The sequence below is a fragment of the Camelus bactrianus genome, chromosome 31 (genome assembly GCF_048773025.1).
Source record: "Camelus bactrianus isolate YW-2024 breed Bactrian camel chromosome 31, ASM4877302v1, whole genome shotgun sequence".
NCBI lineage: Eukaryota > Metazoa > Chordata > Mammalia > Artiodactyla > Camelidae > Camelus > Camelus bactrianus.
Window position 1 is genome coordinate 23,216,560 of NC_133569.1, and position 60,948 is coordinate 23,277,507.

At 40.8% G+C, this 60,948-nt stretch overlaps 1 non-coding gene and 2 pseudogenes across 1 annotated transcript; 1 reads left to right on the forward strand and 2 right to left on the reverse strand.

Moving 5' to 3' along the window:
- Positions 1 to 9,611: 9,611 nt before the first annotated feature.
- Positions 9,612 to 11,045, reverse strand: LOC105065432 (keratin, type I cytoskeletal 19 pseudogene; annotated as a pseudogene).
- Positions 11,046 to 22,620: 11,575 nt separating this feature from the next.
- On the reverse strand, positions 22,621 to 22,749 carry LOC123615552 (small nucleolar RNA SNORA18). The gene has a single exon (XR_006723210.1). It is a non-coding gene; the product is annotated as a small nucleolar RNA SNORA18 (small nucleolar RNA).
- A 3,344-nt stretch (positions 22,750 to 26,093) lies between these two features.
- Positions 26,094 to 59,178, forward strand: LOC105065451 (protein ILRUN pseudogene; annotated as a pseudogene).
- Positions 59,179 to 60,948: the final 1,770 nt, after the last annotated feature.

The window sequence follows — 60,948 nt, forward strand, 5'->3', positions numbered from 1 at the left end:
GCAACGGGGAACTCAGTGTACGAAGGTCAGGACACTTGGACGTAGCTGTGCGGTGTCTTTATTTTCATGGGTGAGTTTGAAAGAACAAACCTAGCTATGGGGTCAGTGAATCACCCTCTGCACAACCTCAAGCTGCTTCTTGGGTTCCTGGTTTTCATGGCCATTTCAGGAATAGGCGGAGGTCAGCAGCAGGTCTAATTTCACAGCAGATGAGCACGCACTGTCTTAAAACAGAGTGTTTCATTTGGGGAAATATCAACAAGTATCGGGGCATGTGATCACCGGACCCTGTCGGTCCTGATGAAAGAGAAGGGCCCCCTGGATCCTGGGGCATCGGTGAGCCTCAGAGTGGGAGCCAGGATGGGTGGGCACAGGGTTTAGCAATAGGGTGCCGAGGAGCAACAGGGCAGCGTGCAGCTGGAGGGCTTTTGGGGTCGGAAATGCTTCAATCAGCCTGTATCCTTGGACTGGAGTCTGGAAAGTCTTGGTAAAGTGCCCCTACTGAGTAAAGATGCATATTTCAACTTTCAGAGAACTGGCTGGACATCTTCTTCAAAGGGTGATGGAGTGTGCTGTCATTGGTAATTCCAAAGCAAGCTGCAGGTTTCCTGAATTCATGAATGAATTACGGCTCGATCAGACAGAGTTTACAAATCCAAGAAATCGTGGGCAACATCCTGACAATGCATTCCTCTTAAGCAAGTCACAGAACTGGGTAAAACTTGTCAACTGAAGAAAAAGAAAAGCACAACCTAAAAGTTGAGAGTTATGTTTTATTCGGTGGACTTGACCTGGGAGGCAGCCTCTCAGATCGCTCTAAGAGGCTTTCCCACCAGTCAAGGGAAAAGCCAGGAAATATAGGAGTTTTTGCAACAAAGACCAGGTAGCAGGAACATGAAAAGATTATTGTTCGTCAAAGAAAACCAGCTATCTCCAGTTAAGGAATTTTGCACTTTTCTATGTATGGGAAGGCACAGAGGTCTGAGCTCATTGAAATCATTCCTTTGATACGCACCTTCACTGTCTAGGGCCAGTGTCCTGCTTTCCCATCCTGAGTTCCCTCCAGGGGGCACTGTTGGGGGCGGCCACACAGGCAAGCAGCCTGCTTTTCTGCATCCTGAGTTCCCTCTGCTGTCTGTCGGGGGTGACAGTAGCAGCTGATGACTTGATGGCCACAGCACCCTTTGTTTACTGATATAGCTGGCAATATTTTCATTCATAAACTTTTTTTAGATCCAGCTCTTAAGCATATTTAATGAAACATACCTGCCCTCCTTCAGACTGTCCATCCTAGTTTGATGAAACACAAGGCTAAATGTACAAGTAACATTGGTTTCTCATGAGGTTTGTAAAGAATTCATCGAGATCGCAGTGTGTGTCAAATATCATATGAATACATTTAAATATATTACCTCATTACCAAAGCAAGCGCAGTTCAGACACCGTGAAACTTAAGGTTGTAAACTCAGGAAAATTCAAGCTTACTGCCTTGTGTCCAAAATAAGCATCCCGATGCAATTTGGGAGTTGTTATGAAAGCATGGTGTTGGAGACGTATAAATTTTACGCGTGGCACCTCTGTCTTCTCATCGCTTCCTTAAGTCTCCACAGACTCTCATGCAGAGCTTGCCCTTCTTGGATGGCTTGTCCCTGATCCTACAGTCCGTGCCCCTCTCCTGTGACACCGGTCTGTGTACTTGCTGTCTGCAAAGCCCACAAAGCCGGACACCATCTGATTCGTCTGTGGCTCCTCCCTCAGTGCCCAGAGCAGTGCCTGCACTTAGAAAGTCTTCCCATCAGGTATTTCTGAATAAATAACTTGCAGGATTCTCCCCAGCCTCCTTGGAATACGTGTCTGAGCCCTCCTAGTGAAGGAATACTTAGAGACCAGCTGCATCACCCTTGAAAGAAGACGTCCAGCCAGTTCTCTGAAAGTCGAAATATGCATCTTTTCTCAGTAGGGGCACTTTACAAAGACCAGCACTGCATCAGTTTTACTCAACTGTCAACCCTCCCCGAACCTGCATGGTGATTTGCACTCAGTAAGCATTGGCTGAATTTGTTGAATTCAACAAAGGAAGGGATCATGGTGTGGGCATAAAGATTATTTTACAGTGAAAACATTTGGGCAAAAAAGAAATCCTATTTGAACTTCCTCTATCTGACAAAAGCAGAGCGTCCTGAAAATACAGCCGCCATTAACCCTCCTTCAAGGCGTTTCCTGAGAATTCAGCTGTTACAGAGGCAGATTGCCTATTGCCATTAGCATAAAAAAGCTCACAGAACATTCCCTGCCTTCCCACAGAAGCCCTAAAAATCCTCTCTTCCTGTTAATTTGGTAAATAAATCTTTGCTTCTGGCTATTTGAGGAGTTATTCATTACTGAGAAACTACTGGCTGCCTCTTTAAATAGATCTTGTATTTTTAGCCCTGGGGAGGGGCAAGCATGGCAGCAGTGGATGATGGTCACCTCTGGGACATGTATCCTGGGGGGGGTGTGCTTGACCCGGCTTTGGTGCAAGCTGCCCTGAGCTGCCCTGCCCCAACAGGGTGAGGTGAGGTGAGGCATGGATGGACCCAGCTGTATGAAGGCGTAGGCTGGATGCTGGGGCACCACGTGATGGTGAAAGATGGCGGCCCCACCATCATGGCCCCAACCACGTGGCACAGAACAGCCCCCTCTCCCAACACCTGAGTACGCCCATAGACCGCTTGTGGTGCGAGGGAGCTCCCAAAGGGGGCTCGGCAGCCTCAGCTGCAGCGTGAGCTCTCTTGCAGGTCCCTAGCTGCCTCTGAGAATGGCTGGTAACCTCGCCTGACATTTCCTAACAATCCCCACACATGTACAGCAAAGAGACGTGCAAGGCCCAGCAGCAAGGATGGGAACTGCCTAGCAAATCTCTTTCCCCCACTTCCAGTAAAGTCAGGCACACAAGTAAGAGTGAACTAGGGATACAGAGAGGAGGTGCACGCATGTGAGAGAGACAGAGGGACGGAGAGGGGCCTCTCAAGCACCAGCACCACCAAATGCTCCTGGCTGGCTTGCCAAAGACGCTGTAGGAGCATAGGTTCTTGCCTCACACAGGACAGAATTCAAGAGCGAGGCGTGGTAAAGTGAAAGCAAGTTTATTTGGAGAGATCCACACTCCACAGACAGAGTGCAATCTGTCTCACTTAGAAGGGAAAATGGCTTAGGAGATGCACACTCCATAGGCAGAATGTGGGCCGTCGCAGAAAGGTGAGAGAGACTGAGAGGTGCGGGGGTGTTTAATTTAAAGTAAAGGTGGATGCACACTCCACAGAGTGCCGGTCTTCTCAGACGGCAAGAGAGAGAGAGAGAGAGAGAGACCACGAGGCTCAGAGTTGTCAGTTTTTATGGGCTCGGTAATTCCATATGCTAATGAGAAGGAGGGTTATTCCAACTACTTTGGGGAAGGGGTGGGGATTTCAAGGAAACACCCTCCCCACCTACTTTTTGACCTTTTATGGTCGGCCTAGGACTGTCACGGTGTCTGTGGCTGTGGCTGTGCCATGAGGCTCAAGGTCCACTGGAAGTAGACTCTTCCGCCATCTTGGTTCTAACCATCTCGTCCATCCTCCACTGCCGTGTCCTTCCTTCAGGGGTTGTGCCCTGCCCCCTTCCCCCCACTTCAGTTGCCCTTTTAAATAGATCTTGTATTTTCTCTTGTTAATCTATTATCAGTCAATTCAAACATCCTCAACTACTGGAACATAAGAGGGTGGAGGAAAAAATTTCCTCCCGGCACCAAAACAACCAGGATGATCTGTTCATTGATTTCAGGCATCTTGCTTTCAACGGTTGGTTTCCAAATCACCCTATTAGTTTGGTTGTTTGACGGCTAACTGGCTCCTGACATTTACTGAAAGGATATTGAAAGGTGTGGGCTGAAATAAAATCACACAACATGGTAGTTGTGGGTTGAGTTTTATTGAGGGGGAGCAAAATGAGGACTACAGCCTAGGAGACACATCTCAAATCATTCTGAAGAGCTGTTCCAAAGAGGCAGCGGGAACTCTGCATTATGTGTGACTTTAGTAAAGGGGGTACATGCAGTCAAGCACACATTTAGGCAGAAGCTTGCTGCTAGTCACAAGGAGCAGATGTCATCATTAATAATTTTAGCACTTTTCTAGACATGAGGAGACATAAGAATTTGGGCTCATAAAATCTTCTGAAAATATCTAATGATCAGAAGCCCTGTTCTGCCCACTCTTCCCAGAGCACAGAGCACCACATTCCTGATCTCCACCCTGAACTCCTTTCAGGGTGTGTTGGAGGTCAGTGGCTACAATGGCTATTGGTTTAATCCAAGCAGAGGTCGGTGGCCAGTGCCAATGTGATTCAAGCCTTGTAGAGGCAGATGGTAAGTGGCAATTTGTAGTTGGGGAAGGTTCCAGACTATTTGCAAGATAATCAGTTTATCAGAACGATAAATGCATTGTATGACGGGAGCAGTGTCGATCAGCAGCAGTATACTTCTCAACTGGACAGTGGAAGCAAGCATTTCCTGTCCTCAGCCTACTTTGAAAACCACAATTTCCGGTTGCAGCTATGATTCTCATAGTCTTCCCTTGGGCATCTGCTAAGCAGGATTTCTGACTGCTCTGTTCTGGCCCAGGTAGGACACCTGAGGGTCCTGAGGGATGGGACACCACGTGGTATCTTTCTGGCCTCTGACTTCCACCAGTTGTTCCATCACTCAATGTGTTGGGGTCATGCTCCGCCATGCCCCAGCTGGGAGGCTAGGCTGGGGCAGTTAGCATGAGAAAGAGAGGAACAGGGCTGGATTTCAGCAATGTTTTCCTCTCTAACACTGAGTCTGAGAAATCCATAAGGCTGGATAAAGTCTAACAAAGATTCTTTGCTTGACCAAACTTCGATCAAGCTTCTGAGCTTTTCTCCCCGGCCCATCTGTGTAGGTCTTTGTGGAGAGCAGTTTTAGCAAGAACCCTGCTAAATTAGTTCTGTTTCCTGTCCTCCATGTATGATCATCCTTGATATCTCGTCAAATTCTCCACCCCCCCACCACCCCGAGCTGCCGTCTGATCACCCTGTCTGATTAATATCAGCCGAATCTTACTTGGTTGGTTTACCCAGAATCCCCTTTATCCTAATGTTTCCTCTTAGTGGTTTTCTACCCGCTGACCTCCCCACCCTGCTCCTCGGCTGTAAGTTCCCACTTGCTCATGCTGTATTCAGAATAGAGCCCGGTTCCACGCAGAGGTCTCTTTTTCTTATTGCAATAGTTCTGCATAACATCTGTTTTGACATTATTGTCCAGCTGTGGATTTCCTTTAACAAAGCTCATCCTTTTCTTCCTTTTATATGAAAGCATCACTGATGATTCGAAAAACCCACTTGCTCTAAACACTTCTTAAATTACGTGTTTGAATGTTTAACTGAGTTTTGCAACCAAAAATAAATATTACAATTATTGTTGTTTGGCAAATTTGTTTCCACTTTTCAGAAGGCTCACATGACATGATTTACCCACTGTCAGAACATGTGTTTGCTTTTATGTAAACAGAGGTATTTTTTTCAGTTTTTCTTTAGATTGTATAATCTAGAAAAAAATATTTTTTACTTACTAAGGAATTACTAAATGTGAATTGTCTTAGGCTGTTAAACCAATTCCATTTAAACATATTGTCTCCTAAATTACATAAAGCACACAAAAATGAGATTAGAAGAAAACGTTAAGGATTTGAATAGCTTAAATATTGCAGAGCAGTTCCAATCTGCCATGACAGGGTGTGTGGTCAGCCAATGTATGTGTCCTCTCCCCAAGTAAGCTGTGAACCCATTCATCACCCTGTCTCACTTTCGTTTCCCCTGATGATTTTTTTAAAGCTATGATTGCAAATATCTGTGCCGTCCACATGCATTTTTAATCCTATCCAACTGAAAAATTATTTGAAAGCTACCAAATTCCAGGCATTAAGTGTTTAAGGAGTGAAATGATGAAAAACAAAAGGGGGAAAGTAATTCCACCTTCAAGGAGTTTAGAGTGAGTAGAATGAGCCTGACGGGAACAGAGAGCTGGCTCCTAGAGGTATTACCATGGTACCAAATGAAAAGAAGCAAGTGAAGGAAGCCACAATGTGATGAAGGAACGGGAGCGGGGGAGTTAGGAACTGCATGGGGAGACGGGGGGTCTGGATTTCTCAGGTTTAGAGACTGTTTAGTTTTGAGGTCAACAAAGATAAGGAGGAAAGACGTTCCAGACAAGGGGTCAGTAAGCCCACAGATAAAAGACGTGGGGTCTCCTGGTATGTGAGCATCCTGAAGCTCTCAGTCTACCTGAGGGCTTAAAGCTTGATCTTTGGGTCCTAGAAACCCAAAGTGTTCGGAAGATGGCTATGTCACAGCTGGTGTTGAATCCTCCTGGGATTCCTGCTTCAGTTATTGCATTCTAACCACCACTCTAAGTTCAATATTGGCTAGAATTTGAGTAGCGAGACGTCGTTATTTATCCAATATCTTGTCTCCTGTGTACCAGCACAAACAGACAATCTAGGTTATTGCTGTGAGTATGCTTAGTAGCCTGTGTTAATTTGCTCTGAAATGCTCTGGTGCTCAGAGCAGAGTGAACAGCACTTTTGATGAACTTGCTTTACTAGTAACAGTCCATGGGCATATTTTATCATTATATTGCAAGATTAAGATGATTACTTTAAGACTGGGAAATAAAACAACTTTCATTTGAAGCACATGCTTGTTTTCCATTTGAAGCAAATGATGACTCATTTTCAACTTTTAATCCTGAGCGGCGATGAAACTTGAAGTCTTTAAGGAGAATCTTATTTTATCTCTTTTGAAAAGAAGGAACCAATGATAGAAAACAAAACATATTCTGTCCATGTCTTCATGGTGGCCCTACGTGTATTCTACTTTTTAAATACCCCTGTTGCAAAACAGATAATTAACTTTCATTATACTGCAACTTTCCATTTGGAATATTAAGCAATATATATAAAGCAACAGACAATATCAGCAGTTTGATTTTCTCAAAAGAGATTATACAATCCAGCAAGAAAATTCAGCAGTACTTTCTACACTGGTGCAGGAAAAAAAAAAAAAGAAAAAGCCTGCACTAAAATTGCAAGAGTGAAAACAAATAATTGAGATTTGCATGAATGATTAACACACCCTCTATACAAATCTCCAATGTGTCAGTTCAAAAAATTTTGTTTGTTTTAAAAATGGTGTAATTATAAAGATTTTATGCAGAATACTGACTTGTTTCAATTGAGGAAAATGCAGGGAAGTGATTTGTAAGTAGCAGCCTTTTACAGTTAATTAACTACAGCATGTATGTAGAGGAAGAGAGAAAAGTGGCCACATTTACATTTATTCATACTGATCTAGTTCCTATTTGTTTATATTGTATAACGTCTTCCTTTCAAACTAATAGAATAATGTGAAAACAACAAGAAAATCTGAAACACACATACAATGAAATCAAAGCACGACGTTCAGTTCCGTGCACAGCCACCAGGCGCATCAGTTTTAAGGTGTGTATTCACCGGGTCCACAGGAATTCAGTTTACAGACTTTTCTATTTATAAGGAGCCTAAGGTCGCTAGGATATTAAGACATGTCCGCAAGTTCTTACAGTACAGACCGGAAACAGAAGTTGAAGACTAGATTATAAAAGCAAGACTTTTATTTCCAAAACCAACAGATGAAGGAAAACAGAAGTGCAACTTGGATTTTTATTGTTGTTAATAGGTTAACTCTCCCACCGTTCTATGCTTCGTAAGAAAAACAAAAAGCAGTTTTTCAGGGCTTTGTTTTTAATATATACTAATGTCAGCACACACCAAAAAAAAAAAAAAAAAAAAAAAAAAAAAAACAGAGAATGGAGGGAATCCTTAGAATTCTCAATGTAGGTAAGATGTGAATACAGTAAAAATGGTAACACGACTCTTACTAGCAACCGACATGAAGACAAATCCTCACTCACATTCCCAGCCACCGGAACTATTAACATGTGTTTCAACTTTTTTCAGTCACGACTCCAGTTTGTAACAACATAAATAGATAACCAAGGTCAGTTGCTTCTTCATGTGTGTAGCTGATTATGAATGTAGCAAATCACTGATTCTTTTACATTTTTTATAACAAGCAGACTTGAATAATTTTTATCATTTCTGAGACAGGAAGTAATAAGGAAACACATTTACCTTAGTAAAAGGAATTACTCAAAAGAAATTAATAAGGCAAATCTTGATTTTTTACAGTTCTTGGAATAAACATAATAACTTAATTCTTTCATACCTGTAAGTATCAAGATTAATTGAGAGAAAATGTCTTTGACATAACAAGATACAGGAAACTAATGAGCAGTAAGACATAAACTGTAAAAGATAATTTTAACTCTAATGAAAATATGATTTAAATGGAAATTGCATAACATTCTGTTAGAACTCATCAATGACCAGCCAATGGTAAAGTTTATGAGAAATGTCTATCTCATGTATTGCATTTTTATTTCTTTTTTAGAGTTGGCCAAATAATTTGGGAAATTAAGGACCTAGGTTTGGGTTTTTCATAGAAATGAAGCCCTTAATCCGAGGACTTGAGAGCTAAGCCAAGATCATCATTTTCCAGAAGGGCACAGGCCAGGTTCTCACTCTTGCTTTGAAGCTTGATGGCTAATTTGGGAGAACCCATCTCCTAGCAACGGTGTTTTCTGCTCTTTCCATTAAAAACAGAATACTTTGGAAAATCAAGTAAGGGTATGAACTATAGCTTTCAATTAACTAGGTGGTGTTGCATATCCTTACGGTCCTTGGCTTTATGGAACTAAATCTGTGAAAATCGTTAACAACTGAACACTGAACATCCCGGTTCATGGAAAAGCCAAGATTTCACACTACCTTCCTGCAGGGTCTGCTAAGGTACACTCTCTTGTAATGATACCATAAAGCACTCGCAAAATTTAGCTTGCAAAATTAATTTATATGTTTAGGAATCCTCCGACACTCTACACTGGGAAAATTATTGTTTGTTAATTTATCAAGTGTTTCCAAGCCTCAGCCCCAGCCCTTCCATCTAATGCACATAATCACCCAATCAAGCAAGATTCACAAACACATGTTCGATTCTTTTTTTTTTAATTTGGGGGGTGGTAGTAATTAAGTTCTTTAATTTATTTATCTTTTTTTTTTTTAATGGAGGCACTAGGGATCAAAGCCAAGCCCTCGTGCATGCTAGGCAGGCACTCTACCACTGAGCTACACCCTCCCCACTGAATGTTCCATTCTTAAAAGAGTCTCAGGGGAAGGAAAAATGAGACCTTACAAATTTTAAAATTCTAAGTTCTATTTATATAAAATAAATGCATATGAATTCTTTTAAGTGCAGTAAACTAAACTCTCAACTTCCTAATCTTATGCCTCATTTCTCTCTTCTTGGGGAATCCCTAACATCCTTGGGCCACCTACACTTGATTTTTTTTCCCCCTTAGGGCATGAAGTTTTATTGGCAGCTCAGGGGGAGAGCCAGGGAAGGGTCCCTCCCCTCTTATGCCCTTACCCAGGGGAATCCCTCTGCAGGAGGGCAGGAAGCCCCGGGGGCCACTGGACTCAGAGGGCCTTGGCCAGGGACAGGTGGGTGTGGTAGGCATCCTGGCTCTCCAGCAGGTGCGGTAGGTGACGATCTGCCCCAGGCGGGACTTGATGTCCATGAGCTGCTGGTACTCCTGGTTCTGCTGGTTCTGCCGCTCATGTCGGCTCGCACGTCGCTCAGCTGGGCTTCGAGGCCGCTAATCAGTGCCTGGATCTGTGCCGGCTGCGATGCGAGCCTCCGTTTCTGCCAGCGGGCCGTCCACGGCGGCTTCCACGCTGAGCTGAGGCTGCAGCTCCATCTTCAGACCCTGGAGGGTGCGTCGCAGCTTGGTGGCATCCGTCTTGCTGATCTGCAGCTGCTCCGTGTGGCCAGCGACCTCCTTATTCAGCTCCTCGGTCTGGCTGGTGAACCAGGCCTCGGCATCCTTCCGGTTCTTCTCAGCCGTGACCTCGAATTGGCTTCTCGTGTCACTCAGGATCTTGGCTAGGTCGATGCCCGGAGCGGAATCCACCTCCACGCTGACCTGGCCACCCGCCCACCTGGCCCCTCAGGACACTGACTTCCTCCTCGTGGTTCTTCTTCAGGCAGGCCAGCTCTTCCTTCAGGCCTCCAATCTGCATCTGCAGGTCGGTCCTAGCCAGGGCCTGCTCCGTCTCGAACTTGGTCGGGAAGTCGCCTGCAGCCAAACGAGCATTGTCGATCTGCAGGACTACCTTGGAGTTCTCAACGGTGGCACCAGGAATCTTGTCCCGCAGGTCCTCGATGGTCCTCAAGTAGTGGCTGTAGTCGCGGGCGGGCCCCGGCCGCTGCTCCCGGTACCAATCGTGCATCTTCACCTCCAGGTCGCCGCTGGCCGTCTCCAGGGCGCACACCTTGTGCAGGTAGGAGGCCAGGCGGCCGTTCAGGTTCTGCATGGTCTCCTTCTCCTTGCCCGCCAGCAGCCCATCAGAGCCGGCCAGGGGGCCCGCATAGCCAGCGCCGTGGCCCCCAGAGGACGGACGAGGTGGCCGACCCGTGGCCATGGCTGGAGGAAGTCATGGCGAAGCAGGACGCGGGCGACACTGGCCGGAGCCGCTGCGGGCGGCAGGAGGAGCCCTACACTTGATGGACGGATTTTTCACTAGATCTGATCCGTTTCCATTCTCCTGTGAACTCCAGGCTCTGTGTTCCGGAGAAGCCATTCTTCGGAGCAACCTTTAGATACAGCCCATCATTTCACTTCTCAGCTTCTAGCACAGTATCACAAAGGAATTAATTTTATTCGTAAATACCAATTTGCATTCAAGGGCCGCATCGCTCTTCCTTCCTCCCTTCCTATTCTGCCCCCGGTGCCGGCTTGGTTAATCACGTATGTCAGTTAGCAGCCCCCGGATATCACCAGCCTGGGCGTCTATCTGCCTCCTGTCTACACGTCTCTCAGTCTGCCCAGTGATCTATCTTCTTCTTCCCCTATCTCCATTCTGTTCCTCCCACCCAGAGCTACAGATCCATATTTTGATAAATCTCTTGAATATGAATGCATCTCTCTGTTCAATATGCTATTTGGTGTGTGTGATTGTTGCATTTGCCTAGCTGTTAACTGCATTTACTGTTTACTTTTACTTGTCACTTCTTTCCACACAGCCTCTTGCAACACGGAATTTTTAAGCTCTATCCTGTTGCTACACTTACAGTTCTCTTGTCTTCAGCTGCTACATAGCGTTCCACAGCATCCTTCCATCACACTTTATTTATCTCTTACAGAGGCCCAGAAGTGACCCTCAATTCCCCACCACTGTACACGCATCACCACTCGCCCACCATCCACACACAAGTCCCCTTCTGGACCTGCTTTCTACAATATTCTCCCAGAAATGGATTTGGGGGCCAGGAGGCACACACAGCTTAACCTTAGATTGGTTTCCAGAATTGCTGCGGAGTTTACATTCCCACCAGCAGTACATGAGATTCAGGTGTCAGCCATCCTCACCAGCACTTGTCCTTGTTCAGCTTTCTTCATCTTTACAAATTTAGGAAGCCCTGAAATGCAAGATGGTTTACACTTTATTGAGAGCTTTAGATCCTGCACACCCGTCAAAATCTGATACTTTTTCAAACTTGCCTATAGAAGGTTTGATTCATGTTCAACAAGTAACCCAGTCTTAATGCCACTGGATCCTGATCTTTTTCATGCCATGACACTGGGCATCCATCTTCACTCAGATGCTGTCAAGAACTCTATACTCATCCTGGAAATCCCTAAGTAGTAGCATATATTCCTTGAACCAACATCTGTCTGCCTGCCACACCATCCATAGTCCTAACCCCACAGCTGGAGCACCAGTGAATGACCTGATAATTCCTCACCAGCTTCTGGGTGCTGCAGACAGCTGAAGTGAGCAGTGGTGTTCTTTCCTGCATGTCTTTTCTGATGTCGGGGTGAGCCATTCATTCAGCCTAGAATTGTACTAATTTTCCTTTTAGCTTCGATTTTAGTTTCACTTTGTTGAAACAGCTGATCACACTGTTAACTGCCACCGGGCTGAAGGCCAACAAGCACCCCTCAGACATCCCTTTCTGTGAACTGTGCTGAAGAGGGTCCTTCCTTCTGGTGTAGTGACAAGCATGTGGCCAGGGCAAACAAATAGTGACACATCGATACTGCGCTTCTCTGCAATGAAAGTAACAATGACTTGAATCTCAAAATAATCCTGCTGAGTGAAAAAGACCCGAAAAAAGAGCATATGTTGTGTATTTCCATTTGTACAAAATTCTAGAAAACTCAAACTAATCTTACAGTGATAGAAAACATTTGTGTTGTTGGGGAGAGAGGGCTGGGAGGCAACCGCTAGAAAGAGTAATGAGGAAACTTCGGGGGCTGATGGATTTGTTTATTATCTTGACCCCAGTGATGGTTTCACAGGTGCATGCACGTGTCAAAATGCATCAGATCGTACACCTGAAGTATGTCCTGCACTGTGTGTCAATTATGCTTTGATAAAGCTGCTTTTGAAAGGCGTTAGAGTGCAAAGTGACAAATGACTCTGACTGAACATAAATGAGACAAACAGCAGGTGCAACAGGAGTGTCATCGGGGAAACTAAGGTGACATGGCTGGGGAGGGCTGCGCGAGGTGCTGGGGCTTGCAGTGGACCTTGAAGGAGGAAGGATACGGTCAGAGGAGAGGTAAAGGTATTTTAGTTGAAGACATGGCAGTTTGGAAAGATAATGACAAGACTGGCCAATGGATGTTGAGTAGGAGTGTGGAACTGGTTGGAGAAGCTGGTGGACCCGAATGATGTGGGTCCTCAGGTGTCAGGTTAAGAATTGTGTAACTTGGGATGAGAAGAGAAGACCAGAGAGAGAGCATAGGTGGGCCACATCCTGATGGGAAATCAGACACTTCAGGTGTCCTAGTGGGAATAACACTAAGTCACAGGAGTAAAGTTGAGGGTTGCAGTATCTGGGAAATGAGATTCCCCCCTCCTCCCACCACAGCCGGTGCAATTGGGAGAAAATCACCAACTCGTAGCTTCTCCTCCAGGAGGGAAGGGGGAGAATGGGACATGTGTCCAAAGTGTTGGCTTCCCAGGGGACTGGTCTGTGTCACCAACTCGGAGCACTGAGGGAATGGCAGTATATTTTGGGTGCCAAGTTTGGGGGCCAATGAAGACACAGGCAGCATCTCCACTTGTTACAGAACCAGAGAGACATTATACTTCGTGATATAAACAGGTCACAGAAAGACAAATACTGTAGGATTCCACTTACACGAAGAATCTAAAGTATTCAAACTCAGATAAACAAAATTTTGAATGTCGTGGCTGGGGCTGGGAAAAAGGAAGTGGAGAATTGTTGTCCACCGACTACAGAGTTTCAGCTTTGCAAGATGAGAAAGGTCTAGAGATCTGTTGCACTACAATGTGAATATAGTTAATACTACTGAACCGTATACTTAAAAATGACTAGGATAGTAAATTTTACGTTATGTATTTTTAACACAACTTAAAATTATTTGTTTATTTTATATATACCTGTATATATATATTTGGGCAGTAGAAGACTAACTGAATTGATAAAAATCTTCTCAGTGTTTGTGTTTTTAAGTAAAACCTCATTCTGTTCTCTAGTTTGTCACTTACACTTTGGATGATGATAAAGATGTTATGATATTAAGAAATTACAGGTTTGGAGTCTTTAGTGTCACATTTTTTTCCCCTGCTTATTTCTTATGCTTTGGAATAAACTTAAAATCCTGCAGTTCTGTTTCCTGTCAAGTATTTTCCAAGTTGAGTGGGTCGATGTGTGACTTGCTCCTTGTCAGTTGTGGAAAAGAGACAATCGTCCTCCTCATTACGGCTGCATCAGGCGTATCTAAGGAAACGCGCAGAGACACCGAAAGACGTGTCTCGTGAGCTACGGGGGACACACTGGATCCAATGTAAATCACAAACAGGGCACATTGACATTGTAATGAGAGTGTAAACTTGGATTCTATTGAGCATCCTTATGTTACTGATGCTGGAGGGTCAGCGCTGCATCAGGGGGTGGACACAAAACGCTGCTTGGGGCCAAATCCAGCCCAATGACTTGATGGTTTGTAACTGCGTGGGGGTGAATTGTATGAATCGACCATCAGTGTCTTCACGTGGTCTTCGACTCATGCAAACGCCCCCTCCCAGACCAGCTTCTCGCACTTACCTTCACCTCCCCAGCTCTGCAGCTCAAGACCCAAGGTTTTCCCTCGTTTGCATGTTGCTGTAAATGAGATGCCTTGGTGGTGACATTTTGCTCCAAAGTTCCAAGTTCCACTCAGCTGGCCCCAAAGGCAGGAGAGGACAGACTGAAACGGAAGTCAGCATAGCCAGGTGACTACAGCTGTATGGCGTAACTGAAATTTGCTAAGAGAGTAGATCCTACAAGTCCTTGTCACAAGGAGAAAGTGTTTTTCTCCTTTTTTGGGGGGGGGGTAACTATATGAAGTGATAGATGTTAACTAAGTTTATTGTGGTAGTCATTTCGCAATATATGTGAGTCAAATCGCTATGCTGCACACCTGAAACTGACACAATGCTGTATGTCAACTATATCTTAAAACTGATAGAAAAAAAGATAATACAGTGTGAGTGTTTAAACAGAAAGAGGAAGGAAGGAAAAGAAAAGAAAAGAAAGAGAGAGAAAAGGAAGGAAGGAAGGAAGGTAGGTCAGTCAGATAGGCAGCTGTTTGCTATTCCTCTTTAGCTGGATACCTGCAGTCAAACAAGTTCTTTCTTAGACACACAATTTTTTTCTGCTGCCTCTGTTATCCAGCAAGACCTCGAGGCTCTGAGTTTCCCCAGAAGGTCACATTCCGGACTCATCAACTTCCCCTTGTTCTCTAAAAAAATGCCCTTGGCCTCCCTCTCTCTTAACCTATGAACTCGGATTCCTGGGCTGGAAGGACCACGTCCAGAACAGCTCTGGCATCGCCATGTACCAAGGAGCTCACACTCGGTTTAATGTTCTGTTCTTGCCCTTTTGAGATTCTTAACACTTTCTGTAAAAGAGTCTTGCCTTTTTATCATGTGTTGAAACAGCAGTCCTCTTCGTAACTTAGCCCTAATGCCCTGAGAGACCTGGGCTTTACTCCAGCAGCCTGCATGAATTCTCCCCTCCCTACTCCGACGTTCCTGAAACCTTCTTCCACGTCAGACAGATCTTGTGCAGTGAATGTCTTGCCAGTGTTTAGCATATCACTGGAATTCAAAAATGATGTATTAATGGAACAAATGAATAATTTTCGCCCTGCCTAGCTGAAGAGGGAGCAAGTGTCTGTAAACGTGTTTGAGAGATTTTAAATTATTCACTAGAGATAACTGAACTGAATTCCCTTCAATGGAATGCTTTGATAAACATAGAGTATAAGCATAAATATCAAAAAGTTCTTATATAACTAGGACATAGATGTTGAGCAAAATTTAAATAAAGGTGGAAATTGAAAAATAATTAGGTCCATTACTCAGTAAATTAGCTTTTTTATCACTAATTATTTGAAACCTTGTTTTCCCTCTTGCTTAATTAGAGGTAATTCACACTGATTTCCCCAGGTTTGGATTAAGCCTTCCTTAAACTAATTTGCAGTATAGAAACTTTAAGGTGTTTTGGCAGCAAAAATGATTCTGAGAGTGTAGATTTCTTCAGCTGCTCCCCTGTCCTCATGGTTCCTCCTGGGTCATTTGCTCTGCTAAGGCGAGGACTAGGATAATGGGAGAGGCAGCTGGCTCTCCTCAGCAGAGGGTAGAGCCCTGCATGGGGGTAAGTAGCAGGCATGCACCCCAATGTTCACAGCAGCACTGCTGACAATAGCCAAGTCATGGACACCACCCGAATGTCCATCCGGCAGATGACTAGATAAAGATGTAGTGTATACACACATATAATGGAATATTATTCAGCCATAAAAAAGAATGAAATAATGCCTCTTGCAGCAATATGGTTGGACATCGAGATTATCATATTAAGTGAAGTAAGTCAGACAGAGAAAGACAAATATCATATGATATTACTGATGTGTGGAATCTAATATGAAATCTTAAGGAACCTCAAATCTTCAAAATAATCTTGAAAAGGAAGAACAAAGTTGGAAGACATATTTCTTGGATTTCAAAGCTTACTACAAAGTTACCACAATCAAAACAGTGTGGTCCTGGGATAAAAATGAACATATAGTCCATATTGAAGTAGAATAGAAATAATCCCTCACATAGAGAGTCAAATAATTTTTCAACAAGGATTCCCGTCATTTTTATGTCAAAATTCATTTACATAACCATTGTGCTTTGATAGAGCTTGAAATTTCCCCGCAGCCACCCTCGCCCCTGGGACGGCCATAGCTCTGTCTCTGCCTACTTACGCCTTTCAAACAAGTGTTCTGTGTCCTCACAACCTTATCCTAGAAAAGGCTCTTTCCCGGCATAAGGGACAGTGGAAGCAGTCAAAGCAGAAAAAACAGGGGTGCAAGCTTAGATCAGAGGTTGGCAAACTATGACCCATGGGCTCACTGTGGCCCACAGCCAGTTTTTTCACAAAACAGAAAGGGGTATTGAAAGACAGCCACACTTACTCATTCATGCCTCATCCGGGGTGCTTTTGTAAGCCAAGGACAGAGTGTAGCCTCCCTAATGGGGACTGTGTGGCTCATAAGGCTTAAATTATTTCCTATTTGCTCTTTGCGCAAAAGATTTGCTGGCCTCTGGTCTACAGGTAGAATTAGAAAAGCGAGAACTCTTAGGAACATTTTTTCAGGTGCAAAGAATGTAAATATATTCAGAAAAAGATTGTATACTTACTGTCTTTTGATTTCTTCACCTTGATTCACATGATATTAATATTTGAACATAGCTAAGAAAACATGCTCTTCATTAATATATATTCTAAATGATATTTGAGAGTACATTTGTGTGGTCATATGAGATGGAATACAAAACAGTCTAATTTTGCTCAGAAATCCACCCTGATTTTTTTTTTAACTACATGTTATTTTTTTAACTTCTCATATCAAATAGACATCTAAATTGTACCTTCACTGTTACTGTTCTGCTTCAAAGAATATAACAAATAGATTCAAAGAATAAAATTGGAGATTTTATCCACACAAGAAACTCCTGCCTATTACATTCATGCAATATGCTTGTGATTATTTTAATTTGTCTTTCATTCTTCACTGGAGATTCATACTCCTGGAAGATATGAGACCGAAATTCAGTTGGTCTTAACAGTCCAGTACTCTCTAAGGAGGAGATCTTAAAAAAAACTAAAAAACGTAGAAGTGTGTTCCTTTCTTTACCCAGCCATTTTCCCTAATGGCAAAGCTGACAGAATTTACCAAGTGGCCTACAATTCTGACCAGGAAACACATCTGGAGAAGAATTCTGCTCAGCTAATAGCAGACACAAACCAGATATCCATATAGCTTCAGCCCAGATCAGTGGCTCCTCCTAGAAAAATGCTTGGTTGTGCTTGATAGAGATTTTAATTCCAACCCATCTCATACTGGAGCTCAAGCTCACTGTGCTCTAGACCTGCCCCATCTTAAATCCACGCAAGCTGCTCACCTCCACACTCAGTCCCTCCCAGACTGTTTTACGCTTTCCCAAAACAAGTCCTGCGTGCCCTGGAAGATGCGGAGAAGCAGGGAAGGAGAATCTTTACCTCCAAACTATGATGTGAAGTCATTTGCTATGAATGAGGAAAGAGAACTTAAACCTTTACAATGGATACCTTGGATGGCAGCATCTTTGTCTACAAAAGAATTTCGTAGCACCATTGTCAGAAACCAGAAGCATAGATGCTTCAGGTCTAAACCTTCAGATTTCCTGTCTCCTTAGCATTATAGGCCCCCTGGGATCTGTGTTTGTTTGCTTTTAAATTGTACACACTCCTTTGTGTCTTCCTTCCTTCACCTAACAGTTATTTTGAGGTTTACACAGGTCACATGCATCCCTATTATTTCATTTTTTATTGCCATATAATATTCCATGCTATGGCTATGCCACAATTTGCTTATCCATTTATGTGTTGATAGGCATTTGTTTGTTTCTGCTTTTAGGCCATTACAAATAAAAGCTGTTATAAATCTCTGTATGAACTTAAGCTTTCTTTTCACTTGAGTGCATATCTAAGAGGAAGGGGCTCCACCGTAGTGGAGGGAAAATGTGTTAACTTGTAACAAACTGCAAACTGTTTTCTAAAGTGATTGTACCATTTACCACTTCAGCCATCAGTGTATGAGAGTTTTACCTCCTTCACATCCATGCCAAAACTTGGTCGGGTCAGCCTTTTTAATTTTAGGAATTCTTACAATTCATTGTGGTTTTAATTTGGGTTTATTTAATGACTAGTGATGTTGAACATGTTTTCAATATGTTTTCCATTGATCCATCTTCTTTAGTGAATGTCTTCTCAAATGTTTCCTATTTTTGAGTTGTCACTGTTGTTTAAAATTTTGAGAGTTCTTTACATATTCTGGGTGTAAGACTTTTTTTCAGATATAGGATCTGCAAGTATTTTTTCTCAGTTTGTGACTAACAGTGTCTGTTGAAAAGTAGAAGGTTTTTGTTTGTTTGTTTGTTTCATTTTGATGAAGTACAAGTTCTTGACTTTTTATATGGCTCCCACTTTTTGATTCATTTCATATCTAAAAAAACTCTGCTTAAATCACAGCCACGAGGACTTCTCTCTTAGGAGAGTGGTAGTTGTAGGTTTTTCATTTTGGTCTGTGATCATTTTGAGTTATCAAAATATAGATCAGAGTTTATTTTTTACATATAGATCTCTAATTGTTCCAGCACAATTTGTTAAAGAGGCAGTATGTTTTTCCCCACTAGATTATCTCTGTACTTTTGTCAAAAATCAATTGTCTATATCCATGTGGGTCTATTACTAGACTCTGTTCAGTTACATCGGCCTGTTTGTCACCTTGATGCCGATACCACACTCTCCTGATTACTAGTTTTGTAATCAATCTGGAAATCAGGACGCTTTCATCCTCTTTGTTCTTTTTTAGAATTGTTTCTGTTGTTCTGGGTCTTAGGCATTTTCATGAGAATTTTAGAATTAGTTTTTCAATTTTTACAGAAAGCAAAACAAAATCTACTGGAGTTTCGACTGGGAGTATATTGAGTTTGCAGATCAATTCGAGGAGAATTGACAACTTTACAATAGCAAATCTTTCTACCTTTGCACAAGCTATATTTCTCCATTTATTTAGGTCTTCCTCAACTTCTCTTAGCAATGATTTTTCATTTTTTTAACGTACAGAAGCTGTATATCTTTTGTCAGATATTATCTGAAAATATTTCATAGTTTTGGATGTTACCCTAAATGATTTTTTAAATTTTAATTTCTAAATCTTGGTTGTTCTTATACAGAAAGTGGTTGGTGTTTTTTATTTATTTGTTTACTTTTTTGGTAGAGGTGAACGGTAAATGTGGACCACATGTAAGTCTTCTATATTCTTTTTTTAAGAACTTTTAAAATGTAAAAACAAAGAAATTTATGACCATCCTTCATGGAAACAGGCCTTAAAATTAATAAATCTAGTAGTTTTATTGCAAACAAAAATATAAAATAACTCTTATCTCCCAGGCTATACAAAAACAGATTGTAAGCCAGATCTGGCACGTGGGCTGTGGTTTGCTTACTCTTAGAGGATAATTGATTTTGTACATCGATCTTGTATTTTGCAAATACTCTAAACTTGCTTATTCTTGTAGCTTTTTTTTTTTTTTTTTGGTAGATATTGACATGACTGTTCTTGACTAAACATTAGTCAGGCTCTCCAGGCCCTCTAGGCCTCGATCTTGGAATCTGTCCTTGTCAGGCAGGCTTACGATGTTCTGAGTAGCAAGAATTGCTATGTCAGTTTGTAGAAAACCCCTTAGCCTTGATAGCCAATCATTCTAGATACCTGGTCAAATTCTTCATCCCTCATGTGGTATCTGACCACTCAGGCCTGCCTTCAGCCAGACTTCTGGCAGATCAATTTAGCAAAAACCTGCCTTACCCCTGATGTTTCCTCTCAGTAAATTTCCTTTCACTGAGCACCCCCACCACCGCTCCTTGGCTATAAACGCCCACTTGTCCATGCTGTATTCAGAATTAACTCCAGCTCTAGCCTTAGGGCTCTCGTCCTTACTGCAACAGTTCCCGAATAAAATATGCTCTTATTGCTTTAACTTCTGTCTAACGATGGTTATAATGATACGATCAAATTTTCTACACAAATAATCATACTGTCGGCAAAGTTTTATTTTTTATTTCCAGTGGGTTCCCTTTCCTTCTTTCTTTTTCTTTCTTTCTTTTTCTTTCTTTCTTTCTTTCTTTCTTTCGCTTGATTGCACTGTATAGATACATACGTAGGTAGGTAGGTAGGTAGGTTGGTAGGTAAGTAGCTTGATAGGTACATAGATAGATATGTAGGTAGGTAGGTAGGTAGGTAGATAGACAAATAGGTAGATAGCTAGTTAGATTTATTATGAGAAATTAATTCATGTGATTACAGAGGTTAAGTCCCAAGGTCTGCCATCTGCCAGTTGGATACTCAAGAGGATCAGCGCTATAATTTAGTCAGGGTCTGAAGGCCTGAGAGCCAGGGAAGCTGACAGTGTAAGTCCCAGTCTGAGGGCAAGAGAGACCAATGTTCCAGCTCAGCAGTCAGGCAGAGAGACCTCAACTTCCTCCACCTTTTTGTCCTATTCAGGCCAACCTCAGTGGTTGGATGAGCCCCACCCATACTGGGGAGAGCAATTTGCAGATGTTAATCTTATTCAGAATCACTCAGATTAACATATGACTCGATATCTGGGCTCCCCCTGGCCCAGTCAACTCTTAAATTTAACCACACGTTGTCCAGGTCTATAAAAGAGAGATTCATTCACCTGTCAATTCTTAAAGAGTGCTTATTTACGCAACCTGGAACCTGGCCTGGTGGGACGCATTAGGAATAGAGTAGCAGCATTCTGTTTATCTATTGCTGTGTAACACAGTAACCCAAATTTTGTAGCCTTAAAACAACTACTTTAATTTGCTCATGGCTCCCAGGGGCCAGGAATCTGGAAACTTCAGAGGAACCTGTCTTAGGGTTGGGGCTTCGTGATTACATAATGAACAAGTTGAGGTGTAAATGGTGATATTAACTAACAAGAGTTCCTGGTGAAGCTTCCTCTTAAATCTCAAAGAGTCTGTTCGGCATCGTGGGACCGTCTGGTGGTCTGGAGGGTCATCAGCCCCATGACCTTCTTTATCTGATCAGACTCATCAGGTGCCAGAAGGAACTTCGGAGGGTCTGGTCACTCCCCTGAGAGTATCGTCCGGTGACTCCCTTCCTGGGGGAGTGACTCAGAATCCAAACATGACTGTAAGTTTCAGTTGCCAGAGAAAGGTGAAACAAACAGGAGAATCAATCAGTTCAGCTTTAACAACAGGCCTGGGAGCCGGGAGCTGTGTCAGTCAGTCAGGTTTGCTGACCATTTTCGAAGCAAGCGGTGAGCGTAAAGCTAAGAATTTGTTAACCTAAGTGTGGCCATTCTGCTATTTCTCCTTCAAGCATGCCATCACTTACGAGTGTCACAGCCCAGAAGCAGTGGAGGTGCCTGGCGGAGTCGGGCCTCCCGGGCCCCAGTCTGCTGGTGCTGCCGCTGCTGCCGCCGCCCACACAAACGTGGCTCCCTCATGGAGCTGCACGGCAGAGCCTGGGCCGCGGGCTCCCCGGCTCTTTCATGGCGACAGTTTTGCTGATGCTGAGAGATCAGGGAGTCACCAGTGAGAAAGAAAAGAACACAGTTCTGGGCTGCTGTCCTAAAATGCTATGAGAAATCCCCAGAGAGGAACAGGAAGAAACTAAGGGAGGTGGGATGTTCCAGGCTACGGGGACAGTTGCTCTGGAGTTCTAAATCCACCATTCTTACTTCCACAGTTCCCAGTCTGTTCACAGTAGGCTCCTAACAGTCCACCTTTCAGGGATTCACTTTAGGGTAATCATTCTTTGTTTTTTGTTTTTTTTCTTCTACAAAAAGTGTAAAGAACTTTTTAATTGTGTAATGTAGGCAAAATTATTTAAGTCAATAAAATTTTTATAAGAGTTTCACATGTTCTGTGACACTCCACTGCCCATCACTTTAATTCCCCCAGTGTTCGAGTTGTAATCTGCAACATAGCCCTTTCAAAAAGAATTTTTGCTCAGTCAACAGTTGTCATGTCGGTCAGTCCATGATTCTTTTAGTTGGGGTTCTTTGATCTCCATTGGAACATGGACACACTTCAAAAACTCCTCATCTGTAATCTTTGGGCTCCAATTTCCCTGAGCAGTTTACTTTAGGACTATATTTAGGGTCAGGGAAGTTTGACCTGCCTGGTTTTGAATTTTAGACACCCACTAAACATGCATTAAGTTCAAATCATGTTTACACCTAATCTTATCACACCCTAGAACGGCACTGATCATTGGGATACGCCAATACCTAAGATAAAAATGTTTGACAGTTATTTTTTTCATCGTTTATTTAGCAGCTCTGTCTTGGAGTTCTTTCCCAGAGATCTAACATGTAGTTCTTTGAGAAAAGGAAACCATATAGTTACTTTGAGATGTTTCCAGTGATGTGGGTCTATAGAAGAAGCATCACTGGGCTGGCCCTCAAGAGTGGTAACCATTCTTAACATAAAACATAGTTGGAAATGACACATTTTTAAACATCAGGGGCTGGAACTCAGTTGGAAGAACGATGAGGACACCTGTGTCACTTACATGAGATGCCGCAGGTCACTGAGCAGCCTCACGCTGTAGAACCCCCCTGCTCTGCTAAGAGGTCACTGGAAGCAAAGCCTGTGATGAAGGAAAAAAAAAGAAATCCCCTGGGGCCAGTTGTAGCTCTGTTGGCCGTGGGTCCTTTCTTGTGTGTTCGTGTTTTATTTCATGTCTTGAAAGGGATGCTGGCCATCTGAAGCTCAATCCTTTCCTTCTGGAGATAATTTTACGCCCCCTGGTTTGGGAGGAAGATTGATTCTGGGCTCAGAGGAAAATGATCTGTCCTGCATGAAATACGGCCGTGGGAAGAGGCCAACACAACAGCAAGAGAGATGCACTGCGGCTCCTCCACTCCTCCCGCCTCATCTGCCCCTCCCCTCCGCGATGGGGGTGCCGGCTTTAACTCAGGTACCTGGCACCCTGGCTGGAGCTCTCTGCGCGCGTCTGGCCACCCCGGGTTGGGTGGGAAGGTGACTTGAGAACACCCTGGCCCCGGCTGCATTTCTGCTCCTGTGGGTGATCTCCTTGCTCTCCTTTCCCTGTGGTGATCCCAGAAGTTTCCTTCTGTGGAAGGCACTCTCTGACTGCTGGAAACACAGCCCGTGATCCGGAGGCTTATTTCATGACTTCCGCCCCAATATCATAACCTTGTGTCAGAGTTCTGAGGAAAACTGATGATCAGCAAAGAAACTAGAAATCAAATGTCACTGAAGAAAGATGGCTCTTCCCCGGCAAATTCGATGTAGACTCCAACTAGAGGTTTGCACACCTGTAACTGCAGAATACACTTTCCAAGGACGCACGGCGAGGTGCTATCTGGACTGGGGCATCCATCGCGTTATTTATATCGAGGGTCTCCCAGGAAATTTCTGCTTCTATTTTCTGCTTTGGTTGTGACTCTTCTCTCCAGAGGTGCAAGAATTAAAAGGAACGCTTAGGAAATTCTGCTCCAAGAACTTGCAAGAAAGTTATTGTTGGCCAAAATTCACCTTCCAATTAACAAAAAGGGAATACAGGGGCTTGTTAAAAATGTAACCTCAATAAGAGACATGAGGTGAGACAGAATGCTCAAATGACAAAGACACATAGAATCTTGCAGGACCCTTTAATTCCTGAGGCTCTCATGTTTGTACACAGTGCAGGTGATGAAGCAGAGAAAAATCTTTCCTACTTGGTAATGAAGGCCGGTCTCCCAAGGACCTTTTCTTCCAGTAATTGGTCACCTGCTCTCTCATTACTGCATTTCCTCACAAGTAATAAGGCTGAAGTTCTTTAGGAATAGTCTGTGGGGGTTTAATGCCTCCCAATCATTTTGAGTCTGCGACTTCATAGAGCAGAGAGCTGAACAAATGAGGAGATTGCTCTTTGGAGCTCAGCAGGCAGAGGCCCGAAGCACTTTAAGACACCGCAGGACCAACATCGCAGCGTTTGCTGCGCCCCGTACCCGCTCCCCTCCGCTTCCTAATTTGGCCCTGCAGCTCCCACCACGCCACACGTACACCGGCGCTGGATTTCCTGGAGCGACTGTCAACTCTTGCTGTAAAACTTATTCCAACCTCAGTACCTCCTGGATCATGAGCATGATGTTTGGCAGTCAAGAGAGGTCCAGGCCTCCACCTCCACTGACTTTGCTCTGCTGTCTGGCATGACGGCGGCCGGTCTAAACCCGATATGCCAAAGTTGGTGGCAGGTGTGACACTGCCCGAATCCCTGGTGATGATTTATAGACTCTTGGGAGATTTCATGTCCACCCACCATCCTTCGTTAGAGACTCTGCTCTGGTTACATGAGCCAAAGTTAATTGCACTCAAGTACGGAGGATATAGCTCAGTGGTAGAGTGAATGCCTAGTGTGCACCCACGAAGTCCTGGGTTCAATCCCCAGCACCTCCATTAAAGAAATAACTAAACCTACTTACTTCCCAAAACAAAGTTAATTGTATGCTAAACAGCATTATGTGCAGTAGGCAAGAGCTCAAATATATATATATTTCCCTCCCAAAGTATCTTTTGTTTTGTTTCTACACTTTTTTACTGAATTATAGTCATTTTACAATGTTATGTCAAATTCCAGTGTAGAGCACAATTTTTCAGTTATACATGAACATACATATATTCATTGTCACATTTTTTTTCGCTGTGAGCTACCACAAGATCCTGTATACATTTCCCTGTGCTACACAGTATAGTCTTGTTTATCTATTCTACATTTTGAAACCCCAGTCTGTCCCTTCCCACCCACCTCCCCCTTGGCAACCACAAGTTTGTAATCTATGTCTATGAGTCTGTTTCTGTTTTGTATTTATGCTTTGTTGGTTTTTTTTTTTTTTTTTTTGATCCAAAGTATCTTTAATGAAAAGAATGCAATGCTTTCCAACTTTGCAACGCCTGGGGGAAAATGTTGAACATGGTTACTTAACAAGGGTAGATATCCCTTCCCAGAAACATAATGTGTCTAAACTAAAACTAAAATAATTCAAAATCACGTCAAGCCCTTTGGTAAATAATTCCCCGATGGTCATTAGTATTGGTAGGTTCCTGAAATGTTGTTAAGTGCTTAAGTTTCGTTAAGACGATCAAATTATTAAAATGCGTATGCTGGCATGATTCACACAGCAAGCTGGAACCAGGAAGAGACAATTCTCCTCATATGAAAACTTTCATTGTCCCCAAATGACTCTCAGAAATCAAGGAAGACTATTCTTAAGCAAAAGCAGTAAATGACTGCATCTAAGATGAAAGAAGGTGCAATGCTGCCTGGGGACTATAGGTGGCAGTGTGCAGTGCAGCCTTGGGGGTGGGGGTCCACTGGGGGCAGTTTCTTTTTTTTTTTAATTAAAGTGTAGTCAGTTTACAATGATGTGTCAATTTCCAGTGTACAGCATCATGTTTCAGTCACACATCTACATACATATCTTCCTTTTCATAGTCTTTTTCAATGGAGGTGACTATGAGATAACTCTGCTTGTTTGGGTTGTCCCCATGGCTCAAAGTCAGCAACGAATTGTTTGACATTTTGCTCTGCTTTTGTAAGTAGATTGAGCCAATGTATGATTTCTTGGAGACATTAAGTGATCTAAATCTCTTATTCTTTTCCCTTCCTGGAAACAAATCCCCTAATATCTTTGGTTTTAAGTCCAAACCTAGACAGTAATGTATGCGGCCCCTAATTACAAAAGCCAGAGCCATGAGGTCTTTGCTGCCTAGCTGTTTTTGAGCTGCAGATAACGGAGTAAGTGATGTCGTCCAAGAAAAAGGAGCAGAAGGACCAGCAGCCGAGCAGCCTGCTAAGTGGGTTGCAGCTAGAACTGACCCCTTACCGCGGCATTTTTACGTTAGATGCTCAGGGAGGGCTCACCATCTCTCCTCTAACTACATCCCCCTCCCAGGGTGTCAGTGTAAGAAACATGATGTTCAGCTTGGCCAGTAATTGGTCCTCACGTGTCACGAGGATGCTGGGAGATTAATGAGACAATAAACAGGAAACAATCCCAGATCTTTGGAGACAGGCACTTTATAAATTCCCATCCCTGGGAGGGGCCGTTGGTCCTCTCCTTGGCACTTAACCATTGGTTCCATTATGGCTGGAGGCGTATGTCTTTTATGATCTTAGATACCTTTCCCAGGCCGTGCGTGCAGACTCGCATTTGTTTGTGTCCCCCGAAGTGTCCGTTGAATGTTTGGTGTATAAATGTAGAGCCAATTAAATCAGAGACACTGGAAATAGCCCCGGAAGGCTAACTTCTTCAGTCCTTTAGCATTTTCCCTGACGTCACTCTATGTCAGCATCACAGAAATGAACTTACTCCTCCGCTCCGGAAACGTTACACATCGCGAAAATCTAACCAGGTTTTCAGAAAGCAGCGTAAGTTTCTGAATTTCAGAAAGGCCTAAACTGTTTTAACTCTCATCCTAAATAGAATTGTGAGGGAACTAGTGGGAGACCCCAGGAATTCCCTTAGTGTCCCTCAGTCATCTCTGCTTTCCCCGATCATGGGTTACACTACTGAACAATTAATTGTTGGGCCTCCCAATCACATTAACTATAAGTGCCTGGCCAAACTGTATAGACATCTTCACATAAAATTGCATTCTTTTGGAAAATTAAATACTGATATGAAATATCCATGTTTTGTTGGCTTGTAAATGATTTTATGGGGCTACAAAGAGAGAAAATATGTTAAATCAGGTATTAAATATAGTGTTTTATTTTAGAGGTTTTTGGGCAAGATTTAAGTTTGTTTGTTTGTTTGTTTTTTTCATCGTAGAGGGTATTAAGATACGTGTGTATAAATGGTATGTCGGTGCTCAGTCACCTTGCTGCAAGATGCCTCTACTTTCCTAATTCCTGATATCAAAGCTGCACTATAAAATAAATAAGCTACAAAGACATATTGCACAGCTCAGGGAATATAACCAATATTTTATAATAATTTTCAATGGAGTATAATCTATAAAATTTCTGAACCACCGTGTTGTCCTCCTGAAACCAATATAATATTGTAAATAAACAAAACTTCAATTAAAAAAAAATTTTAAAAGCTGCACTAAATTTGGAATTTAATTCACGTGATGTGCCCTGCCAACAGCAAGTTCAAAGTTCCAGAATTTTGAGGTGTAAGTCCCTTCTAACTTCTGAAGTCTCTGATGTCACACGAGTGAGCAGAATCCTCCAGTGATAGCACGGCCGGTGTTGCTAAATTAAGACTGAAAAGGAGTAATCTTGCTGACTACTTCCAGCTAATTCTCAGAAACGTAAAAGGAAGTTTAGAAGAATTTTCAGTTTTACTTAATTATCTAAGAATTGTATTTACTTTTTTTTTTTTTTTTTTTTCCATATAAGATGCTCTAATAGCCCTGGAGCGGGCAGGGAGCCACAGCCCCACCATGGGAAACGCTTCTCTAAAGATCCCGCTCCCTTCCAGAACTAGCACGGGGTGGGGGCGTCTTTTCACACTGGCTCTCATGATGGGGCCTGATGCACACATTTGGCTCCTAAAGGCATCTCATCTCTGCAGGATCCCAAGTACCAGCTGTGACCTCCAGTGGGACTGTAGCTGGACACTGGGCCTCACGTGGGCATGGGCTTAGTGTGGACACTGGGCCCGGCAATGACACTGGATCAAAGCGATGAGAACGAACATCCTTCATTGTTCTTGATTGCAGGGGAGAGCGGTCAATACCTCACCATGAAGTGTATTCGCTGTAGGGTTTTTGCAGACGCTCTTTATCAGATTGAGGCCCTTTACAAGGCGAGGTTTGCTGAAAATTCTTTTTTTTAACCATGAATGGACGTTGAATATTGCTGAATATTTTTTCTGTATCTCATGAACTAATCATGTTTTCTTTTTCTTACTTAATCTCTTCATATGATAAATTATATATATATTTTTTTCAAATACAGACCCATGCTTGCAATCCTGGGATGAATCCCACTTGGTCATTTTATCTTTATCTAAAAGAACTCCCCTCTGCCATTCTATCGCCTAACCAAACTGCAGTTATTAAAATTGAAGCCCATGCTAGAAAAATAACCTGAGTGCCAGAGACCTGCTCTAGCAGACTTCCATGCTAAACCAGCCTGCACTAACGCTGTTCCAATATGCAACCTGAATGAGCTCCGTAAGACTGACTCTAATCAAATTGTGTATGATAACTTATATAAAAGACAGAATCAGGCATCTGAGCTGGAGCAACAACGTTGTGACCAATGAGAATGCAAATTTATATTAAACAAGGACTCACTAAGGGCCTGGAGAGCTGCTTAGTTCTTCCTGAGTCCTTAAAAATGCCCTTACTGAAAGCTCCACATCCCGGAGTTAACCATGGCCCAGAACAAGTAATCCAAATTGTGAAAAGGTATTGGTAGGGCACCTGCTCAAAGGTCACCAGGTTGGTTTACGACCAATGCCTGGTTTGTCAAATCCATAAGCCTGGAAAGACTATTCAGGCATTAGATGGAGGATTCGCACCACCTACTGGGCCACTGAACACTTACAAATGGATTGCATCCAATTGCCTTCTGCAAACAATATGGTCTTGTAATTGCATGTTCTCAGAATGGACTGAAGCCTCTCCATGCAGAAGGGCGGGCACCACCACTACGGCTAAGAAACTTTTAGAAAATGTATTTATTATGGGATGTCCCCAGTGAAGTCTCCAGTGATGAAGGGAACTCATGTCACTGGACAAAAATATTTAAGCAAATAAGGTGCTGCTGACACAGTGGTATTGCCACTGTCAAGGCCACCCTCAGTCATCTGGTAGAGCAAATGGACAAATGGCAGCACTCTTCAAAACACTGAGACTTTTGGGGGGGCAAAAATGGCAAAATGGACGGAAGAAGTGTAGCTTGGCAATTGAGTGGAAAAGGGAAAGAAACAGCAAAAGAGGGACATTTAGAGTTTTACAAAACAAAAGAAAACCAAAGAAATTAAGGCCACTCAATATTTTCCCCCACCAAAAACAACAACAACAACAAAACTCACCAAAAAAAAATTTTGCTAAAGTATCTGGACTTGGCTATACTGACAGATAAAGAAGCCTTTAAATTAAGAATCTTGTAAAACATCCCAAAGCCACAGAATCAGCAAGGAAAAGATTAACTAATCCGTGCAGAGTTAGTGCAAAGTAATTAGAAAACAAAATTCAACACAGATCAATGGAAGAAAATCTCTCCTTTACAGACACAATAATGGGCAGAACAGAGCTGTAAGGTCACATTGTACATGGAAATGCATATGTGTAAGCAAGCATCGAGGTGTATTTAAAAAAAGACTTGAATCAGAAATTCAAAAACAATTTGACACAACATTGTAAAATGACTATAACTCAATAAAAAAATGTTTTAAAAAAAGAGAAAATGGAAGAAAATGGTTGAAGAATACAATTCTGTTATTTGAAATGATTGAGAAATGAGGTATTTAAATAAATCACATTTTGACTTATTTAAAAAAAAAGAAATTCCAAAACAAAAAACAGAAATGAACAAAAACCAAAGCAAGGAAAAAAGAATTGATAAAAAATCAGGAAAGAAATGAAGTGAAAAACAAATTTAATTACATTTGGTAGAGAAAGAACATAGAAATAAGAAATAATATGATAAAAAAATTGTAAAATGTTATGACAACGTTAAGATTAAGCCTGTCTTATCAATAAATATAAATGGACTTAACTATTACAAGGAAGAAAAAGTATTTCCAATTTGGCTCATAAAGACCCAGTTATACGCTCTATGCAAAGAGACTAAAAACAAAATAATGAACAAAATTATACAAAATACAAGGAAGCAGAGAGAGCAATTAACCTACCAGACAATGTAGAATTCAAGCCAAAAAGCACTAAATGTAACAAAGAAGCATACTTTTCTCGTACTAAAAGCCACAATTTGCAAAAATACAATGCTAATAAGTATTATGTATCAAATAATATGGCAAACGCCATTATAAGGCAGAAACATCAGGAAATGGAAGGAAACATGGACAGAAACAGGAGACCTTATTACACTACTCCCAGTACAAGACGGACCAAGCGGACAAGCAGTAGATAGGAAGACAGAAGGTCTGCACCACACCCTAATATGGGAGCTCTCGTGGGTACACGTAGAATTCTACACCCTAATAATGACATGCTCTTGTTTCCCACACGCCATGACATACGCAAAGAAACGAACCACATATTAGGCGAATTCTAATCTGCAATAAAAGCAATAAAACTAGGAATTACAAGCAAAACAGAACGCACGAACGTCCTTCCACTTGGAAATTAACGCATCTCATGTTGAACAAACCTTAGGTGAAAGGAAAACTACAAACTGAAATTGCAGAATTTTCTTAAAACAAAAACAAACAAAAAACAACAACAAAATGAGAACAGCATATACAAGAAAGCAATGAGCAGGGAGACATTAATAGCACTGAAACACTTTTAGCGTTAACATTTAAATAATGGAAGTAATAAATTCCCAGTTCAAATAAATTAGATAGAAACAATAAAATAAATCACAGAAAGCATGAGCAAAGAGATAAAAATGAAAGCAAAAATTAATGGCATGGAGAACCTAAAATAACAGACTTTAAGAGAGAAAAACTCTGAGTTTTTAAAATATTCAGAAATAGACAAATTACTAGCCACTTTGATGAAGACAGGGAGAAAACACAAATATGCAAAATAAGAAATGATAAGGCATCACCACTGAGACATTTTAAAATATCACCAGAGAGTGCTTTGCAGACCTGTATAAAAATTAACTTAAGAGTCTGGTTGGAATGGTTAAGCTTCCCCCTTCATGATTTCCTGAAAAACAAACAAACAAAAAGAAAAAGTTATTCTATTAAAAGCATCAATTCCTCTTGGATCCAAATTCGCCCAAGGAAAGCTCTGGGAGTCAAGCTACAGACAGGTGCCAACGCGTTCCTCTGGGTCTAAGGGGCTTCCTTGGAGAAAAGGGGGGTCTTCTTGTTCTTCAAATAGTTAAACTGACAAGATAATAGTGCCACGTACGTTCGGTTTGGTCACCGTCTCATTTGTTGGAAGTCTGCTGGAGTCCTCCAGAGGAAAAGGAAATAAGGCACCGCGGGAGGGCATTGCCACACCGTGCTGCATTTTTTAAAAGGCTGCTTGATTTTTTTATAGAGACAGAACTAAACTGAATTCCAATGCTGTGGAGGCTGGCAGGACTCCGTGTTCTGCTCTTCAAATAGTTTTGAATATCAATGAAGGATTATGTATTAAACTGTCTGATGGGCTGTTTTATACCTCTGAGCAGGGAGTGCTGCCAGGAAGAGTTTAAGTAAATGTATTCATAGATGTAGGGGGTATAAGAGTTGTGGCTACTAGTGAAGGAGCCCTTTCTGATTAGCTGTCGTTGACCCATCTGGGCGCTGAGGGGCATCCAGGAGCAGACACGCGAAATGACTAGGAGGCCATTGCCTGCACCCAATACTAGTAGACATCCTGGTAATGTACGCCCAGGAGGAATATTTCTCTTCATTGAAACATGCCCTGTCAAACTTTATGAACACAAAAGAATGATCAGCGTTCAAACAGCAATGAGTCATCTCCCAGAACAGCTCGCTCGTACCCTCTGCTCCCAAGTGTCAGCAGAATGAGGTGTCAGAAGGATCCCATGTGAAAGATTGGCACCTGCAGCTGGAGGCAGAGTTCACTTTTACAGTTAATTCATAAATAGAACAGGTTTGGAGAAAAGCAGAGGGGTGGATGTCATGGACAATCAGGGAAACTTAAAAAGATGGCCTTTGCAGTCCATGAACGGAGCCCCGATCACATTCCTGCAGCTTGCGCCGGAGAACTCTGTGTCTTGCTTTACGCCGTCCGGACACAGGCCAAGCCTCTGATGCTCTGTGCCCTTCTCCTCTCCAGCCAGCACGGAGAGTCGTATTGGCAAGGAGGATGAAACCAGAACAGCGCACTAGCTCTGGCTTGACTGAGGGACGTTGTCTCCTGGAACATCTGTCTCCTACAAGCTTTGAAGCACATTAAGTAAGCGAGAAGATTAATGAAAAATTTCAAGACTTGTCTAAGCTACCCAGCCAAGTCAGATCCTTCCGGGGGGAGCTGTCTGTTAAAACAGCACATCCCTCATGGCCGACCGTCTAACTCAACAGCCTCCATTTCCACTTCAGCTCAACTCCAGGCTGAACCACTGGAATCTCACCATCACTCGCAGACGCTTCTGTGGACTGAAGCTTCCTGTTCCTCTCAAGCTATTTTCCACTAATCAGCGTCCAACCTCTTTTTACCCTTGGCCCCTCGGAGGTCTCTCTGTTTCCCTCCACTCTTTACTCCCTGTGATCATGGCCAGTCTGGACCATGGCAGCCAAGTCTTGTCTCCTTCTGGAATTGCTTATCTTTTGACTTCTAGCCATTTCTATCCTCACCATCCCCAGTCCTGAGTGAACCCTATTGCTCGCCTCTCCATGGTTCTGGGGAAGAAAACTCCCTAAATTTATAAACAAACTGTAGCAAAGTAGGTCCTCTAATTGATCATTTCTAGTATCATTTGTCCCCACAGTTTTGTTCAGTATATAAAAGTCAACCTGGTATTAACCTATAATAAAAAAGAATATGAAAACAATTACATGTATGTATACGTGTGATTGAAACACTATGCAGTACACCAGAAACTGACACATCATAACTGACCATGCTTCAATTAAAAAAAAAAAAAGTCAACCTGTGTCTTTGAATTCCCTATCACATTTTCCGTAGTAACTCCAATCACATTGTCTTCATATCCTCCTATTCAGCGGTCATCTTCCTGGCTCTCAGGAGATTTCCTAAGGTGAGCATGGCCCCAAACGTGAGTTTCCTCAAATTCCCAACTTCAGAATTGTCATATGTTCTTTTTCTTCTTTATCAGCCCTTTTCATGAGGATGGTCCCCAATAATAACACTTGCTCTTTTCCACAGTGCTTTCACCCCATTTCCTCCTGTCAACTATAAAAATTTGCTCCACCCATTTCCCCAAATAACTTGCGTGTTACGTCCCTGTTCCTCTGTTGACTCCTTCACTCAGCCTTGAAACAAATCACTTGCTTGTACAACACAGGTCTCCATTACCAGATAATGATGCCTTATGTCCACCTCGAAAAACAGAAGAGCTTAAGGTTAACCGCCTTCAGCAAGGTTTTTACACAGAGTTTTAATATTATGTGAACTTGAAAATTGATAATCCATATATGATTGATATAACTCTCTGTTAATCATGAAGGCAGAAGAAACTGTCCTTGGTTATTCTGGGAAAATATAAATTTCTAACAGATACTCAATTTTAATACAAAATTCCTGGGGTAGGTATTATTCAGGCTGTGAAGCTGTTTATCACCAAATGATGTATAATGCTCATTTACTTGTCATTTCAAAAATATGACTTGCTGTTTCAGGAGTAAATATTTTAAAGTACAAGTTATATATTCTGTTTGCTAATTTAATACAAATTTCTTTAGTTTTAAGTAGTAATGGTCATGCAATGAGAAACATCAAAAATTGGATTTTCCAAGAGAATGCATAGCTTAAAAAATGCAAACCGGGAGGAATTAATATTATTTAACTTACCAGGATAATGAATCTTTCCTCAAGAAACATATATTTGTGTTTTTAAAAGTTAAACTTAAAAGTTAAATGTCTCATTCTTAGCAAGGAATATACACAGTAACATTTGCATTTATATAATGGTAAACTTTAAAATCAGTAAAAATTCATTTCTTAGGTTTTCAACTAATGTGAATTTATTGACTGGAATGCAAACTGATGAGTGATATTCCCCTTAAAACGTTTCTGTTTTTAATTAGCAATTCTAATTTTTCTTTTTCACTTTTATTCTCCTTTCTCATCCCACTATTATTCAAATTTCTTAGGTTAGTAGAAAGTGTTTTTTTTTTTTTTAAATACTCTTTCTGCACTTGATTGTTAAATCCAGGAGAACTGTCCCTTGTTCTCTTTATTTCAATGACTATAGGTTTTTACTGTTGAGATTTTACTATAGGTTAAAAGATGAATAAAAGAAGCTTTTAACATTAGGGTTAGGGTAGGGCTTCCCCTATGTTTTGGGGATAAGCGTTTCCCCTAGGACTGTACAATTTTCTGCATAGCTGTAATGATTCCCAAATCTGAATAAGAATTGAGTGGCATGGAATTCATGAGATTTTTTTTCTATATTTTTAAAATACAGAAAAATCTAAAGATGAATTTTTGAAAATGTATTTTAGCTGTTTGAAAAACTCTAATTTAAGTTGACCAGTTAAAGTAATTCTGTATAACCTATAGCATTTGTGTTCCAATTCCATTTGCATTGTTCAGGAATACGTGTGTGTGTGTGTGTGTGTGTGAGACATGTGTCTATAGGTGCACGTTTACTTCCAGATGTACCCCCAAATGATCCCAGTGAGGGGTGAGGCACGGAGCTAAGGCCCAGTGTGGGACACAGGAGGTGCCTGGCAGAGCCGAGCAGCCTGGGCACCTAGGACAGAAGGGGCACCGGACAGATTTCTCTCCTGAGGCACAGAGACAAAGCAACAGTCATCCGTAGGCTCATGGGTGCAGCAAACACGACTGCTCTAATCACCTGAGCTTGGGACCAAGTGGCCCTCTCTGGGTCGTTTGAGGAGCAAATTTCAATCTTGCTGTTTTAGGTAATTTGCAAAATTGTTAAGGGGAGGAAGAGTTCCTCCAAAAGAAGATGGTTCTGGGGCCACCTGGTGAACTTTAGGGTCCAATGACCCCCCATTCCAGGGCTCTCAGATGTCCACCTGCAAGCCCGCAAAAAAACAAAGCACATCTTTTTCTGACGCGTGTTTGCCCAGGCAGAATTAACAGCCTTGGGAAATGGCGAACCTCACAATAGCTCAGGCTGACTTGTCTCAGCCCACACGTGCTCCTTATCAGAGTCATAAATCCCACTGTCCCTTCATGGACCCGAACTAGCTTACCTGCCCCACAACCAATCAGAATCTTGTACACGAGCTGATCCCCCAGCTCCCAAGCCATTGTGTTCACCAAACTCTTCCCCATAAAAGACCCTGAGCCTTCACCACTGGGGCACACACGGGCAGTGTACCTAACAAGCTCCTTTTCTATTTTCATCCTTTGTCTCTGGCAAATTCTTGTACCACCCTCGGGCCAGCCTGCCATGTCCCACAACAGTGATGGCGTAACAGGAAAGAGCCCAAGAGGAGTGCTCTGGGCGTCTGGGACAGACTCTCTCACACGACTTGAGTCACCATCCACAGAACGTGAAAGCCAAAAGAAGGCAATGCCGGACCCCTGCTAATGTGCAGTGTGCACCGATAGTAAGAGAAACAGTCACTTCAAATCGTGAGACACTGGTTAAATGGCTTTGACGTGGTCTGCTGACTTTCCCTCCATCTGGTGTCCAGGTCTCAGCCAGACTCTGACCAAGTGACCTTCCTGTGACAGGCAGTGGCCGGGCCATCCCTGCCCCACACCCTGGCCATCCTGCTAGTGCTACTGAACTTTGTCTGCACCCTTCAGAGTCCATCACTCTTTCCACCTATTTCACTCTATTTATGAAGCCAAGGCATGGTGATTTATTTTCTCCTTCCACATGCATTAATAATAATGAGCCCTTTACATATTTATTAAATCAGACACTTTTTTGAGTTAGAAAGGATTATGAATGGCGCAAACCTGTCACAGATTGATATCAAGGCAGAAAGGATCCTGAATATTTCATAACTTAAAATTTCTTTCAATAGGGAGGAAATAATATTCTTCAAATATATTTATCAATATAAGGAACTAGAAATGGCAATGACATATTTCCTCATTTTACTTTCAAGCAGCCATTTTCAATAGATTTTATTAGTTTTACTATAAAAATATGATAATTATACATCATAAAAATATAATGGAATATGAAATATAATATTGAGGATATGGACTCACTATAGAGAAGACGGTACATCAGAAGTGACTTTTCCAGCCTTTCCCTACACCCAACACCGCAGCCATGTCCCACTCACACCCAATAGCATCATATTGACACATCTCTTATCTTGCTTTATTTGTTTGTTTGTTTGTTTATTAACTTAAACAACAGAAATTTATTCTCTGACAACCCTGGAGGCTAGAATTCAGTAGGACGAGTTCCTTCCAAGGCTGCGAGGGGAAGTTTGTTCCAGGTTTCTCTCTTAGCTCCTGGTGACTTGCTAGCAACTTTTGGTGTCCCTTGGCTTGCCGACACACGAGCCGTATCACTGCATTCATGTTCGCATGGCATTCTCCCTTTGGGCATGTCTGCTTCTGTGTCCAGATTCCCTCTTTTTATTGGGGCACAAGTCATATTGATTTAGGGTCCCACCTTTCTCCCCTATGACCTCATCTTAACTGTATCTGCAGTGTCATATGGGTACCAAGGGTTAGGACGTCAGCGTCTCTTTTGTTGGGGGGGGACACGATTCAACATATAATACTTAGTCACTTTTAAGGAGAGAATAGAGCTGGTGAACAATGCATCACCGAGCTGACCTGAGTTGCCAGGGCACTGAGCACCAGTGGGCAGGCTTCTCCCAGATGTAGCAATCAGTCCTCCTTGGAAAATGGTCAGAGCACATGTGGGAGTGAAAGAGGGCAAATGCTGTCATGTGTGGTGACGATGGGACTCGGGACAAGAAGTCTCCTGAATGTACAACCTAAGGTAAAATCTTAGCCATGAAAATCCCTAATAAAGTGGGCAAAAAACTTCTACTTGAACTTGATCTCCCGAACTTCACTTGGGGAAGTCGTTGGCTGTGACCAACTTTATTTAAAGCATGAATATGCATATGTGTGTTATTTGTGTGTGCATGTGCATGTGGGGATGTATGTAGACACACAGACATATGATGATACGTCTGCGTACACACCTGTATCTTTACACGTGGTTCCTTTCTGTTCTTGAATATCCATTGATCTCTAATTGCTGCATTTTTACTCATGATGATATTGGCTCCAGTCCTCTTCCAACTGGCCGTGGCAGGGTTGGCTGTCTTGCAGTTCCAACATAAAAATGTTTGACTACTGGCAATGTTTTTGGTCATTGACAAGGTTTGGGTTTAAGAAAAATTCAGGAGTCAGGGTAAGAAAGCCCTGAATTGTAGAGAGTTGGTATGTGGTTTTAACAGCAACCTGGTGGAACTCATGTCAGTTTAGACTGCGGGACACAGAGATAGGCTACACGTGATTGGAGTTTTCAGTTTGCTTTTAGTACTTCAAATTCTCCTTTCTGGCTCTTTTATGAAGTTATTCATAAAGTAGCATCTTCTCTCCCAACTATCATAGTATAGGAAGGCCTTTAAAAAAGTTAATAAACTTCACTTTTTCGAGTAGTTTTAGGTTCAGAGCAAAATTGAGCAGAAAGTACAGAGATTTCTCACATAGTCCCTGACCCTACACACGCACAGCCTTCCCTGCCATCAATATCACGCACCCGAGTTGGACATTGGTGACAATCGATGAACCTACATTGACATATCTTAATCAGCCAAAATCCACAGTTCACATTAGGATTTACTTTTGCTGTTATACATTCTATGGATTTGGACAAATGTTTATTGACACATATCCACCATTGTAATATTGTAACAGTTTCACTGCCCTAAAAATTCTCTGTATTCTGCTCATTGATCCCTCTGTCTCCCCTTTTTCCATCTTTCCCTATATCCATCCCCACCGTGGAGGTAATTCAGCCATTTCCTATTCGCATCCAAACTGACACGCTCACTCATGTATTAACGGAATCATAATATACATGATATTTCTTACCTTGTTTTTTATACTTAATAATCTATAATGGAAATATTTTCACATACATACAATTTTTAAAAATATTAACCTTAAAAAAATCCAGCAGACTTTCAGTGAACCTTCCTTCCTTTTTTTTTTTTTTTAATTGAAGTACAGTCAGTTACAAAGTGTCAGTTTTTGGTGTACAGCACAATGTTCCAGTCATGCATATACGTATATATTCATTTTCGTATTCTTTTTCATTAAAGGTTATTAAAAGTTATCGAATAGTTTCCTGTGCTATTCAGAAGAAACTTGATTTTTTAATCCTTTTTTATATATAGCAACTAACATTTGCAAATCTCAAACTCCCAAATTTATCCCTTTCCACACTCTTTCCCCCGGTAACCGTAAGACTGTTTATTATGTTTGTGAGTCTGTTTCTGTTTTGTAGATGAGTTAATTAGTGTCCTTTTCTTTTCTTCTCTTTTTAGATTCCACATCTAAGTGATATAATATAGTATTATAAATACATTACTTTAATGATTAGAGAAAACAAAATAAAAAATTTAAGTAATAGGATGTTGCGTGGAATTTCCTTTTGAACAGCCAAATGACCCATTAGAGCCCATGGCTAAAACAAGTAGGTTCTAAGCAATCCATATTCTAAAGAGAGACATCTGTGTGGGAAAGGGCCCCGCAGCTTACAAGTGGTCATAGGAATCCTCCCTGCCCCTCTCTATGAGTCAAAAACTTCCCACCACACCCCTCTCTTCAGCCTATGCCCAGAGATTACTGATTGAACGGAGATCAGGGATCGGTTGGAAGGGTAAGAGTGAGAACTCTCAGAAGTTCAGTGTTATTTTCTGATCTTAAAATAGACTTTGCAGCTATATGTAGCTATGTAGATAGCACATCTTTTTCCATTCTTTTACTTTGAACCCATTTGTATATTGCATCTTACGAGTGTCTATTCTAAACAGTGTATAGTTGGATCTTATCTCCTTAAATTCAATCTGAAAGTCTCTGTCTTTTGATTGAATGTTTACTCCATTCATATTTAATATTATTATTGATAAGTTTGGATGGACATCTCCTATTTTACTTTATTTTTCCATATGTATTATGTCTTTTTTGTTTTCTCATTTTTCATTTATTAACCTATTTTGTGTTGGGTGAATGCTTTATGCTTTAAAATGTTATTAATTTTTTGAATAATCTAACTATATGTTTTTAACTTAAGTTCTTAGTTTTCTAACGGTTATCATATACACTTAATTTACAATCGTCTACTTCAGAGTCATACTAAATTAATTCCAGGTAGATACAAATACTTCACTCTTACATAGCTCTTGTTGCTATGTATATTTTGTCTATATATGTTATTTTTATAATTATTGCTTATCATTTTATAATTTATTAAAGCTGAGAGAAGAAAAGAGAGCAAGTGTGTACTTCCAGAGTTTGTTATATTAACTTTCTTATTTACTATTTCTGGTTCTCTTTATTTCTTCCTATGGATCTGAGTTACCTATCACATTATTTTCTAGGTCTGATAGAGCTTTGTTCTCAACTTCCTCCTTTTTATTGTTACTGTCAAATACATTACATTTTATGTGTTATAGGTCTAACAATACTATATATACATCTATGTATCACTTAAGAGAAGAAAGAAAAGGGTGGGAAGGGACAGACTGGGATTTTAAAATGCAGAATAGATAAACAAGATTATACTGTATAGCACAGGGAAATATAAACAAGATCTTGTTGTAGCTCATAGTGAAAAAAAATGGGACAATGAATATATATATGTTCATATATAACTGGAAAATTGTGCTCTACACTAGAATTTGACAACATTGTAAAATGACTATTACTCAATAAAAAAATGTTAAAAAAAGAAAAGAAAATAGACCAAACCAAACCCAAAGCTAGCAGAAGGAAGGAAATAATAAAGATGAGAATGGAAATCAATGAAATATAAAACAGAAAAAAAATAGATTTTTGAAAATCCATGAAATCAGAAGCTGGCTTTCTGGAAAAAGCTGCAAAATCAATAAACCTCAGCTAGGTTGATCAAGAAAAAAAGAGAAGACATAATTTCCAAAACCAAGAATGAAAGAACAGTATCACTGCAGATGCTGTGGAAATTAAAAGGATTGGTGGGATTATTATTATGAATAACTTTACACCAACAAAACAGCTAATTGAGATGAAACAGGAAAATTCCTAGAAAAATATCAATTACCAGAACTGATTCAGCAAGAAACAGAAAACAGATAAAAGAAGAAAAAAGGGAAAGACTGATAACTAGTAAGGAAATAGATTCAGTAATTAAAACACCTTGATTAAAAAAAAAGAGAAGTAAGAAAAAGAAATATGCCATTATATTGCCGTTTATAATTACATACAGAAATATTTTTACCAATGTTCTTCGTTTATTTTCCCCTGTGGGTTCAAATTACTATCTGGTTTCTCCTGCTTTCCGCCTGAAGAATTTCCTTTGGTGTTTTGTATAAAGCAAATTAGCTAGTAACAAGTTTCTTCAGTTTTTGTTTATCTTGGCAATGACTATTTCTGCTTCATTTTTGAAAAATAATGTTAAGTGATAGAAGATTCTTGGATTTTTTTTTTCCTTTTAGTTCCCCAAATATGCTATTCCGTTGCCTTCTTCTCTCCAGTGGTTTTGATAAGAAGTTAACTGTTAACCATGCATTTTCCTTGTACGGATGAGTCATTTTTCTTCCAGTGCTTTCAAGCTATTCTATTTGTGTTTGTTTTTCAGCATATTGAGGATGTCGCACCTGAGTGTAGATTTCAATCCTCCAAACCTACCTCGGGACAGTGCTATTTTCAGCCATGGCAACTATTCCAGGAAGGGCTTTTAGGTCCAGGGAGAAGCTCCTTTGCCCTCTTGATCTTGTTTCTATTTCAGATTGGTTGGGTTTTAAAAAAAATCTCTATTAATCCTAATCTAGGAACTACATCTATTAAGTCACTCAACTTTCCTCACCTGCAAAAATAAAAATAATTGATGTTTCTTCAACTTATCTGTAAATTTTACGGACATTAGAGGGTTAATTGCCAGCACACAAAGCAGTTTTAATATGCTTTCATATGACTGGGAGTGGGATAAACAATTTGAATATACTTTATGTTTTGTCTTTCCATATTTGAACTTTGGAAGAATTTTACAGGTGTTGTAGAACTCTGCCCTTTTTATCATCATTGATTCTAGGGATGTTTTCCCAAATTTTACAATTAGAGATTCCAATCTGCCTTTAGGAAACGACGTGAAACCACTTCCAGTTGAGGCAATTTGCAGCTGAAGCGGTAATTCAGGATTTGGCATATGAAAATTTCAGATGATCCTAGGATGTTCCCCCTGCTATCTTAACTGAAATAATGTTAGCTTGTTTAAAGTGCTTAGTGGCATAGTTTTGTGAAAAAGATCATTGTGGGCAACCCCCAAAAGCAATCACTTTCTTTAATGTGGGGAAACAATACATTCTTGATAGCAGCTCCCAATGTTTTAGCCAGTATCACAGAGTGCCCCATCGTTGTCTACCTGAAAGTAGATTTTTTTGCCTTAGGACACCTATGTTAGGGTTTATGCATTGCTCACCCAAGTAAAATACTCAAAGAAAGCACCAATGTTAATTCCTTAAAAAATTAAAATATTATGGCCAGCCTATGAAATACTATGATTTCAAGTGTAATATGAATGGTTGCAACTCTACTGAAGAGTTAATTATTCCATTTAGCAATAAATTTGAAGACGACTCTTTTAGTGTGTGATTGGGTTTTTAACACATTGCAAATAAAAGAGGCTACAAATAAAAGAACAATAAAGTTTGCAAAATAGAATCACAAAGATCTGGATACGTACTTCGTTGGATATGAAGCCACTTATTCATGCAAGTGACAGTAAATGAGGTAAGTCTGTGCTCCAATTACTCAACACGAGATGGTACACAGAAATCATGGTGTCTAGTTGCATCAATGTAAGGTATTTAAAAAATTACTTTTTATTGCCCCTTCATTCCATCTCAGATAATTTAAGATTTTATGCTAGATCATTAGTGATTAATTTAATAGATGTAAAATCAATGCATTGGAATATGTAAACATAAGTAATTTCATCTGCATATCTATTGACTTTTTCCCAAAAGCTTTTATTTTATAAAAAGAAAATTTGGCAACTTCTGTCAATTGTATTTCATTAAATTTTAATAATAATAATAATAATAAATTATTATTATTATAAATAAAATTATTATTATTATTATTATTATTATTATTATTATTATTATGCCTCAACTATTTCTTGAAAACCCATCAAATTCCAGGTACACAACACAGAACAGTAATCACAGCCCACACCTGGAAGGCTGATTTTTTTCAGGCATTGCTCTAAGTACTTTCCATGTATTCATTTATGTGGTCCTCATGTTATTATTACCATCACATAAATAAGAAAACTGAGACGCAGAGAAGCTGAGCAAGTTGTGCAAGGTCACGTAGTAGAACCTGCACACAAACAAGGCTAACCAGGATCTAACTCCAGTTCAGCCCTGCTGATCCTGAAGTCACATGGACTTGAATTTGGCTACGTGCTCTGCTCTGAGGTCTGTAAACTCAGGCAAGACACTCAGGTGCCCCAAACTTCACTTCACTCATTGGCAACATGGGAGTTAATAGCCACAGTAGTGAGAACAACATCCCTCTGGTAACGCTGCTGTGAGACGGGAACAAGTTACTACAGAGAGGGCATTGATCCCATTCTCCAGCATGTTGTTAGTGGTCAGCATATGCTTGTCACTATCCTGAAATTTCTTATCTTTCCAAAGTTCTCATGTTGATATTTTGTCAGTAGTTCTCAGTCTTGCAGAAGCCATACCACCTTTACAGGGGATATCAAGTTCTTTGATTTTGAAGACAGCATTTATGACAACAACACGACCAAGTTAATCACAGTTGTATAGGAACAGAGGAGTGAATAAGAAATAATCCCTTTAAACACACATACTGATTGTAAAACACATCTCAGTTTCAAGAAAGGCATATATTTATTGACTTTTTCAAGACGTATGCATTACTTATATAAATGAGGATGTTATATTATTTCCAATAGTTATAACCTTATTTTTCTCCGGTCTCATTTTATTATATTAAATCAGTATTAAGTAATCATAGTATTGGCAAATGATCTGGCATTCTTAAGTCTTGTAAAAATGCATGATGCTCAGTGTTTAATGCACTTGTCCTTTTCAACATCAAAATAAACATAGCAAAAGCACATTGTAACACTGAAAATTCCATTGAAATAAATAATCTCAATATTCTAAACATAATCTATTATATACAATGCCATAAAAGTCAAAAGTACTCTGTGTATATGTCAGAACTCTTTGAAGGCAAGAGAAACAAAACTCAAGTGAGTTTATGGGAAAAAATGGAATTTATATTTACTTAATTTAGATGTTCAAGAGTGATACATTCAGCTTCAGGAACATTAAAATCCAAGGGTATAAACTTAGTAACCAGGTTCCTTCTCCTTTTTAAAAAAAATCTATTCTTTTTATATGAAGAATTTTAAAATTCCTAAAATATTTTTTTAATTTTAATTTTTATTTGATTTGGTCTCAGAATGGCCTCTGGCAATTCTAGGCCACAGCCATTGGCAGTAAACATTTTGGTCTATCTCCTATTTTATGTTTACATAAAGATTCTATACTTTTGGAAACGTCCTATTAGAGTTACCTGTATTTTTTTAGAACTTCATTTTACGGGAGTTAACTCTTAGTATTTTTAATTTGAGAGCTAATTACTCAACAGAGTGTAAGCATATCTGCTTTATTATTTGTTCAGGAAAGTTTTTGATATGTCTACAGAAAGTATTAGAGAAGGTGTGCAAGATTTGCAATATGAAAAATTGGCCTGCAACTGGAAACTAATCCATTCAATAAAGAATCCAGCCACTGTAGAACTCAATGCATCTGCATAAACGAAAATCAATTGAATTGATTTTGACAGACTTGCTGTACTGACTTCAATTCAAAACTCAATTACACATAGTGCTCCAGAATAAGATAATTACAGTGACCAACAGAACCGGAGTTTTATTTAATTTTGCAAAGGTCTTGCATTGTTTGAGTTTTCAGTGAAATGAAAATGTTTTAATTGAATCACTTACAGTATGCATCTATAATATGCTTAGATTCTGCAAGTACTAAGAAATCTATTCTTCCACTGATGTGAGAAGAATTTAGTTGGACAATTACCAGCACTAATGGTTCTTCTCTTTTTCTCCATATTTGCAGCATGTTCACTTTCCGTCCAAGGCTCCGATGAGATTTTTGTGAATAATTTGGCATCAACATTCCAGCAGTCTGAAGAGGAAGCGGCTGAGATGCAGGTTTACGAGCTATTTCTCCTGTTTTGGGGAAATCCATGGGAAAGAAGGCAGGTGACGCAATCTTATTGTCTTATAAACATGCTGCTTATAAACACGACACACAGTAGATTCCTTTTGTATCAGATGCATTCAGCACGATACGTAATGTTGCTTAAAATTGCTCCTGGTTTAAAAAAAGAACACAAATCTCTGGATTTCTTGGGCATAGTTCCCTGGAAAATGTGACATAAGCTATGTACTTTTCTAAGTATAAAATGGGGATGATTTGCAACCCAGCTGGCACTTTCTGTGTAAGTGAGGTGACAACACACCTCTGCTGAGACCTAAGATGTTAATGTGGGCCAAATCATGGCCAGTGTAGGAGGAAAGAACCTGGGAAGCCTCACCAAAGGCCCTTGATTATCGAGGAATGTCTTTCCCTTCATTTTGAAAGTTTTGCTCGATATAGGGGTCTTGGCTGATAGGTTTTTCTTTCAGCACTTTGAATATGTCTTTGCAAAGCCTTCTGGCCTTCATTACTTCTGAAAAGGAGTTCAGCATTAATCTTACTGAGATTCGCTTGGTCAGGGGTCAGACCATCCTGAAGTTCAACAATTTGCTAAAAGGCCCGAAAGAGCTCATCCAAGTCGTTTTGCTCACAGTTACGATTTATTGCAGTGAAAGGACGGACTGAAATCAGCAAAGGTAAAAGGCGCGTAGGTCAGAGTTCAGGAGAGTCTAGGAGCACGCTTCCGGTTGCGCTCTCCCAGTTCTCCCAGCAATGATGTACAGCAGCAGGAATACAGTGCTGTCAACCAAGCCTCGGTGTTTGGAAATTTGGAGCGATTTGTTCACATCGGCCTGGAGCACCTGCACAGCTGGCCTTGGTAACTCGGTCCCCAGTGCCTCCAGGGGTAAAAATGGCGCCACCTAGCCCAAAGCCCCCAAGTAAATCACATCACGAGCACACACTGTCTGGCGTGGGCCAAGGCCCCAAGCAAACAAGGACTCTCCTCAGGCAGGATATTCCAAAGGTTTAGAGCTTATCTCCCAGAAGACAGCTGAGAAGCTTCCACTGGAATATGAAGGATTTGAGCAACTCAGGCCTGTTGAGTTAACATTTTATGGCACACATGTGTGCGTGCACATGTGCGCACACACACACACACACACACCCCCATGAACACCACTGGGTCTATTACATGCAATTATATTTACATAAATAGTCTTCTGTTCCATGGATGGCTTTGTTTTTTAAATATGTCCTATTTTGAATATACTTCTATGTCAGTTTAAATGTGTTAATAGCTACACGGTGTTTCATAGCCCTTACAGTACAGAATATTTCTTGGGAATATTTCTGCACAGACGCACACCAGGGTAGAGTAGTTATTAACATCATAGGACTGGATGCGGGATACTTGGATTCAAACCAAATCTCTACCACTTTGTAGCTGTGTTTTCAAGCAAGCTCTCAAATTCTCTGTATCTCAGGTTTGTCTTCCATAAGCTGGAAAAAAACAATTGTATCTGCCTCGGAGGATTAAATGAAATCACACAGATAAGTGTTTAGAACAATACTTTATCTGTGGAGAGGTACTTAATAAATTAACATAAGTGTGGTCTTGTTGCACATATCCTTGTATTTTGAGACTTGCATGATATCCATCAGTCAAGCTTGGAGTCATTCTGAACACATGAGTGCTCTGAATAAAGCGATATTTGCTAAAATGCAAGAGATGTTGCATGCATGGAGTGGAGGGTGGGGGGATGGGTCACTGTGATGAAATATTAGCTCATCCCGTTTCTTTATTATCATGACCTTGAGTCAACAAACATTTATTAAACAGTTACCCTTCAAGTTGTCTACAGTTGTTGGCAACATGACGTAACTATGGTTGATTATGTAATTATCAGTGATTCTGCATTTTCTGATCCAATGCCATTCTTATAAGCATTTCAGGCATTCTATACACTCAGTCCTCGAATTTGGTAACTATCTAAGATCTGTTACATTTTTAAAATTATTTGGATAAAATAACGCATATGAAAAGAGACACCACAGAATGGGTCATTAATGAATCTTGCTGTGTCTGAATTCATTACACTGTAGAAAGGTCATTTTTGTTTACAAGCAATAATTTAACAAGATTTAAGTAACAAGTTTGGGTCCTGAAATCAATATCATGAGAAAAAGCTTAGCCATGTTTCATTAACTTCATAATTTAAAAAAATGTCCGCTCTCATCAGGTCATGTGTGCTTAATTATTTTAATGCAAATTATGTTGTACCAAAGTTTTCTTATTCCTGAACTGGAACCTCTGAGCTGAATCTAAGACCTTCTTGCTTACACAAATGTCTGCTATGAGCATCCAGTGAGACAGCTGTAAACATCATTACGCTTCTACTAATCATAGGACCTCTGATTTTCAGAAAAACGTGCTGTGAGTGAGTAAATTGCAGACAATGCAGACTATGACAGATAGCGACTTCCCACATCATTGGCATTTAGTTTCATAAAGACCAGTCAAGCCCAGGAAGCTTAGTGGGAACACTCATTTCTGTAATAAAGGTCAAGTCTCAATGTGCCCATTTTAGCTGAAGTTCCTTCATCACAGATGCTGCAACATTTCCATCACTGTCTTCAGGCCCCAGGAAAATGCACTCTACTCAGTCCTTTATAATTACCAGATCTATAATATATATTTTACAATTAACCATTTTTATAATTGAAGTACAGTTAATTTGCAACGTTGTGTTAGTTTCGGGTGTACAGGAAAGTGATTTAGTTGTGTGTGTGTGTGTGTGTGTGTGTGTGTGTGTGTGTGTATTCTTTGTCAGATTTTTTTCCCATTCTGGGATATTACAAGATATTGAATATCATTCCCTGTGCTACACAGTAGGTTCTTATTGCTTATCTATTTTACATACAGTAGTGTGTGTCTGGTAATCCTACACCCCTAATTTATCCTTGCCCACCCTGCCCCCTGCTTTTCTCTTTGGTAACCATAAGTTTGTTTTCTATGTCTGTGAGTCTATTTTTGTTTTGTAAATAAGTTCATTTGCATCATTTTTTTAGATTCCATGTGTAAGCAATATTACATAATATTTGTCTTTGTCTGGCTTACTTCACTTAATATAATCCCTAGTTCCATCCATGATGCTGCAAAAGGCATCATTTCATTCTTTTTACATATATCACATCTTTATCCACTCTTCTGTTGATGGATAGTTTGCTTCCATGTCTTTTGCAAACTTTTGGTTAGTCTTCAGAGCTCTAAAACAAATTCACTCTGGAAATTTTTGCCAGTGTTATCATTTCTTTAATGGAGGAGTGGAATTTTGGAGCCTAACTCTGACATTTTTCACTGATGTCAGTCCTTCAGTATATTTAAAATTTTTTTAAAGTGTTCTTTTACTTTAATATTTCCTACTTATTAAAAAAAACACTCAAAAGAGTCTAGCTGAATTAAAGTCAGAAATATTATCTCTGATTTTTCCACAAGATCTATTAATATTTTTAACGCTCGTGTTTGTTCCTAAGGTCAAATGAGGTTTTGCTTTTTATAAAACTAACAATTTGAGAAGATTCCTGCTTCATATAGAGAACTACTTCCAGATGATAAATTATAATCATATTATTTAAGTTTGATAATAATTTTGTTCCATTTTTTGCATTTCTAATGCTTTTTATTTTTTCCTTGTGTACCACAAGGCCTGAATATAATTTTTAATATCTTTTGAGTAACTTATCAGTAACTTGTACTGATATTAAGCTGAGCTATTTCATGAGTAGTCATTGGGTATTTAGGTCATTTCTAAGTAGTTTGACTATTTTGCATAATTTTAGATTTACATACTTTTGCTCTCTAATTTATATGCTACAGAGAAGAGACATGTTAATAAATGTATTCATTTTCACCACTTTGAGAAGTTTTAGAAGAAACGTTTGAGGTTTTATGCTGTTGTTATGCAAAGCCCTACCGTTGTCAAAATGCTGATGTATGATGTAGAATTCACAGCTGTCTACTTTCCAGTTTCTTCTGTAAAATAGAAGTTAGTTACTTTGGTTAAAACTGATCATTAACATAAGTGGTTCAAAACTGAAATTTTTAAATTTTATTTATTGCTTTATTTTAAAATAGCAACAGTGAACACTTTTTATGTTAATAACATCTTGGTATTGCCAGAAAGTTAATTCTGGTCTCACAGGGCTCCTGAAATCAGACATAAAGTGTCACTTATTTTTGAAACATGAAAGGGCATAATGAAAGACAAAACTTGGAAAGTAAATTTATTTGCCATAGTTTGAATAATCATGAAAGGGGTTAACATCTTAGCGAAGATGCTAAATTATGATGCACTTGTTTCCTTGGTTTAAGGTTTATTGCCTTGCCTACAATGTGAACGGGACACTAGTCTTTTGCTTGCTAGTCATTATAGCAAATTACCACCAACTTAGAGGCTTAAAGTAATGAACGCCCATTTATTATCACCTAGTTCTGTAGGTCAGAAGTCCAGGTACAGCGTGGCTTATCCAGCTGTTGGCTTAGATTCTTACAGGCCAAAATCAAGTTGTTGGCAGGGTTGGAGAGCCTGGGAAAGCATCAGGTTTTTTTCTTCCTTTTGTGTGTGTGTGTGTGTGTGTGTGTGTGTGTGTATTTATTGACGTATAGTCAGTTTACAATGTTGTGTCAATTTCTGGAGGATAGCACAGTGCTTCAGTCATATGTGAACATACATATACTCATTTTCATATTCTTTTTCATCATAAATTACTATAAGACATTGAATATAGTTCCCTGCATTATACAGCATGAATTTGTTATTTATCTATTCTATATATATTAGTATCTGCAAATAAAGAACTCCCAGTTTATCCCCTCGCACCCCCTACCCCCACCCTGGTAATCACAATCAAGTTTGTTCTCTGTGAGTCTGTTTCTATTTTGCAAATATGTTTGTTTGTCTTTTTTCTTAGATTCCATATATCAGTGAAATCACATGGCATTTTTTTTTTCTCTTTCCGGCTTACTTCACTTAGAATGACAACTCCGGGTCCATCCATTTTGCTGCATATGGCATTATTTTATTCTTTTTTATGGCTGAGTAGTATTCTATTGTATAAATACACCATGGCGTCTTTATCTAGTCATCTGTGGATGGACATTTAGACTGTTTCCATGTCTTGGCTATTGTAAATAGTGCTGCTATGAACATTGGAGTGCATGTATCTTTTTGAATTAAGGTTCCCTCTGGATATATGCCCAGGAGTGGGATTGCTGGATCATATGGTAAGTCTATTGAGGAATCTCCATACTGTTTTCCATAATGGCTGTACCAAACTCCATTCCCACCAACAGTGTAGGAGGGTTCCCTTTTTCTCTGCACCCTCTCCAGCATTTATCATTTGTGGACTTTTTAATGATGACCATTCTGACTGGCATGAAGTGATACCTTATTGTAGTTTTGATTTGCACTTCTCTGAAAATTAGTGATATTGAGCATTGTTTCATGTGCCTGTTGGCCATTTGTATATTTTCACTGGAGAATTGTTTGTTTAGTTCTTCTGCCCATTTTTGGATTGGGTGGTTTGTTTTTTTTTCTTATTAAGTTGTATGAGTTGTTTATATATTCTGGATTAAGCCCTGATCAGTCTCATGTTTTGCAAATATTTTCTCCCATTCTGTAAGTTGTCGTTTTGTTTTGCGTATGTTTTCCCTTGCTATGCAAAAGCTTATAAGCTTAATTAAGTCCCATTTGTTTATTTTCACTTCTATTTCTATTGCTTGGGTAGACTGCCCTAGGAGAACATTGCTGAGATTTATGTCAGAGAATGTTTTGTCTATGTTTTCTTCTAAGAGGTTTATAGTGTCTTCTCTTACGTGTAAGTCTTTAAGCCACTTTGAGTTTATTTTTGTGTATGGAGTGAGGGAGTGTTCTAACTTCACTGATTTACATGCAGCTGTCCAGTTTTCCCAGCACCATTTGCTGAAGAGATTATCTTTACTCCATTGTCTCCTTTGCCAAAGATTAATTGATGAAAAATTTGTGGGTTTATTTCTGGGCTCTCTATTCTGTTCCATTGGTCCATTTGTCTGTTTTTGTACCAAACCATGCTGTTTTTGATGACTGTAGCTCTGGAGTATGGTCTGAAGTCTGGGAAGGTTATTCCTTCAGCTTCATTCTTTTCCTTCAGTAATGCTTTGACAATTCTAGGTGTTTTGTGTTTCCGTATAAATTTTAGGCTTATTTGTTCTAGTTCTGTGAAAAATGTCTTGGGCAATTTGATAGGGATCACATTAAATCTGTAGATTGCCTTGGGTAGTGTGGCCATTTTAACAATATTAATTCTTCCAATCCAAGATATGGGGAGAAGCAGCTTTTAAGCTTATTATTGATTGGTTTTGGGCCAAAACTGGTTTCTTTGTCATTGTAGTACTGAATTCTGTTTCCTTTCTGGAAGTCAGCTGAAGGTTTTTCTCAGTTCCTAGGCCTCAGTTCCTGGAGGCCACCCACATTCTTTGGCTCATGATGCCCTCACTTAGCTTCATAGCTGGCTTTTTTATTTATTCCCCTTTTAATTTTATTTTATTTTAAATTTTATTTTATTATATTTTCTCTGGCCCCCACTTTTACCTCATCTTTGTGTCCTTCTCTTCTTTCCTCCTTTACTTCTAAGGGCTCATAGGACCACCTACACTGAGGCCACCCCAATGACCCAGGAAAGTCTATTTAAATTCTGCTTAATTTACATCAGCCTTAGTTACATCTGGACAGTTCCTTTACAGAATTATCTAGATTTGTACTTGATTGATTCCTAGGGAACAGGAACCTTGCAGAAATATCTTTAGAATCCCACCTACTACAAATGATTATTTCATTTTCTGTGCAAACTTACCAGAGAACAAACATTCTGTGATATACTGAAATAATTTTTTTCTGCTTATGTTGTCATTATTATCCCTTTTATTATTTAAGAAAACAAACAAAAGTTTCTCATTTATGAAAGACCATAGGGCTTTTTTTCAAAACAATCGTATGATCTTCTATGTTTATTTATAGATATTTATTGTTACTTTGATTAAATACGTAACCAGATTTCCCCCCACCTCAGGCATCCATGATCTCATTTTAATTAAGTTTCCAAATTTCCTTTGACAACATCCTTTCTTTTAAAATTTACACCTTCTTAAAAGCAGATCTAAAATATGATAAAAATTAGTAAAAAAAAAAAAAAAAATTCAGAATACCTTTTGCACCTGAAACTCAGAGAGTCTCCAGAAGGTATCTGATAATTCACGAAGATTTGTTTTTTCACATTATAAAAAGAGAAGTGCTAAAAGTATGGGTTTTTTTGGACATATTACTATTGATGAGTTTTGTGGGAAGAGCTGTCAAATCAGTAGAAATAGTCGTATCTCAGTTAAATTTGCTTACGTTGAATGTCATTAACGTAAACATTTCAGGAAGTGTGCATTTCGTGAGCCGTCCCTGGGATTTTGTCACTGCCCTCATTTTCCATATGTTATGACATTAGGAGTAACACTAAAATAGTCTGAAATAGTTCTGTTTAGTTTTTTCTGTATTTTTAGAGTCCTGGTGCTGCTTTGCCAAATGATTTCATGTAATGGCATAAGTATTATTAGTCATAATTTAAAATTCTATTTAAAATGCTTACTTGGCTTCACCTTTCTTTTTCATTTTGAATCTAACATCTTCCAGGCCAGTGGGCCTCAGCTGAGTAGGTACCTCAGACTTACCTATGGAGTTTTATAAATATACAGATATCTAAGACCTACTCCAAATTCACTGAATATCTGTATTTGATATTCTTCTTTCACTCATGGTATAATATATATTATATCTCACAATTATTATATGTTACATGTCAATATTTTTCCTTATAACAATTATGTTCGTTCATTTTTATATATAGGATATGTCATCCACTGTCTTTTTTGAAAATATGCTTAATCAGTGTGCTTATAGACATTCTGTCTAAAACTTTTCCTTTTGATTAACTTTATTATCAGTTTTGCATGTCCCAGAAACAACCATTTCCTTGTCAGTTGCATTATTCTTGTTATGAACGCTCATAAGAATCCTCACATTTGAAAATTACCAGTTATAACTTAGCCACAGTCATTTTAAGTCAGTCATTTACAGATTCACAGCAATTTGGTAGAATCTGCTTTTGTAAACTGTAAGGAAAATTTTTAAATGGTATAATATTATTTTTACTGACTCTTCCCCCCAAACATGGACACCCCACAATTCAGAAACTTGTATTCAATCTTCTGACTTTGCATGGCAGTACAATGATTTGCATTAAGAAGTTGCAACTTCAGTAAGAAGTTATCCTTCTTTTTAGCAGTTGGAAAATTGATTATACAATCAAGACCTTGCCCAGAATGTTATGTTTGAGAATAATGTTTGTTTAGTCAGGTATGACTCGCCACTTTTAAGGAATTAAAGTTGACTTTATGAAACCAGTGTTTTCAAAGATCTCTTGGGAAAGCTGGCTTGGTACCTAACGTACAGGGTCCAACTTACAAGTGAGTAAAGAAGATTCCTTGCTGACCAGCAGGGACCCGAGGGGTATTTGAGAACCCTTGAAAAAGAAAAGTTCACCCAAACTTATTGGCACGGCAGATGAATCTTAATTTGATGGCTTCTCTTTTTATGTTTAGCTTCAGGAGAGCACATAATGAGGGAAATATGTAGACGTCATTTGATGTTCTATAGGTTAAAACATCTGTTACAAGGTAATTATACACATGGCGATTTTTAACACTAAGCACTTGAAGTTTCATATTACCATGATGTGGCACAATAGTGCCAATGAAAACAAAAACCAGCAACAGAGGAAAACCCTTGAACTCTATTACTGGAAGGGTGAAGTTCATGGTTTAGATGTATGATTAGTAAACCAAGACTGAGAAATTTCCCAAGTGGGGAATACATTAAATAAATGAGAGCAAAACTAAAATTCGTTTTTGACGTAAGGTTTTTACTCTGAGCGAGATTCCAGCTCCTAGTAAGACTCCTGATTGGTGCATTAAATCTTCTCTAGGTTGAATCATTATGATGACAAAATGCTACTTTAATTTATTTATGTAGCCATGAAGTGTGATGGTCATGAGAATGGACTCTGAGAATGGCCCTAAGAATCTTCTTCAAAGCTTGGTTTCATCTTTAAAAAACAAAGATAACGTTTCTGTACAGAATGCTAAGAGGATGAAATGAGTAAAGGCAGATCAGGAATTTGTCACAGAGCCAGAAAGGCATTCGCCTTTACCCCCCACCCCCACTGCATTATGGTGATGGTTGTCCTATGCTTTTCCTGCAGTAATATAAGAAAATGGCAGTATTACTACAACATTACTAAGCTGACTGAAAAAAGCAAATGATACTCACACGTATATGAGACCAAAAGCCAAGTGCTGGGAAATCCTGTTTGTAACAGCAAGAGCTGTCACGTCATTGTATTGTGTTACTAAGTCATAGTTACCATTCAGTTAAAAATTTTAATCTCAGCCTTTCTTATTCCTTTTCTTTCTTCTCCTTTCTCTCCTTTTTTCTTTTCTTTTTTTTTTTTTTTTTTGGTAGGGGTTCTTCTCTCCAGGGCAGCACAGGAATCCAGGAATCTCATGCGGTGCCAGGAAAATAAGGCCACCTGATCATGTAATCCGCTGTGCACCTTGTCCCCACAGAGAGCTGACACCACCGTGTCCAGGTCTACATGGTCCCTGAAAGTCAACGAGCTTTCTTTCCAAGATGCATATTAATGGCTCCCAATAAAATAGACGACAAGACACTCATCCTGTGTTAGTAGTCTGTCGCTAAACAAATGTTGTTGTTTAAAGCCACTAGGTGTGGTGTGGTTTGTCATCCCCGAAGGAGATTACTGAAGCACAAGGGTGAATGAGGAACCTCTGATAAAGTTTCTCCTAAATTCTGGCTGTTCGCCTCACGGAGGCCATCACCTCCTCCACGTGCCGCCAGGAACGGGGTGTGAGACCGCCTTTCACAGGGCACGTGGGTCTGCTTTCATATTCCTGGGGCATTCTTTTTCTTCTAAGCCTCCTCTCTTCACTTGAAGCCGGTGTCAGCATGAAGGCAGTCTTGTGGGGACTCTGACTTGACAGATACTAAGCTCATCACAACATTCAACTGACTCAGTTTCTTCCTGGCTTTCAAGAGAGGGTATTTATCAAACTAAATGTGCTGACCAGTTTTTTTTTTTTTTCATTCTTGTCTGTTCACTTTGTCTGTAAGCAGGTATCTGTACAAGCAACCTTAACACCCTACGTCTTTGCTATCCCAAGCTCCAGCATACCTCAGGAGTTCGTTTGCATCTAACATGATCCCCTGGTGACTCACAGGCACATTCAAATTTGCAAAGCATTGCCCTAGACACTTTAAATTATAAAACAAGGAAGTTTTCATCCCAAACATACTGTTTACACATGATATGTAATATATGTATTGAATAAATTCCAGTGAGCCTGAATTTGAAATAGTTAAATATAGACGGTGAGAGTTTGTTACCATGTAAAGCCGTTTTGCAAAGTGCAAGCCATGTGGTGGCAATGCCCTTGTAAATTTAAAGGTGCAAAATGTGATCTCATGGAACAAGGTTGTCATTTGCTCTTTTAATGAAGCAGAGCAGTTATGTTTTAATTTGAACCTCTGAGCTTCCTTCACCGGAGTCTAAGTCTTCATCTTCTAACTCAGTCGGTTAATGGTGTAGGAATAAACAAAAACCACTCAAATTAGGAAAAAAAGCAGAGGCTATTTATAGGAATAAACCACTATCATTTGTGTTTGGCAAAGATTCAAAGTCATATAGGGAAGTGGTACAGTTTTATAAGTCAAAAAAAAAAAAAAAAAGGAAGGGTTCAAGGATGCTAAGACTGGAGATTGCTGGCTTGGGGAAGCTAGAGGTAAGCAAAGCAGAAATGGAGCATCATATGTTACTGGTTTGGAGACCATATTTGGCATTCTCTGATTGCTCTTGAGCTGAAAATAGGAGTGCAAAATAAGGAAGTTGGCATTCATTTACCAAATTCTGCCTTCTTTTGGCTGATTGTTGCAGAAGTTGTGAATAGAGTTCCATTGTTATGAATCGTCTGTCCACGCCTATCTGTATATTCATTCTTCCATGGGAAGCTAATTGTGCTGTTTGGACAGAGCATTGTGCTTTCAAACGGAAACTGACAGGGCAGGGGCAGAGAAATGCTTTAAGAAACAAATGTTGGTTCCTAAGCAAATATACTTGCAAGACAAAGAAAAAATACACACACATATATATAATCAGATAAATAATAGATCTATTTCTAAATACCATAATAGCCTTTCTGGTAACATTATTGACCTAGTTGGAAAGATTTGTTTACAAATGTTTTTTTCAAAATAATAAAGACTGACTGCTGTTTGTTTTCTGAAATTGCCCAGATTATGGAATTTGCTCTCCTTGCAATAAGGAGACATCTGGCAGAGCTCTGGCTTGATTCTTTACTGTTTTAAACCTTGGAATTGAAATTTGTTGGGGTCAATGAGAGATAGGAAGGTGTATCCCACAAGGGGATATTCTACAAAGGCATATTCAATTTTGCAAGGTCCTGAGAGACAATTGCCTTCAAATTGAGATACATCACCCCCTAAATTGTGTCTGCATCCCAGACATTCTTGATTGCCTTTCCATCCAGTTGAGACATTCATTCGGAAAAGTCAAGTCTGTCTACCCCTTATACTTCCTTTGAATTAGCCCACTTTCCTTTGGAAACTTCTCGTTTCCCTTTCTCCTGGCTCCTTTTCATCAGCTTTTAAACTTATTTAATTATCACTATTCTGAAAATAAACAAGTACTCTTTGGGCCGTATTTTCTTGTAAGCATTTCTCCTCTGCTCCAGGAGAGCCTGGTCTCTGCTTGTCTCCACTTATTTTCCTTTTGTTTATTCTTCGGTCCTCTGCAATCTGATTTCCTTTCTCATAATCCACAGACATCCAGCTGATTTTAGTTCTAATACTGCTTTTCCTGTGGTGTGTGACTTAAAATAGTTCCATCATTTTTTGGATTGGCTCAATTTTTCTGCTTCCTCTCCTGTTTTCTGCCATGATCTTGTCTTTAAATGGATGCACCTTTATTGGGGGATTTGGATCTCAGACCTCTTCTCATTGTACACTTATTCCTGAGCAATCTAATTTGCCCCTGGGCTTCAATTTGCCCCTGTATTTTTCCCCCGAATACAAAGCTAAGTTTATTTCTTTCTTTAATAAAAGCCACAGAGACACAGCTGACATAATATTGCTATTCTTCGTGAAAGGAGAACAGATTTTTGTTATTTAGTACAGCTGTTGCAACAATGCAATTCGTTTTACTCTTACAAATATACAGGAGGGACTTCAGCTACGGAAAAGATGCTCACCCCCTTAACTCTGTCTCTAGTTGGTAACTCTCTCCAAATGTGAGCATCCCTTTTCCTCACCAACTGCCAGTAAGGCGCTTCTCTGCTCCTATGTTGTTTCTCTCAGTGCAACATATTTACATTTGAACTGCTCCTGTTTCTTTCGTGCTTCCTAAAATAAAACCAAGTCAACACGATTTACTTACCCTTTCACCTCCTGCCAGAACGAGCACCTGACAATCATCCTGGCTTCCTTCTTTTGCGTTTCCAACTTCACCCAAGTCAGAAAGTCCTGCTGATACTAAAGCATAATCACTTTCCAAATATATGCACCTTATTCTGTGAGCGTTTCATTGTGATTTAAAAAAAAATATTTAAAATGATCTGCTCTCATTCTGTATTACAATAATGAGATGGTACAGAAAAATATAATTTTTAATAAAGTTTTGTTCCCTTTAAAAATTAAATTAGCCCTTAGAAATCATATTGCCTAGTAATTATAAAATAGTGCTAAACCATATGTATCACCTTTGCATTTACAATTTCAGTCAATAATTTGTCCTGAAAAATTAATATAATTTAAAGACACATAAACTGAATTGTTCATATCAAAGATATTTATAATAGTGTGAGGTTGGAAAACACCAAGAAGTCATTAATTGGTCACTAGATGGCTAAAATATTTTTATCAGGCAACTCTTAAAGAATATAAATTAGATGTATAAATAATGGAAAAATACCCATAATAGTGTGTTGGGTTTTTTAAGTTTTATGTATCTATCTCACATATATACATAATATATATATATATATATATATATATATATATATATATATATATATATATATAAATTTATGCATATAATTGCACAAAGAACATTGGTATAGCTTTCAAGTTTAACTTTGCATTCCTACAGTGGTTGATTTTATTTAATCTGGAAACTAATAGACAAACTTTCAAGTGTTTAATTATACTTTTTCTCTCAGGTTGTTACATCTACAAAGCTTCGTAACATAGAGGACATTATCAAGTACAGAAAGAATGGCATTCAACAAGTTAATTCATTATGCACACAGTACACTTTTTAGGATTCTTACTTACAATACTTTGGGGACGTGTCAGAAAACACATTCAAGATTGCTTTTGCTTTCAGTTTCTCCGGATGAACGTCTCCCTTGATGTAACTAACCAGTGATGCTGAAATCTTAGTAAACATCACAAGGCGTTAGTTTTAAGTGCAAGTCACGTTTCTAGCAATCAAGTGAACACTGAACCAAAAAGTAGCAATTTCAAACAGACGGCGAAGAGGCGAGGCGGTGGAGAAGCGGGAGGCGGTGGCGGCGAGAGGTGGGAGGATGGGAGGGTATGGGAGGGTGGGGGAGGGTGGGGTTGGGGGGACTGGAGGGGGGAAACACGAGCGTGAGTGAGTGTCTGGGTGAGCTTTCCCCAGTGAGGCTGTGAGAGGCCCGGGGCCTACCCCAGAGGAGCGGGGTCGCGGCGCCAGCTGGACCCCGAGCTGATGCAGAAGTTCAGCTGCCTGGGCACCACCGACAAGGACGTGCTCATCTCCGAGTCCTTCTTCCTGGACGTGACCGACTGGAACCCACAAGCAGCAGTCGGGGCCTGTCAGGACTTCGAGAGCCCAAACATCTGTGTGCCCTCTACATCCCTTGTTGAAGATGCCACCATAGGGGAAGGAGAGTCAGTACCTCCTGATGCTCAGTTTATAATACGTGGCGGGTCCAGAATTCTGGGGCAGAGGCCTGGCCTCCAGGGGTTTGTCTTAAATACGTCGGGGGAGACCAGTTTGGACACGTGAAGTGGTGATGGTGCCCAGAGAGACTGCGGACGGCAGCGTCCAGACGGCAGCCCCAGCAGAGCAGGAGTGTATCTGGGACAGTGGCGGATAGGGGGATGTCATCTGGGTCATCCTCAGCGTGGAGGTGGGCGGACTTCTAAAGAGCGGCTGTCGTATCCTGAAACGGAGTTCAACACACAGCCACACCGCAAGGTAGAAGGAAGCGTCAACCCGAGGGCCTCTCCCCAAAAGAACCGACCATCAGATGAAAACAACTTAAAAGACCCTCGAGGTTCCGGGTTCCACCTGATCAGCAAAAACACATGGGCTCCTGCTCCTCACCAGACCGAGCAAGACGAGAACAGACCCACAGGTCTCTGTGAATCTGTCCCCCGGCAGTCACGCAAACGACTTACCAGTGGTGACTTGCAGCGAGGGGCTCCACGGGCCTTATCCCTTCGGCCCGTCCTGAACAGGTGTCAGCAAGAGGAAAAATTAACAAAAGACAGAAGGCTTGACTTTGGGGGGGAGGGCAGGGGGTTCCTCTGGATTGCAGACCACATCGCGCAGACCCCTGGCTCTGACCCCTGATCCTGGAAGAAGAGGAGGACGCAGAGCGGACTAGTTCTGAGTAAACTCGGTGTGCACGCGTGAATGCGGAACCGGAGGGATGCTGCTGAGACTACCAAGAAGAAATCCGTGCAGCCACTTTGGGTCCAGGGTGCCGGTGCAGAGCGGCCTGCCTGTTCCCACACCGCCACCCACCCTGGGGCTGTGAGACCAGCAGGGAGGCCAGGTCGATGGGCAGCTGCAAGGGGCCATGTAGCCTGGGTGTGGGTGAGCGTCTGCCTGCCTGGCTCGCTCTCTGCGTGTCAGAAAAAAATGTGTGTTGTTTTTTCCTCCTCATGCTCTTGTAAGACTGTTTTTTCAAAGCTTGCTTGTGAGAGAAAGGTTTGTATGAAATTCCCCCTTTGCCTTCGCACCTCCTCCCAAAATCAAAGGGGGAATAAACATCGGTCCACGGGAAGGTCCTGGGGGAGGGTGGAGCCAGCCTGCTGCGAGCACGCTGTGGCTGGGCTGGGGCTGGCCTCAGGTCACGCTGCCGCACCTGCTTTCTGTGCACACACAGAGTGCCCCGTTCCCGAGCAGGGCACATGGGAGTCCCTGCCAGGTGCCCAGGCCACCACAGGCCCAAGCAGGGGCTCACGATGGCTTTTTGTCTGGGGGCCCTGTAAGGAGCCAGCCTCCTGGGACACCGCCAACCTGGAGCCTACACGTGCCCAGCCATCTTCCTCACTCAATAGCCTCAGAGCATCACATCTACATCTTCAGCTGCCCCGGTGGGATCATGGGAGGCTTTCCATCCCCTGGTTTCCTGGCTTCCTGATCTGCCCCACACTAGGTGCCCCTTCCCCTTCCCGAGGGGCTGCCTGCCATGATTCAGCAGTGGCTTCAAAGGTCACCATCAGTGGGTCTGGCCCTGCCAGGGGGATCCTCTTCTCCTCTTGCTTGCAGGCAGCTTCACCCCGCAAGGAACTGGCCCAAGCACGTTAGCCTCCCTGCCAAGAACAAACCATTTCTGTGCACATCCTTGGAGAGGTGAGCTCCTTGCCGAGGCCAGAGCGAGCGCAAGCCGTGGAGTCGGGGCGGAAGGAGTCCATGGTTCCCCCAGGACCTGGAGGCTGTCGGTGCCCTTCATCCTGCCTCCTCGCATTGGTTTAGGTTCTGAGCAACTCCTCGAGCCCCCCCTCCCCGCTGAGTGGGGCCACACAGGCTACCCCCTCAGCCTCGGTTGTCTCAGTTCCTCTTAGACTCCTCGTCAGACGGCAGGCAGCCTGTGGCAGGACTTCCAGTGTCTGGTACCCGTGCGGTGACGCCAGCAGCATCCTTGAGGACCTGAGCCTGGTGGGGGAGGTAGAGGGGCTCAGGCCTGTGTGCATGGAGGGAGGTGTGCGCGGATGTGTGTGCACGCGTGCATGCCTTTATTTCTTTTTGCCTTGGGGGCAGTTGAATTCAGGGCATTTTTCTACAAGAAACAGCCTTCTCTTCCCCCGGCAAGGACTGGCTGTAACCTTAAGTCCATCAAAGGCACTTCTAGCCTGGAGAGAACCTCACCAAGACAGCTGTGGCCGAGGTGGGAATTGGGCATGAGAATACACACCCCCCCAAATTCAACCTGAGCCCCCGCAGGGGAGGATGGGGGGGTTGCCAGCTGATGCCCCACCCCGCCCTGCCGTGTCAT